The 69,701-nt window shown below is 53.0% G+C and overlaps 3 protein-coding genes across 3 annotated transcripts in view; 2 read left to right on the top strand and 1 right to left on the bottom strand.

The window, feature by feature from the left end:
* CORO2A (coronin 2A) overlaps nt 1-7,344 on the top strand; it is a 60,079-nt gene extending 52,735 nt beyond the window's left edge. The window contains exons 7-13 of the mRNA XM_056117069.1: nt 902-1,006; nt 1,656-1,752; nt 3,152-3,264; nt 3,428-3,518; nt 4,749-5,041; nt 6,974-7,111; nt 7,234-7,344. Of these exons, the coding sequence (XP_055973044.1) occupies nt 902-1,006; nt 1,656-1,752; nt 3,152-3,264; nt 3,428-3,518; nt 4,749-5,041; nt 6,974-7,105 (831 nt within the window). The 3' untranslated portion in view covers nt 7,106-7,111; nt 7,234-7,344. The remainder of the gene's footprint in view (nt 1-901; nt 1,007-1,655; nt 1,753-3,151; nt 3,265-3,427; nt 3,519-4,748; nt 5,042-6,973; nt 7,112-7,233) is intronic.
* An 8,801-nt stretch (nt 7,345-16,145) lies between these two features.
* Nucleotides 16,146-37,620, top strand: TRIM14 (tripartite motif containing 14). The gene is made up of 6 exons (XM_056117072.1): nt 16,146-16,387; nt 18,247-18,342; nt 23,130-23,363; nt 25,375-25,537; nt 29,334-29,426; nt 36,405-37,620. Exons 1-6 carry the CDS (start codon nt 16,184-16,186, stop codon nt 36,938-36,940), a joined length of 1,326 nt encoding a protein of 441 aa, XP_055973047.1. The 5' UTR covers nt 16,146-16,183; the 3' UTR covers nt 36,941-37,620.
* Nucleotides 37,621-42,195: 4,575 nt separating this feature from the next.
* On the bottom strand, nt 42,196-69,193 carry NANS (N-acetylneuraminate synthase). The gene is made up of 6 exons (XM_056117073.1): nt 68,970-69,193; nt 64,993-65,208; nt 50,173-50,272; nt 48,097-48,251; nt 44,301-44,567; nt 42,196-42,630 (listed from the first exon to the last, which is right to left on the bottom strand). Exons 1-6 carry the CDS (start codon nt 69,099-69,101, stop codon nt 42,421-42,423), a joined length of 1,080 nt encoding a protein of 359 aa, XP_055973048.1. The 5' UTR covers nt 69,102-69,193; the 3' UTR covers nt 42,196-42,420.
* Between the last annotated feature and the right edge of the window lie 508 nt (nt 69,194-69,701).

The raw sequence follows: 69,701 nt of genomic DNA, 5'->3' as shown, positions 1-69,701 counted from the left end.
GGATACCCAACAAGGAAGCACTGACAGCCCCGTGGGACAAACCCAGACGCTGTGTGGCTCATCTTTCAAGAAGGAAGAGGGAGCCGGGCCCCAGGAGAGGATCAACCCCCCTCATTATGGGAAGGGGAGGCGATGGAGTTAGATGGGGAGCGGGGAGGGGGCGTGCGGAGAGGCCCCTCTGTGCAGCCTGAGCAGCTGGAACAAAGACTGGGAACGCGATCCAGGCGGGCAGGAGAAATGGGCCCCACAGGGCAGCTGAAGGTGGGGTCGGGCGAGGGCCAGACCAAACAGTATTGATTTGGAGGAGAACTTGGCAGCAGTCGCACAGATTAAACCAATGGTTTGCACTCTCTGAATTTCCCTGCGCATGCATTACAATAAATAATAAAACAGGCGGGGGAAGGGTGGAGTGAGGTCAGGGCAGCAGGCGAGATAAGATAGATGCTGGCAAAATACATGGTGAATAAAGAATAAAAGGAAAAACAAAATGCTGGCGAAAGGAGGGTGTTGCTCTCCCTCTCTCCTCTCTCTCTCTCTGTCTCTCTATCTTATCTCTCTCTGTCTCTCTCTCCTCTCTCTGTCTCTTTCCTCTCTCCTCTCTCTCTGTCTCTCTCTGTTTCTCTCTGTCTCTGTCTCTTTCTCTCTCTCCCGCCCCATTTCTTTGTCTCTGTCTCACACCTCTACATTCTCTCCCTCTCTCTCTCAGTCTCTGTCTCTCCCCCCACCTCCAGTCTCATGCAGGAATTCTGTTTTTGCAGGGGGTGTGAGGGTGTGGGTGGGAGTCTTGGCCAACAGGCCCAGGGTGCTGGGAGGGGGGTGTTGAGGGAACGTCTGGGTGCCAGGAGACCGTGCGGTGCCTTGGGCTGACGCCCATCCCTGCGGCCGGCCCTCTCCCTTGCAGGACAACCTGGGCATGCCCATCGTGGAGGAGGACCTGGATGGTTCCTCAGGTGTGCTGTTTCCCTTCTTTGACGAGGACACCAACATGCTCTACATGGTGGGGAAGGTCAGCCTGGCACGGGAGGGAGGCAGCGGCCCGGACCCCGAGCCTGACCCCGCAGAGCAGGGCCCTGGGGACTAGGACAGGGCAGGAAGAGGCCAGTCTCAAGCCAGTCCTGCTGTGACTAGCCCAGCGCCCCTTCCCCATCTTCTGGGCTCCCCCAAAGCACCCAGGGCTGGGGCCAGAGCTCATGTTGGACACCCCAAGTCAGTGCCTCCCCACAGAGGGTCAGGTGAGAAGGGGCCCGCCAGCGTTTTTCTAAAGGGGTCACCTTCAGACTGGAGGCAGCCAGTGACCTGCTGGTCACGCCCCACACACGCCCCCCCCCCCTCCACCCAGTCATTATGACCCCACAGCACAGAGACCCCCCCCAGTACCCCGCTGGGTCACCTCAGACTAGATCACCTCTGACCCTCTCAGACGTACGGGGGGCTCCCATCTGTTCTGCCTTGGGCTAAGGGTAGGTTTGGGGCCCTAACTGGGGATCTTACTGCAGGGACCACCCCCCATGCGACCTAGTGTCCCCTCGTGTGTGGTGGTTTGGCCACTTCCTCCCTCTCGGTGGGACTTCTGTAGCCTTCAGTGGGGGACTGGTTGGAGGTGTTGGGGGGGTGCTGGTGGAAACCAGCTCTAAACGGACCCCTACACTCTTTAGGGAGATGGGAATATCCGCTACTATGAGGTGAGCGCCAACAAACCTTACCTCAGCTACCTGACCGAGTACCGCTCCTCCAATCCACAGAAGGGGATCGGTGAGCAGGGGCCCCAGGGCGGGTGGGCGGTGGTGGGAAACAGACGGGCCATTGGGGGTCATTGCCTTCATGGGGGCTCAGAACAAGGTGTGCAGGAGGGTGTCTGGGAACCCCAGGAGGAGGTCAAGTAAGGCTTCTCAGAGGAGGTGAGCACTCAGCTCAGAGGGAGGATCAGTATGGAGTCGGTGTGTGGGTGTCAGGAGGACAGAAACCACTGTCTAAGCAGCCGGAGCAGGGGAATGAGATAGATTAGCCCGAGAGCGCCCCTGGAGTGCGTGCCCCACTGATTTTTTTTATGAAAGATGATGGGGAGGGGGCTCCTCCGTGGTAGTCAGAGGTCTCAGGGTCTGCTCCTGGCCATGCTTGGCCAGTCTGGCTGGGAGTTCAGTGCGAGGCCCTGAGGATGCCAGGCTTCTCAGGCCCTGCGGTGCCCACCTGGTCCACTTTGACAGTGCTTGGGGGCACCTAGAGCTACAATGCTCAGGGGACCATGTGGTGCCAGGGATCAAACCCAGGTCAGCACATGCCAGGCCTGCGCCCTGACACTGTACTCCTTCCCCACCCCTCCCTCCATTGACTGGTTTTAGGGTTATTTTGGTGGGGGAGAGAGTTTGTTGTTTTAAGTTTGGGGAGGTTTTTTGTTTGTTTGTTTTGTTTGTTTGTTTTTCCACACCTGGCAGTGTTCAGGACTTACTCCTGGCTCTGCACCCAGGAATTACCCCTGGCGGTGCTCGGGGACCATATGGGATGCCGGAAGTTGAACCCAGGTCGAACCCAGCCTTCCCCGCTGTACTGTTGCTTTGCTCCCTCCGCTGACTTTTTAAGTTCGAGATTAAAAATTCAAACCAAGAGCTGGAGGAATAGTATAGGGGGTAAGGCACCTGCCTGGCATACGGCCAACCCTGGTTTGATCCCTGACACATTTTGTCCCCTGAGCAACACCGAAAGTGCTGCTGAGCATAGAGCCAGGAGTGAGCCCTGAGCATCACCAGGTGTGCCCTGAACCCACCATCCTCAAAAAAATAAATAAATAAATAAGACCCAACAATATGTGACATCTCCAAGGAACCACCCAGATGTGGCTGGATGAAAGCGAAGGGTCGGGGGTGTCACAGGGGTCCTCATCAAGACAGAGCTTGAGCTGCTCTATAAGGCATGGCAGGGGGTGATGTGGGTCTAGGCACAGCCCCCGGAAGAAGTCCCTGAGAACAAGGGACATCCTTGAAGGTGGTGGGGACAGGCCAGTTGCCTGCAGGCCCTGCCCCATGGCAGCGTTTGCTGAAGAACAGTTTGTAGGTGGGAGGAGCAGGTGGACACTGTGGGTCCAGGCCTGCAGCCACCCCCCCCCCGTCCTATCCCCCCTTATCCCCCCTGCCCCTCCGTGGCCTCCTGCCCGCAGGTGTTATGCCAAAGAGAGGTCTGGACGTATCTTCCTGTGAGATCTTCCGGTTCTACAAGCTGATCACAACCAAAAGCCTCATCGAACCTGTTTCCATGATCGTACCCCGCAGGGTAAGGATGAGGGGGCGTTCCGGGAGGGAGAGGAAGACCCTTCCCAGAGACACTTCCCTGGCCTCTCAGTCCCTCCGGCATCCCCCGAGGCTCTCTGGGGGCCTGGGGCTCCTCACCTAGGGAGCCTGGTGGCCTGGTTCTCAGGGCCCCCCTCTCCCTGCAGTCGGAGTCCTACCAGGAAGACATTTACCCGCCCACAGCAGGGGCACAGCCTTCCATGACGGCCCAGGAGTGGCTCAGCGGGATGAATAAAGGTGATGCAACAAAGGGGCAACGTGGGGGTGGGGGGCCATGGGGGGATCAGCACAATGGAATGTCCCAGTGGGCCTAAGTGACAGAGAAGGGTCCGACCTGCATCTCTCTCCTCCTGCAACTGCAGAAGCAGGCCCCTGGAGGTCAGCTCCTGTGGGCCCAGGAAGGGACTTTTCCTGGCCGCTGTGTGAGTTCCCTCCACCTCAGGGGGGGTCTGTGCTGGGAAACTTCCTTCATCCCTTCATCCCCTTCATCCCCTTCATCCCCTTCATCCCCTTCATCCCCTTCACAGCCCAGTCTGCAGAGCGACTAATACAGCAGGGAAGGCGCTTGCCTTCTCTGTGGCAGACCCAGATTCTATCCCTAATGCCACAAAGTAATACCAAGATGAGAATTTTATAATGTATGAACACATGAGCATCTATGATTTGAAAATGAAAATAAAATGCCGCTGAACTGGGGCTGGAGCGATAGCACAGCGGGTAGGGCATTTGCCTTGCACACAGTCAACATGGCCGACCCGGGTTTGATTCCCAGCATCCCATATGGTCCCCTGAGCACCGCCAGGAATAATTCCTGAGTGTATGAGCCAGGAGTAACCCCTGTGCAATGCTGGGTGTGACCCAAAAAGAAAAAAAAAGCCTCTGAACTCCACAGTTGAGTGGGGAGACTGGACAGTTTCAGCCCCCCGTCCATTGTCCCGACCTCTCCCTGGGCTCAGTCCACTCCACTGCCCTGACTCAGTTTCCCCTGCCAGTCAACCTCAGGACTGGCTCAGGGGCAGGAGGGACCAGCTCTACTAGCATCGCTGGACCACCATTTCCTATATGCACACACTTTGTGATGATTTGGAGCCAAGAGCAGTGTGGCGGGTGGGACTGGATTGTCACCTCAAAGCTGAGGACAAGGGGAGGGGGGCGGGGGGATGGGAGGGCCACTGGGATCATTGGTGGTGGAGAATGGGAACTGGTGGGAGGATGGGTACGCTATCATTGTATAACTGAAACCCAAGCGCAAAAGTTTGTAAGTCTACAACTGTACCTCATGGTGTTACACTAATTAAAAAAAAAAAAAGCTGAGGACAAGGCCTTGCCCGTGAAGCTGGGGGGAGAACTCTAGGCCCTCCATGGTGCAGCTCCAAGCCCGGCTTGGTCGCGAGGATCAGAGGGCATCTCGGGGTCTGTGTCTGTCAAGCCTCAAGCCTCACGCAGCCCTGTACTGTTTCCTTCCAGGGCCCGTCATGGTATCCCTGCGGCCCGGCTCTGAGCCGCTGAACCCCCAACCCCAGCCCAGCCCCCAGGTGGTGGCCCCACAGAGACCCACCTCCAACCCCATGTCCCCCACCTCGCCCCGGCCCCTGGGCCACACGGAAAAGCTGGCCGTGGACGATGGTTGGCGGCTCGGCTTGGGGGCTATGGACAAGATGCCCCAGAGGGACATGGAGCAGCAGGTGGAGGAGAGGAAGACCTGGATGATGAACGGCACGGACATCTTCGACTACCCGCCACCCAGGACGGAGAACGAGGTGGGAGCAGGTGGGGGAGGGGCAAGGAAGGGTGGTGGGCGACCTGCAGAGCTAGCGGGGAAGAGACGCTGGGGACTGAGATCACCCCTGTGACTGCAGAGCTCTGGCCTGGGGGCTGTAACCACAGCGTGGGAACTCTGGTTTCTGATTCTAGTATCTCATCTAGGGGCTAGATACTAGTATCTAGTATCCCAAACAGCTTAAAGACAAACAGTCCTGGGGCTGGGGTGATAGCACAGTGGGTAGAGCACTGCCAGGAGTGATCCCTGAGCATAGAGCCAGGAATAAGCCATGAGCACCTCCGAGTGCAAACGGCCAACCCGGGTTCGATTCCCAGCACCTTATATGGTCCCGTGAGCACCGCAGGGAGTAATTCCCAAGTGCAGAGCCAGGAGTAACCCCTGTGCATCGCCAAGTGTGACACAAAAAGCAAAAAAAAAAAAAAAAAATCCTGATATCCTTGGGTTTTCTGTGCTTTCAGAAATGACATTTGGGGGCTGGAGCCATAGCACAGCGGGTAGGGCATTTGCCTTGCACGCGGCCAACCAGGATTCAATTCCCAGCATCCCATTTGTCCCCCGAGCACCTCCAAGAGTAATTCCTGAGTGCAGAGTCAGGAGTAACCCCTGTGCATCTCCAGGTGTGACCCAAATAGCATAAGAAAAAAAAGAAAAGAAGAAAGAAAGAAAGAAATAGAAAAAAGACATTTGATTTTTGTAGACCACCTTAGTAGTGATTGTGGGGGTAGGGGGGTCTCTAGGGGGCAGGCCGTGCCAGGGATCAGGCCTGGGGTCTAGCAACCCTATCCTGAGCTCTCTGCCCTGCCGGTGCCAGCATTTGTGACGTGCTCTTGTGTGTCAGGCCTTGTGGGATCTGATTGACCCGACAGCTTCTGGCTCTGCTAGGGACTGGCGGAGGACTGTGTCTTCTTCTCCCTAAGGACCTCCTGGTGAAATGGGGACACAAACTCTCCCACCCTCCTATCTAGAGATGCTAGAAGCACCTGGTGGAAGGTCTACAGGGACCCCCAACAGTATTAGCGATTCTCTGCAGTGGCAGCGGTCTTGAGAATGCTTGATCATTTCTTTTCTGACCCCCAATTCCTAGAGAAAGGAAACCAAGACCCAAGAAGGCAAGCACATATAGTTTAGTGATGGTTAAAAAACTAAATCCAGGGGCTGGAGTGGTAGCACAGCGGGTAGGGCGTTTGCCTTGCACACAGCCGACCCGGGTTCGATTCCCAGCATCCTATATGGTCCCCTGAGCTACTGCCAGGAGTAGTTCCTGAGTGCAGAGCCAGGAGTAACCCCTGTGCATCGCCAGGTGTGACCCAAAAAGCCAAAAAAAAAAAAAACCCACAGAATCCAGCCACACTTCAGGGCCAAGTCGTCTTTCCTCTGTGCCCCGGGGGAGGATTTAAGGACCTAAAAAAACAATGCCACCTGGGGTGGGCTCAGAGAGAATTCTGAGCCGCGGTCTCTGCCCTCCTGCCTTCTTGCTCTTCTTCCTCAGTGTCAGAGGTGAAGGCCCAGGTTCGATTTCCCACATAAGGCCCTGGTGTGGCCTAAAAATAGAAGGGGGTAGGGTTGGGAGTCACCGTATCTGAGCAAAGCGATAGTACAGCGGGCAGGGCGCTGGCCTTGCACCTAGCTGACCAGGCTTGGGTCCTCCGCATCCTGCGTAGTCAGTCCAGTGAGCACTGCCAGGAGTGATCCCTGAGCACAGAGCCAGGAATAAGCCATGAGCACCTCCGAGTGTGATCCAGAAAAAAAAAGAAAAGAAAGTTCCAAGGGATGGGTGTACCACCCTCCCCCCCCCAAGCCCCAGCCACTTAAAGTGACACCGCCACCTTTTCTGGGCCAAAGGGAGCACTGTTATCTCTCCTGGTACAACTCGCCCCATGACCACCTTCCTTGTGCTTTGCTCCCCCAGCTGCGGAAGATGTTCTATAAGCAACAGGAGGAGATCCGGCGGCTCCGTGAGCTGTTAATGCAGCGCGACGTGCAGGCCAGACAGCTGGAACTGGAGATCAAAAACCTGCGCACCGGCTCGGAGAGGTTCTGAGCAGAGGTCTCTGCCCTTCTGCCTCGGACACCACTGGGCTTCCCGGGTGCGGGGGAGGGGGCAGAACCCAGCCCCCAGCCCCTCCCAGAAAAATCGCCCTCATCCTCATTTCTATTCTTTCTTACCAGAAAACGAAACCCTCAGTCGCTGAAAGATTCCCATGGGATGCGGTGCCGGTTTTTCTATTTGCCTTCTCGAAACAGCAGTTTCTGAATTGACTCTAGATGAGAACCTTGCCGTCTGTGGAATTCTGTCCTGGGTGGGGCGGAAGGGTGGGGGGAGATGGTGTTCAGGGATGAGCTTGGCTTCTAGAGGTGGGGGTGAAAACTAGAGTGACGCCGAGCTGGTAGGAATGGGGGAGACCGTGCGGGAAGACTGGTCCCCCCCACCAACCCCGTTCCCGAACCAGACAGCCCCCCCTTCTTTCTGTTGATTGGCATCTCTGGAGTACATCATTCTGCTGAGCCCCTCTTCCCCAACAACTCCCTTTTGTTTACAGATGGGGAAACTGAGGCACGGGGCGTGGCCAGAGAGTTCTTGGCCTGAGTCTGGGCTTGGCCATTCTCGGACTGACCCGTCCTTCCAGCTGTGCCCCTGGCTTGCCCGGTGCTCTCCGATGAAACATTTCCCCCTTCCGGGCTCCCGCTCTCCATCTCCCCACAAGGGTGGGGGTATGGGGGAGAGGGTCCCAGAGGTGCTGCTCCCTACAGGGTCTGCCCCCGACCCCGAGAACCCTGGACCTGGACCTGATGGAGTTTACCTGGAGGCCAGAGGAGCTGAGCTCACAGCAGGATCTCACAAGCCATGAGCACAGGGGCCGAGGGAAGCTATTTACATCAGGGAAATGAGTGGGGGTCCAGCTCAATTCTAGAACACAGACAGCCCCCAAGCGCCCTTTCCTCAGCCCCAATCAGCTGGGTGTAGGCAGACCCTGTCCCTTCTGAGGGGTGTCCCGGATCGTATCAGACGCTCTGGGATTTAACACTCCTCCAAAACCGAGGTTGCCCTCAGGGCAAACACACCTGCAGTGGCTCTCTGGAGGTGAGGAGCGGCAGAGTCCCCTGAGTCCCCAGCTGGCCTTCGTGTGCCTGTGTCCCTCTGTGACGAATCTCTGCGACTCTTCCATGGTTTTCTTTTTCTTGGTGTTCAGTACCAGCTAGAGGTGGGGGGATGACTAGAAGTTAAATGCACCCCCTCCCAACTCAGGGTGGTATCGGGTGATGCTGGAGCCCTGATTCTGGAGCGCTGGGGACCCCAAATCCTGGCAGGGTCCAACTGAAGAAGCTTCAGCCCCCACCACCACCCCTGCCCCCGCTATTGGTGAGGACTCCCCAAAGCAGAGCCTGGTCTTGGGGATGGTACAAGCTCCCAGGCGATGCCCAGGGCTGCGAGGATGACCATCCAGGGCTCCTCCATCTGTCTGTTTGCAGTGAAGATGGAGGCCAGTAGGAGGCGGTGGAGCTGAGACTCCAACCCAGGGTCTAAGACCTGCCTGGGGAGCCCTGGACAGAAGAGTCAAGAAGTTTGCTACCAAGTCGTCCCCCTAACCCACCCCCTGCCCCAGGTCTCTGGGTGCTCTGGCTGCAGTAACACAATTGGAGTTTTGTGCCCTTGGCTGCCCCCTGCCCAAGACCATGGCTGAGTTCCCGCCTGCCAACGCACCAGCCACCCCGCTCCTTCTCTTAGCCTCTCTCGACTCCGTCTCGGGAACTGGCCAAGCTCGCCAAAGGTCAAACTCCAAGACGTGGTCGGGGAAGCGGGTCTCAGGCCGAGGGGGTCCCCTCTCCTGCTTCTCAGTTTACAGTCCCTCCACCACGCTCGCCCTGCAGGATGGCCAGGGTGGGAAGGGAAGGCCTGGCTTCCCAGAGAAGAGGCACCATGACCAAAGGCACGGACTGCCAAGGGGTCCCCAAGGTGGAGTGGGAGGCAGGGGACATCTCCTCAGAGTACCCACCCGCAACGGGATCCAGACCTCATGCTTCTTAAAGACACTACCCAGACATCTTTGAACAAACTTTTTCTTTTTTACATCTAGAATAAATTACTTAAATTATTTTACAACATGGGAGAGGGGTAGGTAGCCATTAAATTTTTTTTTTTATGTTCCGAACTGAGGAAGTCGATCTTACCCAGCATTTGACTGGTTGAGACCTCCCTGTAAGATGAGCAGAGGGTGCTCCCCTCCCTTTTCTTCATAGCCTGGGACACCCCTCCTTCCCTCCCACCCCCCACCCTGCCCCTCTGCTGACTGCTGACTCAGGAACTTTCTGAGAATGAAGACTGAATTGGGAGATGAGTTTTGGGGTGGATCCACCTTAGCTCTCTACAAATAATTATTCTACCTGGAACAAAACTTGAGATTGTATCATAGAGGGAAATAAAAAGTTAGAAATCAATCTATGCTTTTCATATGAAACCGTGCCTGAAACTGATTGGTTCAATGTTTCTGTAATTCCTTGAACCTTTGTAAAAAAAAAAATAAAGTGAAAATAAATATGGAATTGTGCAATGCAAAGAATGTAACAAGATAATAAACGCCTTCCTAGACCTTTTAACATAAGCACTTTGCGTGTGGTTCCATTTACAAATAGCCGTGAAGTACTTCCTATTTGAGGCCAACATCTGGATGGGAAACAGCAGTGCTGGTTGGGGAAAGGAGCAAGTTAAGGGGAAGTTAGGGTGCTCCGGGAGGGGTCTCCAGGAAGACTTCCTGGAGGAAGTGGTATTTAGATATCAACCAGAGGGACACATTGGACAAAAAGGCACAGAAGGGTCCTCCAAGCAAAGAAAACACTGTTCCTGATTTGGAAACACCAAAGGGTGAAGCATAGAGCAGAACCCACAGGTGTTAAAAGACAAGAGGCTTAGAAGTGGGAGCTGAGATTTCTTTTTTTTAATTTTTATTAGTGAAACACCATGAGGTACAGTTGTAGACTTACAAATTTTTTTGCTTGGGTTTCAGTTATACAATGGTCGAGTACCCATCCCTCCACCAGTGCCCATTCTCCACCACCACTGATCCAGTATCCCTCCCACCCCCCATCCCCCCATCCCACCCTGCCTCTGTGGCAGAGCATTCCCTTTTTGCCTTGCATATGGCTGATTCAGGTTCAATCCCTGACATCTCATATGGTCCCCCGAACACCACCAATTCCTGAGTGCAGAGCCAGGAGTAACCCTGGCTCTGCACTAAGGTTAGTAAGGCTGTGGTTTGCAAAAGAGGCATTGAGTGGCAATCATGTTCGGTCTATAGTTTACTTTCAGCATGCATCGCCCATCCTGGGAGGATCCTCCCAACACCCTTTATTTGGTGGGAGCTGAGACTTCTTTGGGGAGAGCTCAGGGGGCTGGGGTTCCTCCCAGCAAAATTTAGCCAACAAGTTGATTTGTCTCCCAGTACTCAGCCAGTTTCCAGTGCTCATGGGGTGCTCAGCAGTGTTTGGCAGCCACCAGCATGGGGCTTAGGGTGCCCCAGTGCCAGGGATGGAACCAGGGCCCCACATGTGCAAGGCATGTGCCCTAACCCTTGTGCCATCTCCATGGCTCTTTTCCAGCTTCATTTAGGTCTGACTCACAAAAATTGTATCAATTAGGCTGTATTACCTTTCTTGTTGTTTGTCTTGTTTGGGGAGCCACACCCAGAGATACTCAAGCCTTACTCCTGGCTCTGTGCTCAGGGATCACGCCTGGCGGTGCTTAGAGGACCACAGGGGATGCCAAAGCCGGGTCTACCACTTGCAAGGCAAGTGCCCTTCCCTCTGGACTGTCTCTTCAGCCTCAACATGTGCTGCACAAGGGCTCCATCTAACATGTTAGTCTGCCGTCATGACCACAATCATCACTTCACAGTTACCATTTGTATGTATCCGTGAGGGGTAAGAACTCTTATCAGCTCAGACTGGAAATCAAGTCTCCAAGTCACAGTAACTAGTCAATTCATCACCACATGTTTTAGATTTACAGAAGATCACTATCATGATCATCGTGTTGTTCATCGATTTCCTCGAGCAGGCACCAGTAACGTCTCCTACTTCCTAGCCCTGAGATTTTAAAAGAGCCATTTCAATGCTCTTTCAGGATTAGGAGAATGAGTCCCATAATTGTTACTGGTATTTGGCATATTGAGTACGACACGGGAAGTTTGCCAGACTCTGCTGTGCGGGTAGGATACTTTTGGTAGCCTGCCAGGTTCTCCAAAGGAAAAAATAAGATGTTGCGCGGCAATGCGACCGCGCGCTTCTGGGAGCTGGGTTTTATAGTCTCTGCGTCTTGGCCGTTGATGGCAGCTGGCACTGATGGCAGCTGGTGGGTGTGACGCCTACCTACTGGAAGATGGGGAGGGGGGGTCTGGGTGGAGAAGGCCCTGTCCCAATCCAAGTAGGCTTGGAGACCTCAGCCCCGGGACCTGCATGCCTGGGTTCCTCTGCCAGTTCTTTCATGCATGAGGCCCGTCTGGATGTGTGGAGAGTGGTCCCAGCATGGCCGTGGCTGGCTCTGGAGGTCCTCAGCTGGTGGGGCTCTGCTTGGGGTGGGGGGGGGAGAGAAACTCAACCCTCCCCGCTCTAAGGAGCCCTGGTGAGGACAGCCAGGCGCGGGGGCAGGAGACTCTGCGCTGTTCTCCTCTGGGAGCTGGGTTTTATAGTCTCTGCGTCTTGGCCGTTGATGGGACCAACCTGGCGCTGGTGGCAGCTGGTGGGTGTGGAGCCTACCTACTGGAAGATTGAGGGGGAGGGATCTGGGTGGAGAAGGCACAGTCCCAATCCGAGTAGGCTTGGAGACCTCAGCCCCGGAACTCACATGCCTGGGTTCCTCTACCAGTTCTTTCATGCATGAGGCCCGTCTGGACGTGTGGAGAGTGGTCCCAGCATGGCCGTGGCTGGCTCCGGAGGTCCTCAGCTGCTGGGGCTCTGCTCGGGGTGGGAGTGGGGGAGAGAAACTCAACCCTCCCCGCTCTAAGGGGCCTTGGTGAGGACAGCCAGGCGCGGGGGCAGGAGACTCTTACAGAACATATACATCATTATTATTATTTTGCTTTTTGGGTCACACTTGGCAATGCTTCAGGAGTTACTCCTGGCTCTGCACTCAGGAATTGGTGGTGTTCGAGGGACCATATGAGATGTCGGGTATCGAACCTGAGTCAGTCATATGCAAGGCAAAAGCCCTATCTGTACTATTGCTCCAGCCCCAGAACATATATGTCTTGCACCAAAAGACTCCCTTCCCCACCCCTACCCTCTCATCCCCCAGCAACCATTTTTCTAAGTAGTTTTCCCCACATTTATTTTTTATTATTTGGGGATGTGTATCTGGGTCACACTCAGTGGTGCTTGGGGGACCATATGTGATGCTGGGTATCAAACCAGGGTCAGCTTCACACAAGGCAAGCACCTGAACCCCTGGTGCTCTCTCTGCAGTTCAAGACCCCACATTTCAATGGTACCATAAGGTACTTGTCTGACTCTGGTTTATTTCACTTAGCATAATGTCTTCCAAGTTTATCCATGTAACATTTTGTCTTAGGGTCACATTTCACTGCATAGACACATAGCCACATCTTTATCCATTCATCCATAAAAGGACATGAGGTTCCAGATCTTGGCTGTTGTATATGATGCAACTACCATGGAAGTGCAAGGTAGTTGTTTTGGTTTTTGTTTGTTTGTTTTTTGAGGTTTTTTTTTGGAGGGGTTGTTTTGTTTTATTTTTTTGGTGTTTGGGTCACACCCAGCAATGCTCAGGGGTTGCTCCTGGCTCTGCCCTCAGGAATTACTCCTGGTGGGCTTGGGGAACTATACGGGATGCTAGGGTTCAAACCCGGGTCAGCCCCAAAGCAAATGCCCTATCACTATACTATCAGTCCTGCTCTGAAATAGTTGTTTCGTTTGTTTTTTTTAAAAAACCCTTTGGATATGTGCTCATATGAGGGATAGCTGGAATTTCATTTTTGATTTCTTGATGAACCTCCAGGCTATTTTCCATGGTGGCAATTTAAGTTTGGTGGGAACTGAGACATTGTACCAATTTCCATTTGCCTAACAGACAACTGTTTTTCCAGGTGTTTCTCAGAATTGTGAGAAGGGTTTCATGTTCTGGGAAAAAGGCAGGTGTTTTGTTCGGAGTGCTGGGAGGAAGATTGTCTGGGCCAATAACCTATGTGCTGATGGCCCATTGCTAACAGAATAACTTACCCAGAACAATGTATCCAGAGGAAGATTGCTTGCTGGGCTGCTTGCATGCTGTGTGCCGGAGGCAGAACTGCCTCTGCCCAACCCCCACCCCTCCCCAGCACCCTCGGTGTGGCTCCAAAGCAGAAAAAATGTATCTAACCAGTCAAGAAATAAAGAATTTGCTCCAAACCAGTGATGGCGGTTTGCAATATTATTGTTCACAGCAAGGGGGAGGCGAAGAGAAGACAGTTCAAGAATCACTGAGGTGCCCACTGGGAGCTGGGGGAGCCTGTCACTCAGTGTCTGGTGGAAACTGGGACATGCCTCTTGGTAGAGTGGAAGCTGCATGAAGGCAGGAGGACTTCACCAGCAGCAGTAAGGTTCTCCCTGCAGTGCAGAAAGATGAACTGAGTCTTCAGGGAGGGATTGAGGTAGAAAGCCAGTTGCCTTGCACATACCAGGCACTCTCAATAAGCCAAACTTCTGGCATTTAGTGAAGCAAGATCGTTTTGGTGATTCCGTTTGTTTTTGTTTGGCCTTCGGGCCATACCTAGCGCTGCTCAGGGTTTACTCCTGGCTCTGTGCTCAGGGATCACTCTTGGTGGGCTTGGGGAGCACACGAGGGGTCGGGAATCAAATCTGAGTTAGCCAGGTACAAAGCAAACACCATAACCCACTGTACTATCACTCCAACCTGAAGTAAGTTAGTTTTTATTTAAACAAACCTTAGATGTGAAGGGAAAGGAAGAGAGGGAAATTCATGTTCAAGAGAGAACACAGGTTTCTGCTAAAGCCACAAGCGAAGACACAGAGACAAACAAGCAAGATGTGTGTTCCAGGGAGACCATGGGCTTGAAGAGTGAGCCCAAATTTCTGGTATTTAGACTTCAGATAGCCATTAAGTGCTGGACGCCACTGGGGAACCTAGGAGTCAAGTGGAGGTGGAGGGTGGCTGCTATATATTTGTCCTCATGGGCGATTTTGCTGACATTATCCTGCATGCACTCAGAAGGATGTCTTTTTTTCCCACTTTTTTTTTAACTAAAGCACTGTGATATACAAAGTTAGACATAGCTGAGTTCTAGATAGTACTGCAGTACCATTCCCAACACCACTGCCAACTTCCCCCCACCAATGTTTCCTGGTTCCCCGCTCCCCACCTGCCCAAACCCAGACTGCCCTCTTGACAGGCACCTTTCTCAGCTCTGTTGTTAAAGTTCGGGTCTCTTGATTTCTGTGTTGTTGACTCTGTGGTTTGGGCGTTTGGCTCTGTCAGTCCTTAACACCACCTTTGTCCCTGGGGCCTCCGACCTGGCCTCTGTTGCTTCCCATTCTCTGCCATCTCTCCGTCTCCCCTCCACTCCTTCCTTCTCCTCCCTTTATGTTAGGGCCAGGGTTGATCAGGGCATCCCTCCTTTGCAACACTGGCCCTGCCTCACCTAGTTATTCTAAATACCACAGATGAGGGATGTCATTCAGAGGGATGAGTCTTAACATCCGGCTTCAGAGTGATCTCGTCCCAACAACTTATTCCAGGCTTGGGAGACCATTCACAGGGCAGAGCCCCTGCTTTGCATGCAGGAGGCCCAGATTTTCCATGTCCCGGGCAGGCTTTCTTGGAGAGGCTGTCACCCACCCCACCCTCCAGCAAGGCAAGACCCACGAAGATTATTAGCACCCAAGAGCAGGCCACGGCAGAGTTGGTCCCACCCAGCGAAAGAGCAGCTCCATGTCCTTCCTAAAGTTAACCCGCTGGGCACGACCCCCTCCTTTTTGTTTGTAACTTTTTTTCCTGAATAACAAATTTTATTGTAAGTCATTGTAAGTCATTCTAAATCACCAAGTTTAAGACGGGTGTTTGTGTAGGGTCTGGAGCACAGCAGGTAGGGTGTTTGCCTTGCACGTGGCCGACCGGGGTTTGGTTCCCAGCATCCCATATGGTCCACCGAGCACCACCAGCAGTAACTCCTGAGTGCATGAGCCAGGAGTAACCCCTGTGCATCGCTGGGTGTGACCCCCCCCCTAAAAAAGACAGGTGTCTGTTATCTCCTATTATCGCTTCGTGGTAAAGAGCTGAATTCTGAAGAGGTATTCAAATCATTCTCACTGTATATCATAGCAGGTTTATTCTCTTTTTTAAATTTTCTTTTTATAAAGTTGTCGACAGTAATGTATTAGGTTTACTATTCCCACCACCAATCCCACCCACCATTACACCTTCCCACCACCATGTCATGAATGTTTCCACCCCGACCCCCCAATGTTTGTCGTTTTTTGTTTTTTTTTTTTTTGTGAAAAACACCATGAGGTACAGTTATAGACTTATAAATTTTTGTGCTTGGGTTTCAGTTATACAATGATCGAATACCCATCCCTCCACCAGTGCTCATTCTCCACCACCACCAGTCCCAGTATCCCTCCCACCCCCTCATCCCCCCATCCCACCCTACCTCTGTGGCAGGGCATTCCCTTTTGTTATCTCTCTCCTTTTGAGTGCTGTGGTTTGCAAAAGAGACATTGAGTGGCAATCTTGTTTGGTCTATAGTCTACTCTCATCACGCATTTCCCATCCTGAGAGGACCCTCCCAACACCCTTTATTTGGTGCTCTCTTCTCTATCTGAGCTTCCTTTTCCCCTAGCACTTGCGGCTGGCCTCCAAGTCATGGAGCAAAATTCCTGGTGCTAATCTCTGCCATGGTTACCTTCTGGTCCAGCCCCGGCCAGCAAACCCCGGGGTGTGCCCGCTATGAACGTTGGGCGGAAGAGCCACCCCGGCGGCCACGCCTGTCACTCCGGGGAGTCGCTCCGCCCGCCGCTGTCACCACCACCACCCCCTCCGGGGACCCGGTTTCAATTCCCCGAGTCTCCGCGGAGCTCCTCCCTGCGCGACGGCGGCTGGGGGCCCGCGGGGATGAGCGACGGGGCCCCCGGCGCCGGGCCGGAGCCCGCCGAGGCGCAAGACGCGTGCGGCTGGCGCTGCCCGGAGCACGGCGAGCGCGCGGCCGAGCTCTTCTGTCGCCAGTGCCGCCGCTGCGTGTGCACGCTCTGCCCGGTGCTGGGGGCGCACCGCGGCCACCCCGTGTGCCTGGCGCTCGACGAGGCGGCGCGCGTGCAGGTGGGGCGCGGGGGGCGCGCGCGGCGGGCGCGGAGCGGGGCGCGCAGGCAGCAGAGAGAGGGGCGCGCGCGCAGCGCCCGCCCGGGACTCCTCTAGGACCCGGGTGAGCGCGGGGTCCGGTCCGGAAAGGGGCGGGGGCAGGGGGCGGTCCCCTAGGCTTGCAGAGAGGTGGGTTTGCCAGTGTGCATTTCCGACTCCTCTAGATACCCTTGACCTGACCCGCCCGGGCGGGCCCCACCACGCTGCCCTGGGGCTGGGCCTCTCTCTAAGTGAGAGAAAGCGCAAAGGCCTTTCTAGTTAGAAAACCTGAAGGTGAGGCCAGTGAGATAGCACAAAGGGCAGGGCTCTTGCCTTACACGCAGTCGACCTGGATTCCGGGCGCCCCATTTCGCCCTCCAGAACCCCACCAGGAGTGTTCCCTGAGCTCTGAGCACCTCTGGGTGTGGCCCCAAGACAAAATAAAAAGGCGACTTGCCCCCAGAAAGCCCCACATCCCCCTCTGACTCTCTCCTAAAGGTGCCTTATGGGGGGCAAGAATAGAGGATGCAGCCTCAGCACAGGGGTCCCTCCCCCACACCGCTCCTGACCCCAAATGGGGACGGGGCGACACAGCTTCCATGTTTTTGTTCCCGGCCACATCTGGCAGTGCTCAAGGGTTACTCCTGGCTCTGCTCTCAGGAATCACACCTGGTGGTGCTTAGGGGATCATATGGGAAGCCTGGGGCTGAACCCGGGTGGGCCTCAGGCAAGGGGAGCACCCTACCCCACTGTACTCTATCTCTCCACCCCCCCCCATCAATTTCTCACCCAGAAAAAGGCAGTTTTCATCCAGAAAAGGAGGTTGATGCCAGCCACCAACCCCCATCCCCCATTCCTCCACTACCAGCTGGGTTGCTCTCCATCAGGTGCCTTGGCACCCTGACTCCTGGGCTAAATCCTGAAAGTGGCCAAAGATTCTAGAGATCTGTCCCCACCTGTGGCTCAGCAGGTCTGAGGTTCTGGCCGAATCTGGCCCCCTTGGACAGTCTTCCCTCCCATCAGAATCCTCTACCAATTTCCATTCCTAATAAGTTTCACATGGCCCATAGCAGCTGCACAGTGACCTTTGACCTCAATGACATGCCTCATCAAAGGTGGCAACCTTTGAGTCCCAGGGTGAACATGGGCACGTGGCTGAATCCCTGATTCAAGACGTGGCTCTGTAGGCTGTTATCCAGAGTGATGGGAGTCTCGGCCGGTGCCGTAGGTACACCCTACCCCTCACCTCTGTGAACCCGTTTTATTCCCACGCAGCCATCCGCTCAAACTGAGCTCTGTGTGTGCACCCCTTCACGCCTGCAGAATCCATTTCACACTTAACCTTATGCCCTGAGTGCTGTTCCATAGTAGATGACTCCTCCTCTGACCTGGAGGATTTCCAAGAGAGGGCTTGGGATGGAGGACAGTGACACTAGTGTGGTTGAACGTGGCAATCACGGAGTCAGAGAGAAGACCTGGGTACCCAGTGACAGGAAGTCTAGGAAGACTTCCTGAGGGAGGTGCCATCAAAATGAGCCTTGCAGGTACCAAGACAGAAGCCCCATGTGATTACCTGGCACCAGGAAGTCGGGTACCTTTAGAGAGTGGAAAAGAGCTGGGCTTGAAAGTTTAGACCCCACAACGGGATAACAGTGCTTCTGGAAGTTGAGGCTATGGCTCCTACTTAGGGTAACACCTCCCCACCTTACCTTGGCACAGTGGCAAATGCTTGTTGGCTATTAGAATAACAGTGTGCTGCAGGGAAGTTAGTTCGTGACCGTGACCGGGGCCTGTATTGCAAAAGTGAAAGTACTGAGCCCTTTCCCCTCCTTTCCCTGCAGAAACTCACCCAAGAATGTCTAAAGCACTTGGAGACCAGGCAGCAGCAGCAGGCTGGCAACATAACCCAGATCGAAGACGCTGCCGAAAAGCTCAAGGCAAGTGGGTTTTCTCCCAGTTCCCTTCAGAGGCCCACATTGCCACTCAGACCCAGGCTGGCCCCCAGAAGGAGCCACCGAAAATGAAAACTGGCCTCAGATGGGGCAGAGCAGGTTTGGAGGGGCAGCCCGGGGTGACTGGACTTTCAGGGGCCCTTAGGAGGGATGTAGTTCAGGGGCAACTGTGCTGCCCTCTGCTTGCTGGCACGGAAAGGCAGGCAGTCCTAGGGGAGAGGTCATCCCATTGAAAACTGAGTCCATCAAACAGCTACGTAAATAGACTGCACCCATTAAGGGTCCAAAGTCTGCTGTTTAGAAGCCTGTAAGCCTGTGGTCACACACACACACACACACACACACACACACACACACACACACACACATCCTTTGTAAAGCATGTCCAAAGTCCAGACCATGAGTTCCTGTGAATATGGCTTTTTCTGACATCCCAGAGGGGTGGCTCTCTGTCCCCCATCACGCCACCTCTGGGGTTCCATAGGTGCAGGTGTGGGGAGTGGCACCCTCTCTTTGCACTCCAGCTGGGAGGAGATGACACGATCGCAGAGCTGGTTAGGTTCTTTCTGACTGCCCGGTGACCGCGGTCTGCCCTCTGGAACCTTTACCAGTGAAAGGGGTGGGTAAGTATAATTCATAGAAAATGTACCTGAAGCTGATTATTGTCTCCCGAATCTAGGCAGAGGTAGACACTTACTCAACGTGAATGCATGCATTCAGGCATCTGTTGTTTTTAGCACAGGGAGGGATTTAGATTTCCCAGGAAGAGGAAATAATGTGTCACCGGTCACAAAATGGGGCAAGGCAGGTCCTGAGACTAAGGTGAGGCTCTGGCTCCATCCGAGTCCACCTAGTGGGACAGAAACCACTGGTGGGGGGGGGGGGGTTCTGGGAGAGGAGAGTGAATGCGGGAGGCCACATGGAAGACGTAAAGCCTCCAGGGACACCGGCACCCCGGCAGCGTGGACAAAGTGCGGATGAAGTGGTGCAAGCAGAGAGCTGGGGCCAGGGTGCCCTTCCTGGGTGCTGCAGTGGGGGGTGGGGGGTCTCGGGGATTCTACATTGCCAGGAACCTAGCTTCCGCTTTCTCTCTCCTGCCTCACTCCCTCGGGGTCCTCCTCCCCGGGATCAACCCAGCCTGGACGAGGGAGATTCTGGACATCGGCCCTACAGAGACAGGGGCCCTGAGTTGGGTGTCTGTGGACTGACAGCTGAGCCAGTAGCCCTTGGAGCGTGAAATTAAGAGCCTTAACACCCTGCTGTGCCTTCTCCTGTGACCCACCGGGCTACAGGGGACAAAGCAAGGGCCAGGGGACCAAACGGGTGACATGGCCCAGCCTTTACCAGGCTGGAAACGGGCAGGACCCAACCAGACCTGCTCCTGACCTTGACCTTCCCTTTGACCCCTCCCACCCCACATTTGAGAGAGCTCCAGTGTCCTGGGTGGGGGAGAGCTTGCCTTCAGGAGTGTCCTGGTGCGCCCAGTGTCCAGCAGCACCGCTCTCCCTGTTTCTCACTGGCTTCTCACTGTCTGGGAGAAGAGCCTCAGAGGCTGGGCAGAGATGGCTCCACTGAACAGCTCCCTGGGTGTGTGTGTGTCTGTGTCTATGTCCGGCTGTCTGTGTGTCTCTGCATCTGTGTGTGTGTGTGTCCATGTGTGTCTGTACATCTCTGCATGTGTCCCTGTGCATCTGGGTGTCCATGTGCATCTGTGTGTGTATCTGTTTTTCTATGTCTGTGTCCAAGAAAGTCTGTGTATCTCTGCATCTGTGTGTGTGTCCATGTGTGTCTCTACATCTCTACATGTGTCCCTGTGTATCTGGGTGTCCACATGTCTGTCTGTGTGTCCATATGTGTCTGTGTGCATCTGTATGTGTATCTGCCATTGCATGTCTGTGGACACATATGTCTGTGTATCTCTGCATCTGTGTGTGTTCATGTGTATCTGTGTGTCTCTCTGTGTGTCCTTTTGTATCTGTGTGTTCACATGTGTATATGTGTGTCATGTGTTTTTATGTGTGGGTCTGTATATGTTCCTATTTCTGTGTATGTCTGTATATGTTCATATGTGTGTCTATGTTCCTGTCTCTGTGGGTGTCTAAGTGTGTCTGTGTGTATCTGTGTGTATGTATGTCTGTCTCTGCTTGTCTGTCTCCATGTGTATCCATATGTGTGTCTCTGCATCTGTCTCTGTGTGTGCCCACGTGTGTCTGTCTGTATGTGCTCTTGTGTGTCTATGTAAGTCCATGTGTGTCTGTGTTTCTGTCTCAGTGTGTTTGTGTGTGTAACAGCCCTGTTGAGCAGCCTGCATGGTGTATGCATGAGAACAAGTGCACATACACTCCTTCCTGTCCCACAACCCACAACCCAGACTGAGGGGCTGCTCAGGCTCTTAGTCTCGCCCTCCTAGGCCTCCTAGATCCTTCCCCAGCTAGGCCCCGCCTGGGCCCACACACCAGCTCTTTCAGCTTGGGCTTGAGTTTCACCTTAAACCGAAGCAAAACAAACCAGACAACAAATTTCCTGGTTTCCTCGCCAGAATTCCCCCAGTCTTCTGATTGCTAACCCATATTGCATAATCCTCTTCATCTGTGTACACCTGAAATTTTTACAAGTCAATTATTTCTGCCTTGCGGGTTGTGAATGTTTGTTCTGTACATTATTCTTTATAAAATGCCCTGTAGACACTGGAGCAGAGGTGAGTTGGGAGATTTTATTTGCTTGCACTTTTGTTTGTTTGTTTTTTGGGGGGGTGGGGGTCACATCCAGCAATGCCCAAGGGTTACTCCTACCTCTTCACTCAGGAATTATTCCTGACCATGCTTGGTGGACCATAAGGGATGCCAGAGATCAGACCCAAGTTGGCGTGTACAAAGTAAACTCCCTACCCACTGTACTATCTTTCCGGTCCCAATTTGTTTGCAGTTTCTATAGAAAAGTTCCGTGTTTAGATACATAGCTACAACACGTGTTTCTAAACCTGGAGCTTGGGATACATTTTCTCTACCTTGTACCACACCTGCTGTGCTCAGGACATAATCCTGGCTCTGTGCTCAGGGATCACTTCTGGCAGGCTCAGGAGGCCATATGGGGTGCTGGGGATTGAACCCAGGGTCGCCTGCATGTAAGACAAGCACCTACCCGCTGTACTATTGCTCTGGCCCCACACAATCTCTACTTTGTGGGGGGTCTGGGGGCAGGGTGTGGGGTTCACTCCAGGCCAACTGTCTGAGAATTCAGAGCTGCTCAGGCTGCTACAGGAGCATGGGAGCCTCTGGGATCACACCCAGTGGTGCTCGGGGCCCTCCAGAGCTACACCCACTGGTACTCAGGGTTCCAGGTGGTGCTTGAAATCAAACCAAAGTTGGCCACATGCAAGACACGTGCCTTAATCCCTGGCCTTTCTCTCCAGTCCCTAGAACACATTTCCTCCACACTTCATTTGCTCATTCAGGAAGAACCCTCTTGTGCCGAGACTCCGCGATTCGTAGACCCCGTGTTGTAAATGTGGATTAATTCCCAGGCTAACCCAAAGTGAGTTAAATGTTAAAGCCTCTGCCCAGAACATTACACAGGAAAGACAGACGTCAGGACCCCATCTCGATCTCATGTCCACCCCACAAGGGAGAAGTGAATCCCAGAGGCCTCTGTTCCCCCACTCATCCCCTTGGCTTACCTGGATCAAGTTCTTCGCCATGTGGACTAGGCAGATATTTACTTTGGCTCAGGGAAAAGACTGACCTGTCTTCTTGTTGTGTTTTTTTGTTTGTTTGTTTTTCTTTTTGGGTCACACCCAGTGATGCTCAGGGGTTACTCTTGGCTCATGCACTCAGGAATTATTCCTGGCAGTGCTCAGGGGACCATATGGGATGCTGGGAATCGAACCTGGGTTGGCCACGTGCATGGCAAACGCCCTTCCCACTGTGCTATCATTCCAGCCCCTGTCTTCTTGTTTTGTGTGAATGATTTTCTGAATAACTGTACTAATAGTAATATGGGCACATGCTTATTTAAAACCTTTTTGTTGTTATTTTTGGGCCACAGCCAATGGTGCTCAGGAGTTACTCCTGGCTCTACGCTCAGGAATCACTCTTGGTGGTGCTTGGGAACCATATGGGGTGCTGGGGGTTGAACCCAGGTTGGCCGCGTGCAAGACAAGTGCTCTACCCACTGTACTGTTTCTCCAGCCCTTTATTTAAAAATTTTAAAGAAGCACCCTACCCCCTTGTACTATCACTCTGGCCCCAAGAAGCACCTTTATAGAGTCTTTATAAATAACTTCCCAACCAGGGATATGTTGTATTTCTTCCATGGGTTCATATTTTAGTTTTCTAAATGTTTTTGTGAAAAAATGTTATACCTTATTTACGTCTTTTAAATTTTGCTACAATGTTTTTTTTTTCAATTTTGCTACTTTTTTCCAATATTTTACAAAAGGATCTTTTATTTATTTCATCTTCCAGTTGGTTTTTGCTTATACTGAGGAAAGCTTGAATTTTGATGTTTGGTTTGTTTTGTTTAAGCGGTCACACACCACGGTGTTGAGGGGCAGGGCATGTGGTACCAGGGATCAAACTCAAGGCCTCACATATGTCAGGCATGGGCTCTGTCACTTATGCTCTCCCCGGCACCAGAAAGCTTGAGTTTTCTTTGAAGTTTGTCTTGTCCTGGGACTGGTCACCTTGCTTTCTCACTTTCTGAAAGTTACTATAGTTGTGTCTGTGCCGGGGATTATTCTGGTCATGTCTCATCTGCCCCTGGTTTCTCCTTAGGCTCACGCAGATTCAAGTAAACAGTGGCTGACGGTGAAATTCTCTGAGCTCAGACAACTTCTTGATGAAGAGGAGAAGGCAGCCAAGAAGTTCATTGACAGAAACATGCAGCTCACCCTCCAGGTGTTCAGAGAGCAGATCGAGTCTTGTGGGGAGCAAATGGATCTTATTCACGACCTCTCCAACCAGGTCTGGCGCATCAGCCAGGAGCCCAACCCTGTGCAGCTACTGCAGGTAATACAGCGGGGCCCTCCCTGCCACCCCTTCCCTCCTGGCCAGCCCCGTGGTGCTGAGCACAGTCTGTGCTTGTCAAGGACAGGCCCAGAGATGCTGTGTCCACAGGAGACCTTCCTGCCTGCACATGCGGGCTGATGTGAGCGACTGGGACGATAAATGTGCTCTGTGGACTGTTTAAATCACAGCCACCTGGGGCTAGAGTGATAGGACGGCAGCCTGTAGGGCGTTTGCCTTGCATGTGGCTGGTCCAGCTTTGATTCCCCAATATCCCATAGGGTTCCTGGAGCACTGCCAGGGGTGATCCTAGAGCACAGAGCCAGGATTAAGTCCAATCACAGCCAGATGTGCCATCCTATCCTTAAAAAGAAATAAAATAAAATAGAAAAGAAATAAAACCACAGCCACAGGTTGTTTTTTTTTTTTGCGGGGGGGGGGGTTGGTGTTTTTTTTTTCCTTTTTGGGTCACACCCGGTGATGCACAGGGGTTACTCCTGGCTCTGCACTCAAGAATTACTCCTGGTGGTGCTTGGGGGGCCATGTGGGATGCTGGGAATCAAACCCAGGTCGGCCACGTGCCAGGAAAAGGCCCTACCCGCTGTGCTATCGTTCCAGCCCCCCCAACCACAGTTTTGTGGGGGGCCTTTGTGTTCCAGCACATATCCTCATTCCAGTAAGTACCAGAACTTGGGACTGTTGATATCGCCACCCTGGGGTTCCAGTGAGAAACCGAGACTCAAAGGTCACTCCACGACTACAGCTGGCAGAGAAACCGGCCCCTCTGATCCACAACCCAGCTCTCTTGCGTCCCTGCTCCCCACCTGTCCCAGGAGTTTCCCGGAGCTGTGGATCAGATGACAGGGATGCCGCCGCTGTGGCATTCTGTGGGCTTCCCTCTCGTGCCAGTCTCTCCTCTGCCCTCTGCTATGGCTTCTGGGCAGTCGGGAGCCAATCATGTTGCTCACTTCATGACATCCTTTTCCCTTCTCTTTTTTGCTGAGGGTGGGGGGTGAGCCACACCTGGTGGTGCTCAGGGATAACTCCTGGTGGGCTCAGGGAACCATGTGGGAGGCCAAGGGTTGAACTCGGGTCTGCAATGTGCAAGGCAATGTCCTACCCGCTGTACTATTCCTCTGACCCCACATGGCATCCCTTTCCTGACCTCTGCCACCTGTGAGCTTAAAGCTGACAAGGGGCCAGGAAGTGAGGAGGAAGGCTGGGCCCCTGCAGAGCAGGATGTCATGGTGTGCACCGCCCCACCCCAGCCCACCCACCCTCACCTCCACATCTAGTCTTCTCAGCAAAACCACACTGAGCACAGGAAGTGTGTTTAAAAAGGAGCAGTCAGGGGCTGGAGCGATAGCACAGCAGGTAGGCTATTTGCCTTGCACACAGCTGACCTGAGTTTGATTCCCAGCATCCCATATGGTCCACCGAGCACCGCCAGGAGTAATTCCTGAGTGTATGAGCCAGGAGTAACCCCTGTGCATTGCTGGGTGTGACCCCCCCCCCAAAAAAAAGCAAAAAAAGAAGAAGCAGCCAGCTGGAGCCATAGGACAGCAGGAAAGGCCCTTGCCTTGCACACAGTGGACCTGAGTTCCATCCCTGGCACCACATGGAGTTCACCAAACCCCATCAGTAATTTCTGAACGTAGAGCCAGGAGGAATCCCTGAGCACCACCTAGTGTGACCTAAAAAGCAAGAAAAAAAAAAGGTAGAGGTGGGTGGAGAAACCCTTTGGACGTGTCGCCAAGACTCCATCCTCAGAAAACCTGACCTCTCCCTCTTGCCCCCCTGACCTAGTGACAGTGCCCCTTGTGAAGTGGCTAGAGGACAGGGATCAACCCTGGACTCTTTGCTTGACCCCAAACACCTGTCACCAAAGAGCACTCAGTGAGCTCAGGGGCAGGTGGGGGGGTGGATGGTGCCATTCTCTACTTGTGGACGGGGCTGCAGCAGAGGGGGCCGGGCTGCTGCCGGCAGCTCCCAGAGCCCCTTCATGCCCTTGCAGGGCTACACGGCCACTGAGCAGGAGCTGCAGCGCCACATGAGCCTGGGCGAGCTGTGCCACCCTGTACCTTTCTCCTTCGAGCCCGTCAAGATTTTCTACAAGGACCTGGCCGAAGCCATGCGGAGCACGTTGCAGAACTCTCTAGAAGTGCGCCTCAAAGAGAGTGAGTTCCTAGGTGACCTGCACTGGGTCCTGGCTGCCCCCGATGCACAGAGGCTGGTGGACGGAGGGGTGGGCAGACCCTCTGACCGCGCCTGCCTGTCCATCCTCAAGCCTCCCTCATTCCCAGGGCCCTAGGCCACCTCCCAGGACTTGCTTGAGGCTCCCCCTCCTTCTTCCTCTGTCTGGCCAAGCTTCCCCTCCAAACTACCTCCTGGGCTCCCTGCTCCCCTGGGGTCTCCCTGTCTGCCATCCCCAACACCTGTGGAGCGGGCCAGGAGGGCTCATGACAAAACCCCTTTGGGCCGAGCTCTCGCTAGTGTCCTAGCACGCAGCTCCGAAACATCTTTTGGTTGGTTCCATTCACTCATTCTTCCCTGCTCTGAGGATGACTCTGGAACACTCACTGAGCCCGCCCTTCTGTTCCGCACCAGGCAGAACAAAGAACGGGACAAAGCACAGTGTGTCGGGGGTGTGGGGGACTGACAAGAGTGGTCAGCAGCCGTGCTCTGCGCCAGAGTCCAGCCCAGGGAAAGAGACAGGGATAGCGGGTGGCCCCTCTAGGAGGGGTTTGTGTGTACTGACCCACAGGAAAGGCTCGTGTGCTCGGCAGTTCGTAAGGGCTGGGGCAAGGTAGGCAGCTTGCACAGAGGCTGGCCCCAGCCACAGTCTCCTGCCCCGGGTCCAGGCGGGCCCCCGGCTGTACCCACCTGTGATTGCACTTCTGTAGGGTGTGATGGTTTAACTCCTTCCAGAAAGGCTGGAAGGCTCCATCGGTTGCCCTTGGAACAGCACACGCAGGCTTAGACTCTAGGTGTCTGCTCTCGCTGGGCACAAAGGGCCCATGCCCTGGGTAAGCGAGGCCTGGCACGCTAAAGAAAAACCCCTGTGATGCGGGGGAGGGGACAGGAAGAGAGATGAAGGCCCTGTCATTCCTGGAAGCAGGCTGTGGTTAGGAGACCGAACGGGATGCCGATGGCCCGGGGTTGTCGGCAGAGCCCACTGTGGTCTGTAAGAACAGCTGATGGAGAAGGCAGGGAAGGGGGGGCTGGAAAGCACGTGCGTGGCTATTTGCTGAGAGAGAGAGAGAGAGAGAGAGAGAGAGAGAGAGAGATCCATCGGTCTGGAGGAGAAAGGTGCGGATAGGCAGAGAACGCAGGGGATCAGCTTCTATAGTGAGGGTGTGGGAGGGTATCGATCACCCGTTTGCAGTACTGTGCTGCGTTTCCCACACCGACCTTGACACGTTGCAGAGAGGCAAAGCTTGGAAGGCTCAGCTCACGTGGGAGGGTGCTCAGGAGGCCTGCCACAGAGTCAGGCCGTGGCCCCACACCTCCAGGTCAGAGCAGGGCAGAGAGCTGTTCCCTGGGTTTTGCTAAACTTCAGCTTTCACATTCAGGGCTCTCACATTCTGCTGGATCTGGCAAAACAGTTGGTCCTAGATATGCAGAAGAATGAATCGAGGGGCTGGAGTGATAGTACAGCGGGTAGGGTGTTTGCCTTGCACACAGCCAATCCGGGTTCGATTCTCAGCATCCCATATAGTCCCCCAAGCACCCACCAGGAGTAATTCCTGAGTGTATGAGCCAGGAGTAACCCCTGTGCATTGCCGGGTGTGACCCAAAAAGCAACAGGAACGGCTTGCCTGTCTCTTTGTTCCCCCTGTGATGCTGTCACTGTCACTGTCCTCCCGTTGTTCATCGATTTTCTCGAGCTGGCCCAGTAACGTCTCCATCATGAGACTTTATTGTTACTGTGTTTGGCATATTGAATAGGTCACGGGTAGCTTGCCAGGCTTTGCCGTGCGGGCAAGATACTCTCAGTAGCTTGCCGGGCTCTCCGAGAGGGGCAGAGGAATCGAACTTGGGTCGGCCATGTTGGCTGCGTGCAACGCCTTACCCGCTATGCTATCGCTCCAGCCCTCTGTGATGCTATTTTTAGCAAAAGCTTAAAGGAAGCCCAAGTTTAAATTTAAAAAAAAAAAAGAAGAAGAAGAAAGAAAAAAACAGTGGCGCTTAATGGACCAGGTGATAGTTCTAGAAAAGCAATCAAGAGATGAGACAGGTGTTAAAACTGGATAGGAGATTACCTGGGGTGGCCTGCGTGTTCCTGGCACTGCAGGCCTGAGCCAGTTGCTGCATCCTCAGACACTTGCACTGAGACCTGAATCTGGTTGGCCAAGAATCAATGGTGGGATGCCTGGGCCTCCTCAGCACCACTTAGGAGACCCTCAATATATAATTCATATATTATATAGATTATAGATTACGAGAATTTTGTATGTTACAAGCATCATGTGTTATGTGTGTTATATAACATGTGTGTTTTATACCATCTATAATATGTCTTATATCTAGTGTTGTGCTCAAGTTTCAGATCCCCAATTTCGGAGAGACCCAGTCCACACACGATAATGCAAAAGCAAAGAAACTTCATTACTAACCCAAACCAGCGTTGGCCCAAGCTAGGGTCCAAGTCTCATCCAACGCAGTGGAGTCTTGACAGGACCCCGACTCCAAATCCCAAGCAGTTTAGATAGGGTTCAGACTTAAGAAGCAATTTATATCCTGGTCTACTTTTAGCATTGGCCCTATTACAGTGGTGGTCAGCAATTAGGCAATGGTGAGCATCAGTTTCTAAGGAGGGCACAGTGACCCTTCGTGACCGGCCAGACCCAACTGCCCAATTCCTTATCTTGGCAAATTACTCAACTGGGAGGTTACCAGAAATTGCAAGTCCTGCTTTGGGGAAATAGAAACCGAGGCCTAGTTGAGACTTAATGTTTAGCTGCAGCTTGTCATAGCTTCTGAGAAGCCTTCTTTTAGGCCTCACACTAGATATTGGAGGGAATGAAGTGTTGGACCTGTTAGAGGTGGTAAGTCTGGCTGTCTCTGTGGTGATGCTAGGACAGAGGATTAGCAGTTGGATTGATGATTCTAGGTTTGTGGGCGGTCTGGGGTTTCCACAGGTCACCTTTGCAGAGACCTCTGGGAGGAGGGCTGGGAGCAAGTACTGGGGTGGGGCTGCGGCTGTGTCTCTGGGCAGGAGATAAATTCCAGCTTGGACAGACTCCAAGCAGGATCCCTGTGCCCACTCTAACTGCCCCATTTCCCATAAGAGAGAGGGTAGAGAAATCTGCCCTCAGGCACCTTCTGTGTACCTCACTTCGAAAAGCCTCTTCCTCCTCCTTCTTGGTGCCCAAATATTGCCCATCCTTGTATATTTTTTGTGTGTGGGGCACAGCAGCGGGGGTTGGGGGTACACCCAAGCAACAGTGCTCAGGGGTTACTCCTGGCTCTGCACTCAGGGATGACTTCTGGTGGGGTTTCGGAGACCATGGATTGAACCGTGTCCACGTCATGCAAGGCGATACCCTACCCACTGGACTGTGTCTCCATCCCCACTCTCATCCATCCTTTAAGTGCGGCTGAAGTGCTTCCTCTCCAGAAGGCCTTCTCTGCAAGCCCCAAGCCCCTTCCAGCTCTGTCTCTGTGCCCGCAGTACTCTGCAAGGTGTCAGTGGGGTGGCAGGGGTGGCCCAGGTCTCACCTCTGGTACCTGGCCTGGTGCTCAGGATGCTGGCGCTATTGTCTCCTCCTCCCTGGTGAGAGCTTCCCAGGGCCGGCCTTGGCTTCCCATTCAGGAAGGCGCCAGATGTGAGCATGCCTGGTGGTGGTTTTGTGTGCTCCTCCTTGGGGACAGAGGGGAGCCATTAGAGACGGGATCTATCCCCTGTTTGGTCACCGTTTCCGTTTTTCATCATTTGTGCACCTGCCACTCAGGCTTTACAATCTGTTGCAGATATGAACTGCCGGCTCTCAGGCTCCTCCAGCGCCAGGCCCGGCTCCCTGTTGAAGACGGGGCCCACGCCAGAGCGCTCGCTCTTCCTGAAATGTAAGAACTTAGAGCCGGGCAGAATGGAGAGGGATGGAGAGGGAGGTGGGCTGCGTGGGATGGGAAGGGAGAGCAATGGTGCCCGAGGACGTGGCCACCCCCAAACTGTACTTCCCTTCAAAGAGCTCCAACTAGGTCTTTAAAACACCTTTATCCTCAGTACTTTTATTTTTTTCTTTTTGGGTCACGACCAGCGATGCTCAGGGTTTATTCCTGGCTCTGCACTCAGAAATTACTCCACGCATTGCTTGGGAGACCATATGTGATGCCCGGGATTGAACCCGGGTTGGTTGCATGCAAAGCAAATGCCCTACCCGCTGTGCTATCACTCCAGCCCCTCCTCAGTACTTTAACATCAGCAAGAATGCATGTTCACTGTAGACAAATTAGAAAACAACAACAGCAAAAAGTTTTTAATTGTTTTGTGAGAGTCTCTCAGGCCATGTGTAGTGGTGCTGGACAGGGTGGCACCCATGGACCCCAAGGTCTCACACAGGCAAGGTGCATGCCATATTCCAGGTCCCAGAAAACAAAAGCAAAATTTTTAAAGGAACTCACAACTCTCCCACAGACAACTACTATTTGTCTTTTCAGTTTTCTTTGGCAGAGCAATGTGTACCTACAGTCAATTTCACATATATGTGTAGTTAGCAAACATACCATATAGTTTGGTAATGTGTTTTTTCACTTACTGATACATTGTGGACATAGTGTATCTTCTTAATTTCCATGTAATACATGCTTCCTATAGAAAATTAGAAATTACAGCTATATAATAGGAAAGAGTTGTCTTCCCTGGAGATATATACTATTAATATTTTGGTGTATAATCTTTTGGACATCTTAAAAGCACATAGATTTTTAGTGGGATCAGCTTTTTATAATTTTTGTATTTAAAAGTATAGCTTGAGGGGCCGGAGTGATAGTACAGCAGGTAGGGCATTTGCCTTGCACGCAGCTGACCCAGGTTCAGTCCCCAGCATCCTATATGGTCCCCCAAGCACCGCTAGGAGTAATTCCTGAGTGCAGAGCCAGGAGTAAACCCTGAGCATCGCTGGGTGTCCACCCAAAAAGTAAAAAAAAAAAAAAGAAAAAAGAGAAGTATAGCTTGAGCAATTATTTCAGTATGAGTAGTATACCAGTTAAAGTTAAAGGGTACAGAGTATTCCATTACACTGTAGCACTGTCCTTCTGTTGTTCATCGATTTGCTCAAGCGGGTCCAGTAACGTCTCCATTGTGAGACTTGCTGTTACTGTGTTTGGCATATTGAATACGTCACAGGTAGCTTACCAGGCTTTGCTGGGCGGGCGGTATACTCTCCTAGAGGGGCGGAGGAATCAAACCCAGGTCGGCCGCATGCAAGGCAAATGCCCTACCCACTGTGCTGTAGCTCCAGCCCTGTATTCCGTTGAATAATAATAATTTAAGTCTTATAATGTTGGATATTTAGATTGCCTTGTATTTTTATTTCTGAAATGGTGATGTTGGGAAAGATAGCACAGTAGCAGGGCACTTGCCTTATATGCAGCTAACCTGGAGTTGGTCCCCAGCACTATATATGGTTTCTCAAGTACTGCTAAAAGTGATCCCTGGGCACTGAGCCAGGAGTAAGCCCTGAGCAAAACTGGGTGTGAGCCCCAAGCCTCCAAAAATAAATAGATAAAAGTAAAACAGTTCATGGATATAGTTGCTGAATTAATGAGTGAAGGGGTATATATACCTTAGTGGCTTTTAAAATTATATTTTAGGAATAATTTCTTAAAAGGGGCTGGAGCAATAGCACAATGGGTAGGGCGTTTGCCTTGCACACAGCCAACTCAGGTTCGATTCCCAGCATCTCTTATGGTCCCCTGAGCACCGCCAGGGGTAATTCCTGAGCACAGAGCCAGGAGTGACCCCTGTGCATTGCTGGGTGTGACCCAAAAAAGCAAAAAAAAAAAAAAAGAAGTAGAATTATTAGGGCCTGAGAGATAGTACAATGGGTAGGGCTCTTGACTTGCACATCCCAACATGTGTTCAGTCTCTGGCACCCTAAATGGTCCCCTGAGCTAACCAGGAGTGATCCCTGAGCACTGCTAAGTGGGCACCCCCCAAAAAAAGAACTATTAGATATACTTTTTTTTTGGCTTTTTGGATCACACCCCGCAATGCACAGGGGTTATTCCTGGTTCTGCACTCAGGAATTACTCCTGGCAGTGCTCAGGGGACCATATGGGATGCTGGGAATTGAACTCAGGTCAGCCGCGTGCAAGGCAAACGCCTTACCCTCTGTGCTATTGCTCCAGCCCCTATACTTTTTGAAGTAAATTTTAATTAAAAAATGAAATACATAAAAAGAGGGCACAAATTAAAGGGAGGGAGTGCAGCTGATGATTTTTATGGGGGGAATTGCTAGGGAAGGTTGGGCTATACCCACAGGTACTCAAGGCATACTCCTGGCAGACCTTGGGGACCATATGTAATGCCAGGGATCAAACACTAGTAGGCCACATGCAGGGCAACCACCTAAACCCCTGTACTGTCTCTCTGGCCCAAAATTATTTTTTCTTTTTTTTTCTATTCTTTTTTTTTTTAATGTAGGAGTGTTGCTATTTATTCAGCCATTGATTAGGCTGATTGAATTGGGCATGAACTCCACCTTACTTTTTTCCCCCCTTTTTTATAATTTTATTTATTGAATCACCATGAGAGCAGTTACAAAGCTTTCGGGTTTAAATCTTACATGTTTTATCATACAATGATAAAACACCCGTCCCTACACCAGTGCCCATTTTCCACCACCGAAAACCCCAGTATACCCCTATTTCCACACCCTCCCCCTACCTGTGGGGCAGATAATTTCCACATTACTCTCTCTCTACTTTGATTACATTCAATATTTCAGCGCCAGACCCACCATTATTATTTGGGATTTTACCCCAACACTCAGATCTGCTGAAAAGGCAATGGTAGACAATTTGTTTTCTGTTGCTGGTTATGAATAACATATGATGTCATTCAGTACCAGTAGTGGCCACACGATTTTGGAATTCCAAAATTTTAACAATTAAATCTGAAGGGATTTCTGCCAAAATCTGCTGGGTTCCAAGATTTGTTCCTGAGTCTCTGGGATCATGGCCATTAAGCAGCTTGATCAGGAGCCAAAGAGGCCATTTGTGGGCAGTGACTCAGGGTCTCATTGGGGCGTGGAGGAAAGGGCTGGCTCCAGCCCCATCCCTTGAGGCCCCGCGTCTCATCACTGTGGGTCCAAACCTGACTGTCCAATCGCCTCTAGAGGGTGGTGGCCACTGAGCTGCCAAGGGGGAGCAGGAGGAGGAACAACACCCTTCCCCCCCTGGGGTGGTTCGGTCCCAGTAACCCATTGCGGGGACCCGACGCATCTCTGCCAAAAGCCACTGGGTTTCGAGATTTGTTTCTGAGTCTCTGGGTTCATGATCGTTAAGCAGTTTTATCAGGAACCAGAGAGGCCTTGCCTCCAATTATATAGCTGAGCCGGAGGTGGTTTGTGCGTGTGTCTCTCACATACCTAACTTTTGGCCGTTTACTTTCTTGATAAACTTTGCCCCAAGTTTTTGGGGTCTGGCCAAAGGCACAGCAGCAATTTTGGGATATCTGGAAGTCTGATGGTGCCATTAGGCTGCTGATGCTCTCGCCTCACAGGTACAGATTGACCTGCTGGCGGCACCATACCCCCCAAAAATTATTTTTTAAGTTAATATATTCCTTAGCCTCGTTCAGACCAAGAAATAACAAAATTCCAGCTCTCTAGAAGCCTTCCTCGTATCTCCTCCTGTTCACTATCTCCAGGATAACCACTCTCCTTTCTTATATAACACCACAGATTTTCCAGTTTTTGACCTTTATATATGATTTTGTTATTCAAATTGTATGTTTTGTATTTATGAAACCCATATTGCTGATGGAGCATGTTCAATGCTAGTGTTCCATCATATGGATACTGTATAGCCTACTTTGCACTATTTTCTCCAGACACAGGTTGCAACAAAAGTTCTTATGCATGTTTTTGAATGCACACAGGTGTTTATGCTCCCCGCCAACCCCAAGACTGAACCCAGGGTATCATGCATGTAAGAGAAATGCTCTACCACTAAATGCACCCCCTCTGTCAGGCAGTATTGTTCTTTATACAGAATTATTCCAAATGTCCTGCACTGGGTCTTTTTTTTTTTTTTGCTTTTTTTGGGTCACACCTGGAGATGCACAGGGGTTACTCCTGGCTCCGCACTCAGGAGTTACTCCTGGTGGTGCTCAGGGGACCATATGGGATGCTGGGAATCGAACCCGGGTCGGCTGCGTGCAAGGCAAAAGCCCTACCCGCTGTGCTATCTCTCCAGCCCCTGCACTGGGTCTTGAGGCAAGAATGAGAAGCTGTAAGGATTGGAAAAGGGGAAAAATAGATCACTAGTTACAGACAACATGATTATTTACAGAAACTTCCTAATCTAGGTAAATTAGAATCATTAAGTGAATTTAGAACAGGTGCTGAATGTGTAATGTCAATACACAACTTATTTTTACATACTATAAAAAATTAGAAGATGAAATTCTATTTCTTTTTCTATAGCAATTTTAAAAATAACAGGAATGTATCTAACAAAAGATGTATAAAGCCTCTTTATAGAAAACTCCAAAGCAATACTGAGAAAAATGATTGGCAATATCTGCTGAAGCCAAGCAACCCTAGGTCTAGATCCTGTTATTAGCAAGGGGCTTCCTAGAGTGCTTAGGGGACCCAGGGCCACTTCTGATAACGGTGGGGGACCTCAGCAACCTGGGGGTGCAGGGGTCAGGCATGTGGTACTGAGGATTGAACTCAGAGCCTGGCATACAGAAAAGGCTTCGGCGCCAGCCCCTCGAGCTGCTTCCTGGGACTTGCATATCTGTATATGTAGGATGCAGAGAGACTTATTTTAGGAAGTTTAAATCACTGCTGCCTTCGTGGAGGTCAATTTGGCGATATTTTAGGATTATTTCCTTTTTTTAAAAAATAAGTGCATTAAAAAAAATAAGTGCATAGGCACTAGGGCAACAGCTCCAAGGAACCCCAGAACTGAGTAGTCCCTGAGCACTTCCAGGTGTGACCCCGAAATAAAACAATAGTAGGCTTCAAAAGACAGGGGTATCTACATGTATATCTAAATATATAAATACATAATCGCTATCAGAAGCTCAGCCCTGGAGCACTTGCTCTGCATGTGTGAGGTCTGGACTTTGGTCCCTGTACAGTTAAAAGAAAACAAATACATAAAAGATATGATAACAGTAGTGTTATCAAAAGTCTTTCTTTGGAAGGGGAGGGTGTTTTTGTTTGATTTGACGGTTACATCGGCGACGTACTGGCTCTGCACTCAAGAATTACTCATGATGGTATTTGGGGGGCCATATGGGATGCCAGGGATTGAACCTCGTTGGCCGCATGCAAGGCAAACAGCCTACCACTGTACGCCTGGTCTGGCCTCGGGAGGGTTTTTTCTATTATTTTGTTTGGGGACTACACCAGGCTGTGCTCATGGGGTGCTCATGGATTACTCCCGGTTAGGCATCACACTGGGTAGGCCCAGAGAACTATATGCAATGCCAGAGATCAAAGTGGGGTTGGCTGCATTCAAAGCAAACACTTTAATCACTGTTACATTTCTTCAGCCCTCAAACAACTTTTAAGCAGTCTTTTGAAAGATAATATTTTTTTTAGGAGGCTGGAGCCATAGTACAGTGGATAGGGAGCTCGCCTTGCATGCAGCCCACCTGGGTTCGATCTCCAGCATCCATTATGGTCCCACAAGCACCATCAGGAATAATTCCTGAGTGCAGAGCCAGGAGTAACCTCTGAGCATCAGAGGTGTGGCCCAAAAATAAAAAATAAGAGGTATTGTGTTTTAAAGGAGGGTGTTGAAAAGGGGTTAGGCTAACATCAGAACTTCATAAATACATCAATATATTTTCATGAAGCAGATTATCCAAAAGCGTATGTGGTGTGATATCAATGTTTAAGTAAATAGATAAGGTGGCAGGTAAATTAAAGGCAGACATATGGAAACAGTAACGAAAGGAGTTTTCTGTGGCACTTTTTAAGATATTGTTGATGAATCTCATGGCACAAACATTTATTTATTTATTTATTTGGCTTTTTGGGTTACATCCACCGATGCTCAGGGGTTACTCCTGGCTCTGCACTCAGGAATTACTCTAGGCATTGCTCGGAATACCATATGGTATGCCAGGGATTGCACCTGGGTCCGCCGAATGCAAGGCAAAAGCCCTACCTGCTATACTATCACTCAGACCCAGCACAAACAGTTGGAAAGTCCAAAAGGTTTGCAGAAACATTTCCTCTTTGTGTATCCCTCGGCCACCTCCCTTGAGGTCATCAGGGTGGCTGGCAGATTTTCCCACCTTTCTTACTGAACAGGGGAGTCAGTACGCCGTGGGGGCGAAATGGGGAGTCTGGGGGAGCTCTGTGGACGGGGCCAGCACCCGGGGGGCGGGATCTACACCCAAGGATGGAGCCTACGGCTGGGGGTGGAATCAACACCTTGGACCTGAGCCTGGGTCTGGGATAAGGCCTACACCCCGTGAGGTCTGAGTCTTGGGCGGGACCTACACTCAGGGGCAGAGCCTGCGTTCTGGGTCAGGCCCTATACCCAAGGGCAGGGCCTATATCCCAGGGGTGGGGCCTACACCCAGGGGCGGGGCCTGCATCCAGGGGTGGGGACTGCATCCCAGGGGCGGGGCCTATATCCAGGGGCGGGGCCTGCATCCTTGGGGCGGGACTTATAGCCGGGGCGGGGCCTGAGTCCTGGGCGGGGCCTGCGCCATGGGTGGGGCTTGCGTCCTGGGGCGGGGCCTACACTCGGGGGCGGGGCCTGAGTCCTGGGGCGGGGCCTACACCCGGGGGCAGGCTGGGCTTCCCGGCTAGCTCCGCCCCGGCCATCAGGTGTGTCCTGTTGTCCCCGCAGACGCGCGCACACCCACGCTGGACGGGGACACGATGCACTCGCGCCTTCGCCTGTCGTCCGACCGGCTGACGGTGCACTGCGGCCTCCTGGGTCGCCTGGGGCCCGCGTCCGCGCTGCGCTTCGACGAGCTGTGGCAGGTGCTGAGCCGCGACTGCTTCTCGGCCGGGCGCCACTACTGGGAGGTGGACCTGCAGGAGGCCGGCGTGGGCTGGTGGGTGGGCGCGGCCTACGGCTCGATGCGGCGCCGCGGGAGCTCGGCCGCCAGCCGCCTGGGCTGCAACCGCCAGTCCTGGTGCCTCAAGCGCTACGACCTGGAGTACTGGGCCTTCCACGACGGCCAGCGCTGCCGCCTGCGGCCCCGCGACGACCCCGACCGGCTGGGCGTCTTCCTGGATTACGAGGCGGGTTTCCTGGCCTTCTACGACGTGACGGGCGGCATGAGCCACCTGCACACCTTCCGCGCCTCCTTCCAGGAGCCCCTGTACCCGGCCCTGCGGCTCTGGGAAGGGGCCATCACCATCCCCCGGCTGCCCTAGGGGCCCGGGCCGCGCCCCACCCCGCCGCTGTGTGTGCAGCTGCGCGGGCGGACGGCCCCTCGCCGCCCCCCAGCCCCGCTGCCCCGGCCACTTGCCTCCTGCACGTCTACCCAAGCCGTCCCGCTGCGCTCCCGCAGCCATGGACCAGCGAGAGGCCCCGACCCGTCTCTCCCTGGTGTGGACGTCCTGGATAGACTTCAGCTTGTTCGTGTGTCGCCTGCCCGCAGGATTCAGCTGCAAGTCTTGCAAGCCACCGTGTCTGGTCCCCTAAGGGCCCGAGGGAGCTTCCTCCAACCTGGCCTGCCCCTCTCTATAAAGAGGCTCTGCGAGGGGGGAGGAAAGTGCTCCCGTTAGCAATCAAGCCTTCTCTGCCGCTCTCCCGTTATTGTCCTCATCTTGCTCCTGTTGCTCTTTCCAGACCGGGGCCTTTGCTGGTGCCCCACCCACCCACTCACTCCCCGCATGCATGCAGGAAACTTTCTTCTCTTTGCCTGCCTCAGTCTTCTCCAAGCACCAGGCCAGAGAGGCCTCCCAGCACAGAGCCAGCAGTCTCCGAGTGGACTTTCCCGTTAGCCTGGAAGCATTGTTGCTCGTCCCTCCTGAGCAGCTCAGAAAGCCCCCTGCAAGCAGGGAGTGGGGTCAGGAGAGCTGCACTGGAGGGCGGAGGGCCTCCTGGAGGACCCCACCTCACCTCATGGTGCACGGGAGTGGGGGGGGAGGGGTGGGGGGGGAGTGAGGCCTTGAAAGTTGCTTTGGGGAGCTGGAGCAATAGCACAGCGGGTAGGGCATTTGCCTTGCATGTGGCCGACCCGGGTTCAATCCCCGGCATCCCATATGGTTCCCCAAGCACCGCCAGGAGTAATTCCTGAGTGCAAAGCCAGGAGTGAACCCTGAGCATCGCCGGGCATGACTCAAAAAGCAAAAAAAAAAAAAAAAAGGTTGCTTTGGGCCTAGGTTTGATTCCTGGTGTGTGTCGTGCTCAGTCTCCGACTCCCAGGCAAGAATTTGGCTAGACCAGGGTCCAGATTGGAACTTTGGAAGATTTTTATTACTTATTTCTCAGGGAGTGCTGAGAGGAAATCATGTACCTCAGCAACCGTAAGGGGGGCTGGGTGGGTTGGGGCAGCCCTGTGCTTCTCTAGTTGACTGGGTACAGACGTTGCCCCAAAGAACCTTGTTGGGGTGATGGGAGATCAGGAAACAGGAGGGCCAGCTCCTCTAGGGAAGGGCTCTTTCCAGGTTCTGAAAGGTCTGCGTTCTTAAAGTGTCGACAACTGTGTGGGTGTCTTCAGTGTTGAATCTGCAGACGGGGTGAGGACCATGCAAAGCTAAGTCCTTCTCATGGTCGACCCAGGCTCCCAGAGCACAAAGGAGTCTCATCCAGTATAAAAGCACCCATTTCTCAGTGCCTCTGACATAAAACGGGTGCTTTCATGCCGGGTGATACAAGTAGAGAGGCTTGCAGAGTCAAGGGACCCGAAAAGTACCTTTGAGTTGTAACCAAATCATTTCAGTCACCTTCCTGAGTAATCTCCAATCTAGGAGAGCCGAGAATCGGGTGACTCATTCAGCCCAGGAGGGCACCCCCAAACTGTTCAGCAGAGGAAGGTGGGGCCACTGGAGCTCACCTCTCTCCCCCCTGACATCTAAGCCTTATCCTCAGACCCACAGCACAGGGCCCAAGTACGAAGAGCGCTCAGAGTCTGTCAGGCACTGAGATGACAAGACACTTCCCAGCTATTAACTCATGTGGTCTTCACCCCATCCCTTGGACCCGCAAGGCGAGACTGAGACCCAGAATAAGTGGCCTACTTGTGGCCCCCTGGCCAGTGTAAAGCCTGTGACACTCCCGACCCTTCTTTCCTTGTCATCCCTGATGCTTTGCTTTCCAGTTACACTGTGGGACTTGGGGCTCCCTGGTGACCTTCTGAGGTGAGTTCTGAGGTGACTCACTCTGAGGGGAACTTGTTTAGAATTCAGATGTCAGAAAGGAAGTGCTGGAACCAACAGGATGAAAACTGGCTTTTCTCAAGTGCCTACTTTTGAAAAGGCTGATGCTAAGCCCCTATCTCTAGCTCAACCCCCCAATCCTGGAAACTCAGGCTAGTTTTTTTCCCCCTGTCCCAGAGCATTATTCCCAGGGGTGGGGGTATTCCCCATCTGCCGGTGCTGTGGGGCCCATGTGAGCCAAAGGCTGTGCATTTGCCTTAAAACTAATGTGGACCCCTGCCGGGGTGTGTTGGAATCTCCACAGACTCACTGCCGTGCCTGCTAGACTGAGGTTTCTTGGAATAAAAGATGGAAAACTTGGCCCCTTTGTCCATGTTCTTCACTGGGAGCTGTGGCTGCTCCAGGTGCCCGGCATCAGCCTTGCTTCTTGCCTGTTCCCTCTGACATCCTTATGGCCGGGCCAGACACGGGGCCACGAGGAAATGGGAACTGGTGTGTGTGCGTGCGTGTTTGTGCGTGTGTGTGTATGTGTGTGTGAGGCTTGGGGAGGGGGCGCACAGCTGCTGAGGGTGGCTGAGCTCTTGATTCGGAGGTGATGCCCTGCCCGTCACTGTTTCCGTCCAGGAGTCTGAGGCCACACTGGTCCTCACTGCCATCAGAGCTGTGACGCATATTTGCCTCTGGCATCAGGGCTGCCCTGTCTGCAGTCCACACCGGCTGGGGAGCAGCGGCCTTGTGGGGGCACTGCCTAGCAGATAGCACATGGTGTTGCACTCCCCTCGGTCTGCTGTGGAAGCCTTGGTTTAAGAAGAGGAAGAAGTGTCCAGGTCCAAGTCTGCCATGTCCTGCTGGGGATCCTCCTGGGGTCCCCATTGCCTATAGAGCCAAGTCCATGCACGGATCCTAATCTCTTCCCTGCTCCCGGGTTTCCTGGCCACACGGCCTGTGCCTTGTGGTAAACCTCAGTGGGTCAGATTTGTGGGGCACAGTGGTGAAAGGTGCCCTTGCCTGATATGATCACTCCTTTGAGGGACCCCGCGTGACATTAGTTCACCTGGCAGGTTGTGCAGTGGGGTGGTGGGAGGAGGCAGGGGTGTGTTTTGAATTCACCTGCCTGGTCCACAAGAGTCTGAGGAGCGCTTAGCCCTCAGAGTGGCCTTGGATGACAGCTGCCACTGGCCACATGTGGCCGCTGTGTGGCCCACACGGATAGACCAGCATGGGCTGGCCTTTTCTCCCTCGCCCCACTCACACAGTCCTCTAGCCAAAGGGCATGTCCTTTGAGCTGTCCAGTGATCTCGGGGCGCTTCCAACTCTGAGCCCCCCCGATCTTCTGGGTCCAGGGCTGGTGGTCGCTGACGGGGCCCTTGAGAAACTGCCTGCTGCCCAGCGCAGCTTCTCTGCTGGAGTCCCACACCCAGTGCCCACGTCTGGACACACAGCCTCCCCCTACACCATGTCTCTGCCCACCACCTAGTCTGATACTGTCTTAAATGGGACCTGTGCTGCTCTAGGAAAAAGGTGATGGAGCAGTGTTTGGGGTTGGTTTATTCTGTTGGTTTTGGGGGGGGCAACAAATGATACTTAGGGGTTAATGCTGGTACTGCACTTAGGAATCACTCCTGGTGGTACTTGGGGGACTATATGGGTTGCCGGGGATTGAATCTAGGTCAGCCACGTGCAAGTCAAGCACCTTACCGGCTGCTCTAGCGGTTGCTCCTCCCTCGCATATAGGTTTTATCAGCCAAGATCAGCTTTTGGGGGAAATGAGTCAACACTGGCCAGCAATGGCTCACAGCAGTTCTTGGCGCCCCAGGTTTATGGACCCTCTGTAGATGAGTCCAATCCAGGATGCCCACCCATGCCACTCTGGGGAGTCAGGAGACCCACCTGGGAATCCACCCTATACTCCCAGCTCAACTTCAAAGGCTTACTTGTGCATCTCAAGAGAGACACACAGACTGTAAGGAAAATACAGGGCCTGGCAGTATGGGGAGTGTCGGGACGGGGCAGAGGCCGAAGCAATGCCAAGGACAGAACTCAGGCCCCTGCATGTGTGAGACTTGGGCTGTCTCCCCAGCCTTTCACACACACTTGATCAAAGGAATGACAATAACCCAGGTCCAATATGAAGAGCAAGTATTTGAACTCACACTTGAAAAAGAAAAAAATCATTAATCTCAGCATTGGCTCAACACAGACAAAGAAGCTGAGCCAGGGGGCTGGAGCGATAGCACAGCGGGTAGGGCATTTGCCTTGCACGCGGCCAACCCGGGTTTGATTCCCAGCATCCCATATGGTCCCCGGAGCACCGCCAGGAGTAATTCCTGAGTGCAGAGCCAGGAGTAACCCCTGAGCGTTGCCGGGTGTGACCCAAAAAGCAAAAAAAGAGGGCTGAGCCAGAGAGACCAGGGGGCTGAGCAAGCTTTTTGCGTGGGTTTACATGGTCCTCAAGCACTGCTGGGAGCTACCCCTGGCACAAAGCCTGGGATAGTTCCTGCCTGACACCATCAGGTATGACCACGGCCGCCCCCCCCCAAAAAAAGGTGTTCAATTCCTAGCATGTAACCCCCCCCCAAAAAAAAGAAGTGGGGAGCTGTGAAAAGCTGCTGCTGACCCCGAGCACGTTATTCCTTTGTTAGCCAGGTTTGTAGTTGCATTCTGGATTTGGCAAAGGCTGACATCGGCACTGACACAGAACTCCAGAGTTGTCACAGGCTGCAAATACATGGAAACTCACATATGCCGTGTCTCTTGCGTGGTTCGACTTTCCTGGGGACCACAGCCCCTGACCTTGGTGTGAGCCATTAAGCTGCCCCGGGAGGTAAGGCGCTGGGCTGTTTCGCAAGCGGGTGGGTGCCTGGTGGTCCTCGCTCTGTCGTGGAAATGAGGGACGTGTGCCCTGTCTCCATTCCCGTGGCAGGACGGGTGCATGTGGTTATTGCTCTGTGACCCCCCCACCTCTCATCCCAGACCCTCTGACCAGTGGTCACTGAACCACGGACGGGACACAGAGCTCAGGAGTGCACAGGGGGATTGGGGAGCAGCTGGGAGGGAGGGCGGTTCCAACCTTGGGGGATGTCTTTGTGGGCAGTCAAAACCAAAGCTGAGTGAGGAGGACCCCAGAGTCCCCCAGAGCCTGGAGGGTGGTGGCTAAGGGCAGCCCCTCCATCAGCCCGACCGGGCTTGTTCCCCAAGACAGGGGGGTGAATGAAAGTTGAGTCCCTGAAGACCCCACCTGTACCTCACCACCACCCAGTTAACACCAGATGGTAGCAGCAAGGCACCTCAGAATTCTGAAAATGGCCTTTTATTTTAAGTCTTGATTTGGCTGTGTGGGGGGAAGGGGTGGACCGGTGGTGGTGGGGAGGCTGGGGCCACACCCAGCAGTGCTCAGGGCTTCCTCCTGGCTCTGCACTCAGGTATCACTCCTGGCTGTGCTCGGGGCACCATACAGGGTGCGAGGGATAGAACCTGGGTTGGCCACATGCAAGGCAAGCGCCTTACCCATTGTCCTATCACTCCGGCCCCTAAGACTTGATTTTCTTGCCATGATTTTCCACCGCGTCTTCCATGATGGTGTCGTCTTCCTCCACGGTAACCAGGACCTTCTTGCCCACCAGGCTGAAGATGTCTTCAGGGGGGTAGCCTTTAGGCTCACCCACCTTCACGGTGAGCATGTCCAGGGTTAGAATGGTGCCTTCCGGAATTTTCACTTTGGCCACCACCGACTTGCCCAGCTGTGGACAAGACCCAAAGACTCAGTGACTGCCCCACACTGGTGGCTGGTGCTTGCTGCTCTTTTCCCGAGGCCCCCGACCAGCCTGCACGACCAGCCTGCACGGGGTGTCGTGGGGCTGGGGGCAGGGCTGCTCTCCCCGCTGCCTGAGTGGTGAGGTCAGCCCACAGTTCTGGGGGGACCTGCGTACTGATGAGCAGAGCAGAGGGCTAAGTCCAAATCCCTGTCAGCCAGGCACAAGCTGGCTCCAGATAAAGGGCAATGACAGTGGACCTCGTCAGCCAGCTGCCCGGGACCTTACCGGAAGCTCTCCCTCCACCAAGAGTGAGCGACCTTTGTCATCTAATTTCAACAAGCGAGATGGTGTTCTGGGCCTGGGGAGGCTGAGAGCCGAGCATTTGTCACAGCATGTGTTCTGGGCCTGAGCCTTGAGGGGCATGTATCAGGGAGATGAGGGCTCAGGGGCTACTGAGCGTATGGCGGATGGGGGCTCCCAGGAAGGGCGAGGGGAATGGTCAGACCTGTAGCTGTACCCAGTGTTCCTAACAATTCTGCGAAGCCATCGCCTACACCACTGTCCCTCCATGTGGGGGGCTGAGGAACCTCTTCCACTTCCACTTCCAATCCAGAGCCCGGACCCAATCACTGCCAGGCCAGCAGGTCACCCTTCACTTGGGCAGCCCGAGGCGCCAACCCGATGAAGTGCTCACTGCAGCAAGGACGCTTTCCGGTTTGAGGTTGGCTGCTTCCCTTTCCTCTCTCGGGTCGTTTGTTCCTCATGCTTTTCTTAGGAGGAGGTGGGTTTTGGGGCCATACCTGGCCGTGCTCGGGGTTTACTCCTGGCTTGGGGGGCCCTATGGGGTGCCGGGGATCAAATAAGGGTCATCTGCATACAAGGCAAGTGCCCTGAAGCCCTGTCCTGTCTCCCTGGCCCTCCCACTCACTGGTTTCTCCTCCGGGTGAGCTGGGTGTGCATCTTTCATGGGTGATCAGCTGCATAAAGGGATGGGGACACACTTGAATAAAAGATGACAACACAGTCATGCATACCAAGCCTCTAATATTTGCCTCTACCGAAAAACTGACAAGGGGAGCCACCTGCACCCCACCAGCCCCGGGCACCTGGCTCTCTGCCTCAGAGGCAAGACAGGTCCGGGCCCCTGTCTCCCAGTTCTGTGGTCAGTGTGTGGCAGTTTTCCTCGGTCATCTATCTCGAAGGTCAGTGCCACCAGTAATGTTGCTGAGCTAATGCCAGCCCCATCCTCCACCAACCATGGGCAGCCACAGAACCTTCCAGAACCGTTGCTGCTGCAGGGACACTGCTGCATCACAGGTCTTTCTCCCACTGCTTGATGGGAATCCCTCTATCCAAACATCTCTCAAGGCTTCATTACTCCAGGGGACCCCAGATTCAGGCAGCCTTCACCTTCCCGCTGCCTTTCCCAGCGAGAAGACCCTGGCAGCCATCGGCCTTGGGGACATGGCGGGAAACGTCACCTGCTCCTCAGAAACCATTAAAGTTCCCTCCCCAGACACAGCAGACTGGCACAGCATGCTCTCACCATTCCTGCCACATGCCCAGGCTCAGGTTGGTACTGGTTCTGCCTGCCAGGGGACCATCAGGATGAGGTGCCCCCCCTCCCTGCCCGCAGTAGGACTGGCGGAACCCACCTTCTCATTGCAGGCCATCTCGCAGGGCAGCAGCTGCTTGGTCGGAGAGCCCAGGGCCCTCTCAACGAGGCGCACAGACCGCACCAGCTCCGCCAGCTCCCCGGGCTCCAGGGAGGCCGAGTGGTCACTGCCCTTCCAGGTCTTGTCCAGAGTCACGTGCCGCTCTAACACCTTGGCTCCCAGAGCCACGGCGGCCACTGAGATGGCGATGCCCGTTTCGTGCCCGGAGTACCCAATGGGGATGTCAGGGAAGAGCTTCTGATACTCCTTTAAAATGGGGGGAAGGGAGGAAAGAGAAAGAGGTTAGAGGCTGTGCTCTGTGTGTACCACCCAGAGTCAGGGAGAGCCAAACACCAGGCTCCCCTGTGGGACCAAAGGCAATCCTTGGGCCCTTGGGCCACTCTCCCCCGCCTTCCCCCCCCAGGACTGGAGATGCTGGAAAGTACTCAGCATACTGCCCACACTGCCAGTGCTCCCCAGTAATGCCTGCTCTGATCAAGAATGCGCTTGAGGAATGTCCCATGGTGCCAGGAATTGTCCCTGAACTCCAACCAAAGGCGTAAATGCATCCAAACAGCCTTCGGTCACATTTAATTAGCCCAAGCTGTTGAAAATTGTGCTGTGTGCAAATATTATCATCAATAATACAGACCGCCCAATCTCACCACAATCCTTTGGTCGGAAATGCTAAATAATTAACCAGTGATCTAGAATTCACTGGGTGAAAGAAAGGGCCTTCTAAGCCTTGTGAGCCATGCGGGGGAGCGTGGACAGAAAGTTTAGGGAAGAGCAGAAAGCCCCAGATGGGGGTTCACAGAGAGACCAGGACAGAGACTGGTTTCGGGGGCATGATGACGGAGGGTGTGCTGGCCACAGGGCAAAGAAGTCGGCTGTGGAACCTGCTGGAATATGGGCTGGCATAATCACTCTTGAGTGGGAGATGTGGGCCCTGAGAGGTGCAGAAGGGAAGGGGGTCGAGGCTCCACAGAGAAAGAATCAGAGGAAGGACCTGGGGTCCCCACACAACTATTAATCACGGCACTCTTGGGCCAAGGGAGGGGTTACAGAGGAATTCACTTTTATTTTATTTTTGTGTGTGTGTAAAGCAAGGTGCATTTTATTGGGATTTATTTATAAAGCTACAAGAGAGAGGGCGGGAATGCGATAGTACAGCAGGTAGGGCATTTGCCTTGCACGCAGCCAACCCAGGTTCAATCTCTGGAATCCCTTACGGGCTCCCAGGTACCACCAGGAGTAATTTCTGTGCACGGAGCCAGGAGTAAACGCTGAGCACTGCTGGTGTGGCCCAAAAGCCAAAACAAACAAACAAAAGATATGAGGGGAGAGGAAAGGGAGAAGCACATATTCGAGAGTACAGGCTTCTACAGAGTGGAAACAGGCAAGCAAAGAAACATCAGGACCAGCACTGAGGTGCGTATTCCAGGGAGGCTTGAGGAGCGAGCCCAGACAAGTTCCCTTTCTGTGTTCGATAATTTAGAGCTGCTTGAGTTTCTAAAAACCATGTCTAATAAAAAGCATGCTTAATGGTTTTAAATAACATGATTTAGTGATGAGCAGGCAACAGAGCAGAGGCTGCCAGAACTAAGAGGGGAAGTCTCAATTAAAAGGGCGCGTGGAAGGGCTGGAGTGACAGCACAGTGGGTAGGGCGTTTGCCTTGCACGCGGCCAACCCAGGTTCGATTCCCAGCATCCCATCTTATCCTCTGAGCATCGCCCAGGAGTAATTCCTGAGTGCAGAGCCAGGAGTAACCCCTGTGCTTTGCCAGGTGTGAACCAAAAAGCAAAAATAATAATAAATAAATAAATAAACAAAAGGGCACGTGGGGCTGGTGAGACAGCACAGTCGGTTGGGCATTTTCCCTGCATATGGACGACCCAGGTTCAATTCCCGAGGCATCCCCTACAATATCCCTAACACCACCAGGAGCAATTTCTGAGTGTAAAGCCAGGACTAAGTTTGGGGCATAACTGGGTGTGCCCCCCAAACCAAAACAAATACAATTCTGTATTCAGGGCTGGACAGACAGTACAGTGGGTAGGGCTCTTGCCTTGCATGCGACCGACCTGAGTTCAATCCCCAGCACCCCTTGTGGTCCCCTGAGCCCTGCCAAGAGTGATCCCTGAGGGATGGAAGTGACAGTACAGCTGATAGGGCACTTGCCTTGCATGTGACCAACCTGAATTTGATCCCCTGCATCTCATATTTGATCCCCTGCATCCCACCAAGCACTTCCAGGAGTAATTCCTGAGTACAAAGGTGGGGGTAACCTCTTAACACCACCAGGTGTGGTCCCCAAAACAAACAAACAAACAAAAAAAACCAAAAGCAAAACAAAAAATGATCTTAAAAAATAAAAGAATGATTCCCTGAAATAAAGCCAGGTGGATTGCTGTGTGTATCCCAAAAAACAAAACATAAAAAAAAATAATAAAATTCTGTGTTAAATATTAAACTCATACAGTAAAATGCACAAAAATCTAATTCCACTCACCTCTTTTGCTCTACCATTCACTCAGAATAGTAAACTTTCTGATGTTGTTTTGAAAACGGTATTTTGCATAATTAAAAATGTGATTGCTGGGGCCAGAGCGATAGTACAGTGGGTAGGGCGTCTGCCCTGCACGCCGCAGACCCAGGTTCGATCCAAGGCATCCCAAATGATCCCCCAAGCACCGCCAGGAGTGATTCCTGAGTGCAGAGTCAGAGGTAACCCCTGAGCATTGCTGAGTGTGACCCAAAAAGAAAAAAAAATGAGATTGCCTTTTTGATCTTGTTTTTGGGGCCACACCGATGGTGTTGAGGGCTTACTTGTGTCACCTTGGACCATATGCAGTACCAGAGAGCAAATTGGGGCTGGCTGCATGCAAAGCATATGCCTTAACCCCTGTAACTATGGTTTCCCTCCCCGGAAACCCCTGCCCCCCCCCCCTCTCTATATATATATGCACTGTCACTGTCACTGTCCTCCCGTTGTTCATCGATTTTCTCGAGCGGGCCCAGTAACATCTCCAGTGTGAGACTTTGTTGTTACTGTGTTTGGCATATCGAATACATCACGGGGAGCTTGCCAGGCTCTGCCGTGCGGGCGAGATACTCTCGGTAGCTTGCCGGGCTCTCCAAGAGGGGCGGAGGAATTGAACACGGGTCGGCCATGTTGGCTGCGTGCAAGGCAAACGCCCTACCGCTGTGCTATCGCTCCAGCCCCATATATATACATATAGATAGATAGATATAGATATTCTCTATCTCTTCATATATGTACATATATATTATCTCCATATATGAATTCTTTCTATGCATGTGCATATGTGTGTGTGTGTGTGTTTGTGAGAGAGAGAGAGAGAGAGAGAGAGAGAGAGAGAGAGAGAAAGAGACATCTATACAGGTAATTACTATGGACTCCTTACTTTTGTACTAGGAGAAGTAAGATGGGTTGCAGACGTTTCCTTTATAAAGGCCCTCTGCAGCATGCTCCCTTAGCTATACCACGGTCCTGATTTGATACTGTGAGAGTAAGACTTTCCAGCCCACATGCTCAGATTCAAAGCACATCAAAACTGGCTACAGATCTAGTCACGAAGCAGGTTGCACCTGGGCTGGCCCACGCTTTAGCTCCAAAGGAGAGAGTCCGTGCCCCACAGCCATATCCCGCGGCCCCTTCGGTTTCCTAAGCATCAACAAGCCCAGGCAGCATGTGGCCTCCAAACCTGGCTGACCCACACTCAACCCCCAGGGGAGAGTGCCCTGGGCAGCCGCACCGTCCCGGCCACTCACCGAGATGACCCGCAGATTGACATCCTCCGGCGGGAGCGGGTAGGCACTGGTGCACTGGAGGAAGCAGAAGTTGGGGTTCAGGGGCTTCACAATCTGGTAGACTTGCTTCATGGTGTCCATGGACTGCATGCCGCTGGAGATGACCATGGGGCGGCCTGCGGAGCCCAACCCTGTGCATCAGTGCTGCCTCGGTGGGGGCTGACCCGGGCAGCTGAGCTGAGTGAGTGGCTCTCAAAGCAGGGCTTCAGGGGTCAGTGATAGTACAATGGGTAGGGCGTTTGCCTTGCATGCGGCCGACCTGGGTTCGATTCCCAGCATCCCATATGGTCCCCCGAGCACTGGCAGGTGTAATTCCTGAGTGCAGAGCCAGGAGTAACCCCTGTGCATCGCTGGGTGTGACCCAAAAAGAAGAAAAAAAGAAAGAAAAGAAAACAGCTTCAGCGCTTGGGCAGGAGGGGAAGGGGGAGGAGCAGGCATTGACTGGGGGTGGGGCACACAGTGAGTGGCTGTATCTCAGACTGTGCCTCCAGTGCAGCCCGCAGCTGCCGCCTCCCAGACAAAAGCAGGAGGCGTCACAGTCGACCGGTCAGAGGGGGCCTGCTGGGGGGCGGGAAGGTCGCTGTGAGCCACCAGCACCAGCGGGCACCTTGTAAAACCACCTTACAAACTGGGGTGTGCAGATGCTGGGTACTCTACTCTGTCCATCTTTAATATGCTGAGCAGAGCGAATAAGATCATTGTTATACCATACAGAATATTTCTCAAAAGTCACAGCTTCCAAAGAGTCTACTCCAGACTCGTCTATGTGATTTATCTCATCTTTTATTTTTTTTTTAACTAAAAATTTTTTGGTGGGTCCATTTTCCACCACCACGGGTCCTAGTACCTCACGGTGTTTCACTAACAAAAATTAAAAAAAAAAAAGTAAATGATGGAGAATGTGCACTGATGGAGGGATGGGCACTGGATCATTGTATAACTGAAACCCAAGCACAAAAATTTGTAAGTTTACAACTATACCTCATGGGGTTTCACTAATAGTAAGTAAGTAAAGGCCCTCCCGTTGATCGTCGATTTGCTCGAGCGGGCCCAGTAACGTCTCCATTGGAGACTTTGTTGTTACTGTGTCTGGCATATCGAATACTCTTGGTAGCTTGCCGGGCTCTCTGAGAGGGGTGGAGGAATCGAACTCGGGTAGGCCATGTTGGCCGCTTGTAAGGCGAACGCCCTACCACTGTGCTATCGCTCCAGCCCACAGTTTCACTAATAAAAATTTTAAAAATAATTTTCTTTTTGGTGGGTCTAGGAAGATGGTTCAAAGGGCCAGAATACATGCTCTGCAGGTGCAAGAGGGGGGAGTGGGGGTCCAGATTCCACCCCCAGTCCTGCACCCCCATTCCACCCCACTCCTCCTGAGCACCAGCAGGAGTAACCCCTGAGTACTTACCCCAGTAAGGCTGGGTATGGCTGGGTATGGCTCAAAATCCACAACAAAAATTTCTTACAAGGTAGGCCAAAGAGATAGTCTAGCAGGTAGGGCGTAGGGCATTGGCCTTGCATGTGGCAGACCTGGGTCTGATCGAGTGTTTCTGAGTGTAGAGCCAGGAGTAAGCTCTGAACACTGCTGGGTGTGGCCTCCAAACAAACACAATTCTTACACGGTGCTGGGGATGTTTGTGGCTATGTGCCTAGCACAGATAAGGCTCTGGATTCCATCCCTAATGCTCCCCTACATTTCCCCCCCAGTTTTTCAGCCACATCCAACTGTGCTCAGGGATCACTCCTGGAGGTACGCGGGGGACCATACATAGTGACAGGGATAGAACCCAGCTCAGCTCTGTGCCAGATGTCCCACCCACTGTTCTCTATCTCTAGTCCGACCAGAAAATCCTTATAAAAACCATCTGTCCTTTATCTCATTCCTTTTGAGTACCTGAGGAAGTGTATGCGCACTCAATGTGTGCTGAGTGGGAAAAGGTTCCTAAAGTCTGTTTTCATAAGACTCCTTTAGTTGCTACAGAAGTAAAAACGATGAAAGTTTGGACTCTCATCTGAGGGCAGAAATGCAGCACTCACCTTTCTTGGCCGTCTTCTCCAGATAAGGAAAATTGTTAGTGTCCCCAGATCCAACTTTGAAAAATGGAACGTTCAGTTCATGCAGAAACTCAACCGCCATCTACGGAAATCAGAGAAGAAACTCTTTCTCACCTTTGCTCAAGAACACAGCTCCTCAAACAGACAAACCCACAGGGAGGCACTCGGACATCTTGAGGGGGCCAGAGTGATAGTACAGCAGGTGACAGAGCATCTGCCTTGTATGCAGCCGACCGGAGCTTGATCCCCAGCATCCCACAGAGTCCCCCAAGTATCACCAGAAGTAATTCCTACACACAGAGCCAGAAAGAACTCTTGACCACTGCTAGGTGTGGTCCAAAACAACAACAACAACAACAACAACAACAACAACAACAAAAGCATCTTGAAAGCAGACGATCATCTCACCCAGATTCAGACGTTCTGTCTTTAGTACCCACCTACCCACCTGCGCATTTGTGCGCGTTTGTACAAAGATACACGTAGACAGGAACATGTACCCCCACAGCCCTGGGCCAGGGCAAAAGTACAGCGGGGAGGACGCTCGGCTTGCTCTCGGCCCACCCAGGTCCGGTCCCTGACACCCCCCATGATCTTTGAGCCCTGCCAGAAGTGATCCCTGAGTGCAGAGCCAGAAGAAACCTCTGAGCACTACCAGGTGTGCTCCCCACTCCCCCTGAAAAAAATAAAAGAAATCACAGTCCGGGCTAGCCAGCCTTTCCTGGGGTACTAGCACCACACAATAACATCACGGGGGATGGGAGCGATAGTACAGCGGGTAGGATGTTTGCCTAGCATGCGGCCGACCCAAGTTCGATCCCCGGCATCCCTTATGGTCCCCTGAGCACCGCCAGGAGTAATTCCTGAGTGCAGAGCCAGGAGTAACCCCTAAGTTTCGCTGGGTATGACCCAAAAAGAAAAACAAAAAACATCACGAGCTGACTTTTTTTTCTTTTGGGGTCACACCCAGCGATGCTCAGGGGTTACTCCTGGCTCTGCACTCAGGAATCACTCCTGGCGGTGCTCAAGGGATCACATGGGATGCTGGGGATCGACCCTGGGTCAGCCGTATGCAAGGCAAACACCCTCCTCGTTGTACTATTGCTCCGGCCCCACGAAGCTCATCTTAACCCAGAAAGACAGGCAGTGAGAAAAGGAACATGGCCCCGCTGCCTGACCCTGTACTCTGGGCCAGGCAGCGTGGAAAGAAACCACCTCAGGCCTTGCCCTGAGTAGACACACATAGTGCAGCATGGCCAGCCCGACACCCTGACCACAGTCGGGAAGACCCGCAAGTCAAGCCCTCTCAGACCCCAGAGGGTTGCCCACAGGAAAAAAGCAAACCTCAGTTCCTGTTTGAGGGGACTCTAGGGGCCCTCTCCCCGTTAGCTGGGATTCACGGGCCCCCCTCAGGATAGTGGCCCATGATAGCCAATCGCAGCGGAAGGAATGGAGGGAGTGGCAGACATGTAAGAGTAAAATCTTGTGGGGCCAGAATGATAACACAGTGGGTCCAGCAGTTGCCTTGCATGAGGCTGGCCCAGGTTCACTCCCTGGCATCCCCTATGGTCCCTCCTGCCTCACAGGAGTGATCCCTGAGCGCCGAGCCAGGAGTGAGGCCTGAGCAAAGCCCGGTGTGGCCCCCAAACAAGCAAAAACAGAATAAAACCGTGGAGCCGGGAGCGACAGTACCTGTGGGGCACTTGTCCTACACACAGCCAGCTCGGGTTCAATCCTCAGCACCCTACATGGTTCTGAGCCCTCCAGAAGTGATCGCTGAGCACAGAGCCAGGAGTAAGCCCTAAGCACACCAGGTGTGGTCCAAAAACAGGAAGAAAAAAAAGAAAGAAAAGAAATCTGTTTGCTGTCGAATTATAAAAACTCCCCAAACCTTTCACTCCATTCATTCATTTTATGGTGCCGGGGATGGAACCGAGGGCCTCACACGTGCACAGCAAGTGGAAGTTGAAAAGTGAGAAGTGGGGCGCCCCCTAGGGACAGCTCAGTGGCCGTGGGGGAGCCTGAATTGGAGTGGACGGTGGGAGTGCCAGGTCCCAGTCACTCCCTTTGGGCCTGGCACCTCAGCTGTCTCCAATGCCCGCACTGCAGCTGGGACTGGGTGAGCACCACAGCTGAGAGGGGCGTGACCCCTGAAGAAGGCGTGCGAGCATCCCGTCGAAGTGGGACCACAGTGAGCGCCTGCATGAGAATTCAGTGACACCTCACCCCCACGGGCACTGCGGCCGACTGTGGGAGCCTCGGAGCCTGACACACTGCCCCTGTGAGCCTTACACACGTGGCAGCAAGAATGCAGGGGAAGGAGGGGGAAATGATAAAAGTAAAGATTATAAAAGAAACGGGGGGGCCAGGGACACAGCTTAACGTCAGTGCACAGACTTGCAAATGTGAAGTCCTGCCTGGAGTCGATTGCTGACATCACGCATGAGTAAGTAAGCATGCGCACGTACACACACACACACACACACACACACACACACACACACACACACACACAGTCATACGATCAAAAGTGGGTAGAACTGAGGTCATGAAATATCAATTATTTCAGAAATAAGTCTGAAGACCGGATGAGCTCAGGCAGTCTCCTCCCAATAAACTGGGCGCACGAACCTCGAGGGGCTCTTGCTCTAGTGAGGTGCAAACTCTGATTCCGTCGGGGCCCGAGAGTCTGTACTTGGTAAATCCGTCCCAGAATCACCCCCCAAGTGGCTACCTGGCCAGGCCTGAAACTCCAGCGGGCAGGGTGCGAAGGAAAAGGATGGGAAGACCCTTCTGTCTGCTGCCTCGAAATCAACTTGCTTCTGGGGCCGGAGCAATAGTTCAGGGGGTAAGGAACTTGCCTTGCATGTGGGCAACCCAGGTTCAGTCCCTGGAACCGCCCCCCCAACCCCAAAATGCCCTGAGCCTGGCAGGAGTGATTCCTGAGGGCAGAGCCACAAGCAAGCACTGAGGAGGAGGTGGGAGGGGGCATGGCTCCCCCCAAACAAATCAGCTTGCTTCTGCCTGAAGGTCCCTATGTTGCCCGAAGGCCAGGCGAGAAGTCACTCCAGTCATGTGGCTGTACTGAGAATGGCCTCCCTTGTGGCAAACCCTAATGACTGGCCTGAGAGCGGCTTTTCAGCAGGTGGAAGGCAACTCGCATCCCTGCTGGGACCGGAAAGGGACAGGCTTCCCACGTCCTCCTGGTGAACCAGCCCCACCTTGTGGCCACCTAGACAACTGCCATCTGGATGCAGCTACGAAAGAATCCAGAGCCTTCCATCCTGGGTGGAAGCACCAGGACAGCAGGACAGCGGGTAAGGTCACTTGTCTGTGCACCTGGCTGACCCCCAGCACCACATATGGTCCCCCAAGGCCTGCCAGGAGTAAATTCTGAGTTCCCCTGAGTGTGTAAGGCAGAAAAAAAATAAAAAGACGAGGGGCCTGAGCGATAGTATAGCAGCGGGGGAGGGCGTTTGCATGGCACGCAGCCAACCCGGGTTCAATCCCCAACATCTCATATGGTTCCCCGAGCACTGCCAGGAGTACCGCTGGGTGTGACCCAAAAAGAAAAAAACAAAGACAAAATCATGCCACTTGCGGGGCTGGAGCAATAGTACAGCGGGTAGGGGCATTTGCCTTGCATGTGGCCGACCTAGGTTCGATTCCCAGCATCTCATATGCTCCCTGAGCACCTCCAGGAGTAATTCCCGAGTGCACGAGCCAGGAGTAACTCCTGAGCATCGCCGGGTGTGACCCAAAAAGCAAAACAAAAAAAAAATCACACCACTTGCTGCAAGTTGGATGGAATTGGAGGGCTTTGCGATCAATGCAGTTGAGTCAGAGGGAGGACAAATGCTACCTGATCCCCTTCATGCTATCTCTCTGCTATTGAGGGGACTGGAAGGTTTCTGATGCTAATAAACACCTGGCCCTGGATTACAGAACTGCAAATGCCAAGTGAGGGGTCGAGGGTTGGTAGAAACAATGACAGGAAGTAATCGAAGGACAGTGGCGGAGGATCTTGGGTGCTCTGGCGGTGGGGAGGAGACCGGGCACATCAAAACCAGAACCATGAACATTATGGCAAACACCTGACCCAAACTATAATAATTTTTTTTTAAAGTTTGCCAAGTGGGTGGGGTGGGGATGGGAACGGACGTTGAGACACTGGCGGTGGGTGTGGAGTTGGAACTTTGTGTACCTGAAATTATTATTGACAGAGCTGCAGGCAGATAGAGGCCCTGGCAAGGTGGATCAAAAGAAAAATCACCGTGTCTCCGAGCCAAAGCAGCCCAAAGGTATGCACGGAGGCCTGGGAAACACAGAAACCCACTGAGAAGGCCAGAGACCTTTTGAGGGGCAGAAGTGTCACCCTGGGCATCGGCCGCACCGAGAGAAACTTCTGAAGCCACCAACAGCAGGTGATGGCTGACCTGCGTCCCATCCCTGGCACCACCAGGAATGACCCCTAAACACAGAACTAGGAGCAAGCCCTGAGCATTGCCAAGTGTGGCTCCCTCCCTTTCCCCCCAAGAAAGGCCACACTGAAGATATCAAAGACCTTCGACAGTTTCACGCTCTCCCCTTGATAATTTTATTAACAGAGAGAGGCCCATGGAGAGGGGGAGGGCTTCAGCAAACACTACACGTCAGCAGCAAACACAGGCATCCCTCTCTAGGGGCTCATCCACACCTCACACCTCAGCTTAGGCAGGGACATCCTCAGTCAGGGGGACCCGCCTGCACCCCTGCTGTTCCCCTAGAGACGTGTACTTCCGATGCCCCCCTGGAGTGTGTCTCATCCCCTCTTCCTCTGTCTTTCCTGGTTTGGTTTGGGTTTGGAGGCACACCTGGTAGTGCTCATGGATCACTCCTGGCGGGTTCGAGGAGACCAAGGGACGGAATCAGGTCAGACACGTGCAGCACAAGCACCCTACCAGCTGTGTGTCTTCATGATTCATCTCTTCCTGCAAGTCTCTGCTGCGAGGGCAGGTGATGAGCCCTCGTCACCTGGGTGGAGGCAAGGACTGACCTGCCTGTCCTTCACTCACACTTGAACTCCTGTGGTGGGGACTCACTCCCACGCTGCATGCAGAGGTGCTCAAGGCAGACTTCGGCAGTCCCAACCTCCCCGTGCCTCTCCAAGGGTGGGTGGGTCTCAGTCACCTGCAGCAATCCAGGAGACAGCCAGGAGGCGGCTGACCTTCACCCAAAAGAACAACTTCCTTTAAGTGCCTTCTCCCACGCCCCCAGCCCCAACAACAATCTCCTAATTCATGCTGCCGTGTCTTTTACTTTGCATTCATTAAAGTATATGCTTTTTTAAAATTTTATTATTATTATTATTGGGTCACACCTGGCTATGCACAGGGGTTACTCCTGGCTCTGAACTCAGGAATTACTCCTGGCAGTACCGGGGGACAATATGGGATGCTGGGAATCGAACCCCGGGTCAGCCACATGCAAGGCAAACGTCCTACCCACTGTGCTATCGTTCCAGCCCCCAAACTATATGCTTTTTTCCCCGCTGTGTGCACTAGGTTCTTGGATCATTGGAAACAGGACCCTCATGCCAGATTCTCCTTCATGGAAGGAGCATCAGGAGACCCAAGGACACTGAGTTTGCACATTCTGCAAGAAAAGCTGAAGGTGTGGGGCTGGGGCGGTAGCACAGCAGGTAGGGCGTATGCCTTGCGTGTGCCCGACCTGGGTTTGATTTCCAGCATCCCATATGGTCCCCCAAGCACCACCAGGAGTAGTTCCTGAGTGCATGAGCCAAGAGTAACCATGCATCGCCGGGTGTTACCCCCCCAAAAAAATAGAAAAACGGGGGTATGGTGCTGCCAGCAGGTAAATCTGTAACTGTGGGGCGAGTGCATCAGCAGCCTGATGGCACCGTCAGACTTTCAGATACCCCAAAATTGCTGCTGTGCCTTTGGCTAGACCCCAAAAACTTGGGGCAAAGTTTACCAAGAAAGTAAATGGCCAAAAGTTAGGTATGTGGGAGACACACCCACAAACCACCTCCGGCTCAGCTATATAATTGGAGGCATGGCCTCTCTGGTTCCTGGTCGAACTGTTTAATGGCCATGATCCCAGAGACTCAGAAACGAATCTCGGAACCCAAAGGCTTTTGGAAGAAATGCGTCCAGTTCCTGTTACTGGCGCTGGGACACTCCAGGTGGGAAAAGGTTTCGTGCCTTGGCCTGTTCCCCCTGGCGGCCTGGTGACCGCCATCCTCCAGAGGCCACTGGACAGTCAGGTTTGGGCCTGTAGTGACGAGACACACGGGACCTCACCAGATGTGGGTGGAACTGGCCCTTTCCTCCCCATCCTAACGAGACCCCAACTCACTGCCTACAAAAGGCCTCTCTGGCTCCTGATCAAGCTTATTAATGGCCATGATCCCAGAGACTCAGAAACAAATCTCAAAACCCAGCAGCTTTTGGCAGAAATGCATCTGGACCACATACAAGGTGGCTGCTACCTCAGAGCTTATTGGAAAGCCAGATATGAGCCAGTGGTGACGGGGCACCTGCAGTCTCATGGGAAGGGGGGCAGTACCAGCTCGTCCTTCATGCCCTACCAAGGTCATGAGTTGCCCCCCACGAGCGGCTCTCCAGCACGGCCATGGCTCCAGAGGCAAAAGGACTTAATGCAGAGCCCGGCAGCTTGTGGCAGAAAAGTGAATGGACCATGCGTTAACCTACAGCGCCATGCCTCCCCGAGAGGGAAAGGGTGTTGCTCCCTTCTGCCTTTTTCCCCTCCAGCAGCAATGTGGCCACCGACTCAGAGCTTATTTGAAAGCCAGGGCAACTGCAGTCTCATGGGAAGGGGGGCGGTACCGGCTCGTCCTTCATGCCCTATCAAGGTCACGAGTTGGCCCCCACGAGTGGCTCTCTGGCACAGCCATGGCTCCAGAGGCAAAAGGACTTAATCCAGAGTCCGGCAGCTGGCGGCAGAAAAGTGAATGGACCATGTGTTAAACTATGGCGCCATGCCACCCCAGGAGGAAAAGGGTGTTGCCCCCTTCTGCCTCCCCCCCCCACACCCCCCCCAGCAAGGTGGCTGCCGCCTCAGAGCTTATAGGAAAGCCAGGTATGAGCCCGTGGTGACGGGGCAACTGCAGTCTCATGGGAAGGGGGGTGGTACCGGCTCGTCCTTCACGCCCTACCAAGGTCACGAGTTGCCCCTCACGAGCGGCTCTCCGGCATAGCCATAACACCAGATGCACAGAAACCAATCTTGTAATTATCTGGCTCTTTGCAGAAATCCAAAACCGCGGCCGCATGACATTATATGGTTCTTATAACCAGCTATAGAAAACAAAGTATTTCACAATGCCGTTTCAGCAATTCTGATTGTTGGGGGGGAAATTCTAAATAATAATGGTGCATCTTTTGTCAAAACAATGAATGTAATCAATGTAGAGAAGATTAAGTAGAAATCATCTGCCTCACAGGTATTGGGAGGGGGGGGGTATACTGGGGTTCTTGGTGGTGAAAAATGAGTACTGGTGAAGGGAAAGGGGTTTGATCATTCTATGACCGAGACTTAAACCCGAAAGCTTAGTAACTTTTCCCACAGCGATTCAATAAATAAATATAAGAAGAAAATAAATAAATAAAATTATGAAAAAAAAAGTAAGGTGGAGTTCATGCCCAATTCAATCAGATAATCAGTGGCTGAATAAATAGGAGTACTCCTACATTAAAAAAAAAAAAAGCTGAAGGTGCCTGAGGGAGGATGTTTGAAAAGACAGGAGTTCCACTGTGAGACTGGAGTGAAAACTCAAGGTGCTCTCGAGCATCAGCTTAAGTGTGAAAGCAGATGAGGCAACCCCAACTGAGAGGATCACATGTGAAGGAAAAGGTCTGTGGCTCCATCCTGTGGGGGAAGGGGGCAGCCGGCACAGGCTCCGGGAGGCAGAGACCCACCTGGAACCTGGCAGGGAGCGGTCACACAGAATCATAACAAACACCGAGAAAAATCGGGGATGGAGGCTGAAAAGAGTGTTCTGGAAAGAAAATAACAACAAAAAATCTGTGACCTGCAACCATATGTCAAAGGGAGGAGGGGAGAAACAATGGTAAATACTGAGACCAGTTCCTTCGTGCCCACAGGGAAGGACTGAGAGCTTCGAGGAGGAGGTGGAGAGATAGTACAGTGGGTAAGACACTTGCCTTGCACACCACTAACTGGGTTCAACCCACTGCATCACACATGGTCCCTTGAGCCTCACCAGAATTGATCCCTGAGCACAACTGGAGTTGGCCCAAAGCCCCCATTTTTTAAAAAAAGTGTTTTAAGCACCTAGTATATCACAGTAGTGCATCATAAACATAAGGCATTGAAGACTCCGTGAACCACCTTGGATGTTAAGCCCATGTCTTTGCAAGTTTGCTTTGGACAAAGGTGCTATAGTGTGAGCGTCTCTGATGACGTCATTTGGAAGTCGGAGATTAGAGTCTTCTTTTTTTTGGGGGGGGGGGGACTTTTTGGGTCAGACGTGGATATGTGCTCAGGGGTTACTCCTGGCTCTGCACTTAGGAATCACTCCTGGCGGTGCTCGGGGGAACATATGGGATGCCGGAGATCGAACCCGAGTTGGCCTCATGCAAGGCAAACGCCCTCTCTGTTGTGCTATGGTTCTGGCCTGATCAGTCTTATCCCACCCTCGCAGCCAGAGTGGAGAGCGTCCCCACTGACTAACGCCAGAGGGACAGCGCCAAGGTGACAGCCTTCACGTGATGGGCTGTGAAACTCAAAACTAAGTGGGTGAGGCCACAGAGGTGGCCCAAAGGACCACAGTACCTGCTGTGCATGGGTGAGGCAAGTCTGTCCCCAGCACCATGTGTGGCACCCACAGCACTGCCTGGAGTGAGCCCTGAGCACAGAGCCAAGGGCGGCCCTGAACAGCACCGGGTAGGAGCCTCAAACTGAACAAATTTATAACCCAAAAATAAGATTTCAAGACACCAGCCGGGGATGCGGCTCAGAGATAAAAAGCATATGCCTTGAATGCAGAAGACCTCAGTTCAATTCCCAGCACAACAAAATAATAATAATAATAATAATAATAATAAAATTTAATTAAATTTTAAAAACCAATAGGTTTGCCCAACCACTCTGAGCCCGGCACAACTACTCTTGCTCAGCTAGAATATTCTCTGCAGATCTCCAGGCTGCTCCTCTGGGCAGTGAGGGGAGAGCCCGGAGCTGTCTCGGGCATCCTTCCCTGCCCCAGAGGGAGCAGAGGAGCCGCATCCTAGCCCCTTAGGATCAGCTGCTGTCACTGCCAGATGGCTGGGGCCCAGCAGCAAGGGCGACCCGAGTGGGAAGCTGCCCCCCAGCTTTGAACTGGAAGGCCTCACTCCACGGAGAGCCGGCTGAAGCAAAGGTGCACCCCCACTAAATGTGGCCGTGGTGTCTTCCATCTCCCCTCTGCCTGGAACAAGAGTACCCCTGAGTTAACAGTTGATCTGGAGTGTCTTATTTCTGTATTGCCTCTTTTTTTTTTTTTTGGTTTTTGGGTCACACCCAGCGATGCTCAGGGGTTACTCCTGGCTCTGCATTCAGGAATTACTGCTGGCGGTGCTCAGGGGACCATATGGGATGCTGGGATTCGAACCCAGGTCGGCTGCATGCAAGGCAAACACCCTACCCGCTATGCTATCGCTCCAGCCCCTGCATTGCCTCTTTAAGCCATGCTGCCGTAAACTTCCGTTGCTGTCATCCATGAGGACCCCGACCATGAACCTGGGGTTCTATTACCCACAATGCCGATCTCTGCCCCTGACTATAATATGCTGAGCATGAAACCATTCTGAGGGCTCAGCTCCCGACAGAAACACCGTCCATGTCTTCCAAATCCCAACAAGTTCTTTCCTCCTTCACTTTTGTGGACTGACAGACCGATCCCGTAAGCCTCAGGTAAAAGCCACTCGCCGGCTCTTCTTTGCTTTGAACCCTTGATTCGTTCCACAGCCCTCTCCTATTGCCTACTGTGTGCCTGGCTCTGCGGCTCTGTCGGGCTAAGAGCGGGGTGTGAGGACGGTGAGCCAGAAGACAGTCCAGTACAGAGGGAACGAACACCAGGAGAACACGGGCTAGACAGGGCCTGAACCAAGCAGGGCACAGGGCATAAGGCCAAGTCCCACATCAGCGCCCTGGAGGAAGCCCGCATGCCAGCCCGAGGTTCCCCAAGTCCCCAGCACTTCCCTCCTTCCACCAGAGGGAGGGACCGCTCAGCAGGCTAAGCACAGGCTCTGCTCACAGTGCTCTCAGCACTGCAGGGGCAAGCCCTGAGCACCGGGAACAAGAGACGAATAAGCCATGGCAGAACCTGCAGAGCGGCCTGTTCAGATCCGACCCCACTCCTGTGGGGAGCACCCTGCACAAGCTCAGCAGCCATCAGCTCAGAGACGCCGCGGCCGAGGGATGTGAGGATGGAGCCGCCCGGTGAGACCTGCCCGTGAGACTTGCCCATTCACTATTGCACTGGAGGCTGAGGCGTGCCCAGCGTGATGTAAGCACAACTCCAACACCCAGGGGCGATGCTGGTGGAGAGAGAGGAAGGCCCCTGGGCATGTTGATTACTGGAAATCAATATGTCTAAGCAGTTTCTTAGTCACTTTGGGTTTCTGTTTGCTCTTGTCTTGTCCATTTTGGCGACGGTGGTGGGGAACACACGATGGCTGTGAGGGAATGGGGATGGAACCTGGCCATCCTCCATGCAAAGCCCATGCTCCAGCCCTCAGAGCTATCTCCTTCATCCTCTAAATCATTCCCTCTTGGGACTTGAGTGATAGTATAGTGGGTAGGGCATTTGCCTTGCACGTGGCCAATCCAGGTTCGATTCCCAGCATCCCACATGGTCCCCCGAGCACCGCCAGAAGTGATTCCTGAGTGTACATGCCAGGAGTAACCCCTGAGCATTGCTGGGTATGATGCAAGAAAAAAAAATCATTCCCTCTAAATATCTGCCCCCTGGTTTCGGGGGCAACTCCTGGGTCCAGAGGTCCTCCAGCCACCAGTACTGAGGTTGGCAAAGCACACGGGGGAAGCCCAAAGGCTGTGCTGAGCTCTGGGAGGCCACACACCCCTCACCTCTACTCTGTGACTCAACCAACTTTCCCAGCCCCTCTGAGTTCCCATTTCTTCACTGTAAAGTGGGGTGCTCTATGTGAAGACACTCCATAAGCTGCTGCGACACGTAACTGAAAAAGTAGGACGGGACCCAGAGAATAGTGCAGGTGGCTGAGGGTGCCTGCCTCACAAGCCTGTGTGTGTGTGAGCATGAGTTCAAATCCCCAGGTTCGGGGTCAGAGAGATGGGAGCGGAGGGTGGGGGGGAGGGGGAGGCACTCTCCCTGCATACATGTAGCCAACCCAGGTTCAATCCCTGGCACCTGCATATGGTCCCCTAAGCTGCACCAGGAGTGATTCCTGAGCACAGACCCAGGAGAAAGCCCTGAGAACCACTGGATGTAGCCCCAAACCAAAATAATAACAACGATAACAACAAACCCCCAGTGTCCCATGTGAGTACACGTGCTCTCTGTATTACAAAAGAAAAGTGGAGTGGAGAGGGGAGGAGTGGGGGAGAGGAGAAAAAGAAGGGAGGAGTGGGGAGGGGAGAGGAGGGGAATAATAATATAAACAGGCATGTTATGAATCCTCAAAAATATTACACTGGGAGGAGAAGGGAGGAGCAGTCGGAGGGCTGAGGATAGCTCAGTGGTAGAGCTGTAGGAAACAGCGGGTCTCTGGACAGAGAGGGCTCAGCAGGCTGGAGCACACGCTTTGCGTGCAGGAGGTCCTGGTTGGACCCCCCAGCACTGCCAGGAGTGATTCCAAAGCATGGAGTGGGAGGAACTAATATTTTAGGGGTTTGCACAAAAGGTCAAAGCCAAGATAATGAACTGCGGTTACTTCAAACACCTAGGTTAACTAAAAGAATCCCAACTGTAGGCCAGGGTTAAGGCTCAAAGGTTGGAGGGATGGGGAACACCAAGCACCAAGCCAGGACTAATGACTACCCCCTGAGCAGACTACCCCCTGAGCACTGCTGGCCTGGTCCCTAAAAAAAAAAACAAAAAACCTTAGGCTTCACCTAATGTTTTATTTCAAAGTAGCTATTTTTTTTTGGGGGGGGGGTTTACACCTGGCGATGCACAGGGGTTACTCCTGGCTCTACACTCAGGAATTACTCCTGGCGGTGCTCAGGGGACCATATGGGATGCTGGGAATCAAACCCAGGTCGGCCGCGTGCAAGGCAAATGCCCTACCTGCTGTGCTATCGCTCCAGCCCCTGCAAAGTAGCTATCTTAAAGAAATCTTAAAGAAATAACTCGGGGCTGGAGCAATAGTGGGGAGGGCGTTTGCCTTGCATGCGGCCGACCCAGCTTCGATTCCCAGCAGCCCATATGGTCTTCCAAGCACCGCCAGGAGTGATTCCTGAGAGCAGAGCCAGGAGTAACCCCTGAGCATCGCCAGGTCTAACCTCCCCCCCCCAAAAAAAAAGGAAAAAAAGAAAAGAAAGAACTCAAGGGGCTGGAGTGGGGCAGCACAGCGGGTAGGGCACTTGCCTTGCACGCGGCAAACCCAGGTTTGATTCCCAGCATCCCACATGGTCCCCCAAGCTCTGCCAGGAGTAATTCCTGAGTGCAGAGCCAGGAGTAACCCCTGTGCATTGCCGGGTGTGACCCAAAAAGAAAAAAGAAAAAAAAGAACTCAAAACAGAAAAAAAGATAGGGTAGGAGAGACAGTAGTATAGGTAAGGAAATTGCCTTGCACCAGGGTTCAACTCCTGGTACTATGTATGCTCCCCTGAGTTCTGCCCAGAGTGATTTCTGAGCAAAGAGGCAGGAGTAACCCCTGAACATTGCCAGGTGTTGCCCCATAAAACAAAACAAACCAAAAAGAACAGAAAAAAGAGATACTGATCTTAGAATTACTTATCACTGCACTGTGGCACTGTCATCCAGTTGTTCATCGATTTGCTCAAGCAGGCACCAGTGATGTCTTCGTTGCGAGACTTGTTACTATTTTTGGCATATCGAATACGCCACCGGGAGCTTGCCAGGCTCTGCCCTGCGGGCAGGATACTCGTGGTAGCTTGTTGGGCTCTCCGAGAGGCAAAATTCTCTCAGAATTACTTATAGGCACACACAAAAAAGAAGGTTATCATCAACGCCTTCACATCCAAAAATAGAAAATTGCTATATTATAAATCCTCAAAAATATTCCACTGGGGCCAGACAGATAGCTAGGGATAAGGTGTTTGCTTTGAAAACGACAGAGCTCATCAGTCAGTCCCCAGCACTGGCAAGAGTGACCCCTGGGATGGGAGATGCGTGCTGAAAGTCGACCACAGACCAAACAGGACAGCCTCTCAGTGTCTGTATTGCAAACCACGATGCCCAAAAGGGGAGAGAGAGTAAGAAGGAAGGTGCCTGCCACAGAGGCAGGGGATGGGGCGTGGTAGGGGTGGCGGGATGGGATACTGAGGACATTGGTGGTGGAAAGTGTGCACTGGTGAAGGGATGGGTGTTTGATCATTGTATGACTGAAACTCAAACATGATAGCTTTGCAACTGCATCTCACATTGATTCAATTAAAAAAAATTTTTTTAAAGATGGAAAAAAAACACAAGTGACCCCTAAGGGGCTGGAGACACAAGGGTTAAGGCACTGCCGTGCACATGCCTATCCTGGCACAATCCCCGGCACCACATATGTGGGAGATCATTGCACTCAGTGTGATCACAGGAGGGAGTTTGCCTTGCATGCCGCTGACCCAAGTTCGATCCCCAGCATCCCATATGGAGTGATTCCTGAGTGTGGATCCAAGAGTAACCCCTATGCATTGCTGGATATGAAAAAAACTGAACACACACACATACACAAAAAAAAAAAAACACAACACACACACACACACATGAAAGAGCAGTGAGCTCTGCTAAGTGTACCCCACCCCCCCGGAAAAAAATACAAAGAAAGGAAGGAAGGAAGAAAGGAATACAAGAATGAAGGAAAGACGGAAGGGAGGGAGGGAGGAGGAGAAAGAAGGCAATACTTGGGGGCCACCAGGGCCATACCTAATGGTGTTGGGGCGGTCTGCCTGCAGAGACTGTACTTGAACCCTGTGCCTGCAAAGCATGCACTCCAGTCTCCTGAGCCATCTTCTGGCTCAGCAACCAGGAAGCGCCCATGGGCAGGGCACTGAGCAGAAGCCTGGAGTCTTGGCACCAGTTGGACTCTTCCAGGATGTGATCACAGGCATCCTGATTGCCACCCCACCCCTGGTCACTCGCACTCAGCACAGGGCTCCTGTGAGAACCAAGGGCTGCTGCCCACCCTCCTCCCGGAAACCTCCTCTCCACACCCCCTGTCCCCCCCCACATTCTCAGTCTGCACTTACCTGGTCAATGCTCCGGGGAGGGGCCGAAGAGCTAAGACCGGGTGAAGGTGAAGAATTGACACAAGGTGGAGGCACCTTGCCTGCAAACTGTATGCTGTCCCCAGCAGCATGCAGTCCCTCAAGCACCAGGAGGCGGCCCAAGGACAGTGCCAGGAGTACCCCAAGCCCTGGAGCACTGCCAGGTGTGACCCAACTTTTCCCCTTACTCCAGATAAAAAAAAAAGCTCTGGGCAACTCTTAGGTCCAGAAAATACACAAATGTTTCCAGTGATCAAGGGCCGACGTCAGGACTGTCACATGAAAGCCACCTGGGGGCCACGGGCGGGCCATCCCTGAGGTGGGCTGAAGCAGCCGCAGAGGGAGGGGAGGGCTCACCTCATCCATGCCCGAGGCGGTGAAGAAGATGCCCACCTCCTGGGCATAGCTCTGCAGCTCCTTGTACTGGTCGTGGCTGAACTCCAGGTGCCGCTTATGCTCCCCATAGGTCTTGCCCCAGGAGTGCTTGGACGTGTAGGGCCGCTCCAGGGCCTTCCGGTTGAACTTGTGTTCCAGCTCACTTTTCTGAAACTTGGCACAGTCGGCGCCGCACTCCTGCAACACATGGGAGAGAGAAATGGGGTGGAGGTGGGGAGGGGGGGGCACACGTCTCTTTGAAAACACCAATGGGTAGGCTGGCTGGAGCAGTAGCACAGCGGGTTGGGCGTTTGCCTTGCACGCGGCTGAACCGGGTTCGATTCCCAGCATCCCATATGGTCCCCTGAGCACCGCCAGGAGTAATTCCTGAGTGCATGAGCCAGGAGTAGACCCTGTGCATCGCCGGGTGTGACCCCAAAAAGCAAAAAGAACAAAACCACCTATGGGCAGAGGAAGTATGAAGAACCCCCTAAGAAGAGGGAAAGGAGAAGGAACAAAGGTGTCTCAAAAAAAAAAAAAAGATTGGAGGGGGAGGGGGATGCTGTCCCGCTGTTCTACCCTTTCAAGATGCAAAAAAAAAAAAAAAAAAGGTCAGACCAGGGTTGGGCCCTGGGTTTGAGCTCCAGCAAAATCAATAAATTAAATAATATTTTTACATGTTCTTAAAACAGCTAGTGGGTGGGAAGACAGCTCAAAGCGGTATCGTGTGCATGTTTGGCAAGCAGGAGGCCCCCCCCCCATCATATATCAAAACCCAAAAGAAGGAAAAAGGCCTGGGGTGCGACTCGAGGCCCACCGCCCAGGCCTTATTCAGATTTGCAGGATGCCATGTTCATTCCCAGCCCCCAAGCACAGCCAGGAGTGACCATAAAATATACAGGATAACAAGGGAAAACAAAGAGCCAGAGGTGAGCTTCAAGAGGCTGATATACCAGGTGTGCTCCCCACCCCAAGAGAAAAGGGAAACAAAAGAAAAGCAGCTTTGCTTGTATTGTAAAATGTGAATTATTAAGATTTTAAGTTCTGTAACTTGATACAGGAGAGTAAAATACATCCTGGCCCAGAATTTAGGAGTAGGAGCCTGATGGTGGCTTCATTCAGACCCCAACTCTTGGATAAGTCACTTCCTGTCTCTGACTCAGCTTCCTCCTTCCCCCCATACAAATAGTGTGTGGGTTGGCACTGGAACCTGTAACTGCCATCGTGGTGGGAAGCAAGACCAACTGGTTTTAAGCTGTTTTATATGGTGCCTTTTTCTTTTCTTTCCTTTTCTTTTTTTCGGTTTTGAGCCACGCTTACCAGTGCTCAGGAATTACTCCTGGCTTTACTCAGGGATCTGAGGACTATATGGGATGGCAGGGCCCTTATATGGTGCTTTTCGACAGGCACTATGAAGAGGTCCTGGGGCAAAAAGCAAAACTCCGAGAGCTCTGGACTCGGGCATGATGTGCCAAGGTCTCCCTGACTGCTGTGAGCCTCTCAGAAGAAACCCACTTCACCTCCCCGCGTTGCTGCGGAGACATTCAATGAAACGGTGCATTTTAAAGCAACTCCACACAACATTTAAGAAAAAAAACAAGCACTCAAAAATGGTTAGCAATTGGTACCACTCCTTAAAATGGGTAGCCCTCCCCCCTTCAGTGATGCTTGGTGGTAGCAGGGGAGAGTTGGGACATCAAAGTTATGTGTGGCAGTGGCGGGGCAGGGTGGACACGGTATCTATCAAGGAATGAACTTAAGGCCTTGAGAATACAAGGCATGTGCTCTTCCACTCTCTCCCAGTAATCGTGACTCTGCTGGGTCAATTCAGGGGTAGAGGGTCTCTAAGAGGTGCTAAGAAGTAGATCTGATCAATCAATCAATCACCAGAATGGGGCAAAGGAGGTTGGGTTAAGAACTTTAAAAGAGTGTCAGGGGTGGAAGTGATCCCTTCCTAGGGACAATTCAGCCAACCGGCAATTCACTGCAAGGGTCTAAGGATGCAGAGCTCCTTGGGCCTTGTGGGCCCAGAACTAACCTGGGCCACTCTAGAAGTGGTGGGGGTTTCCAAGGCCACACTCAGCAGTTACAGGGCCTCCAGGGCTTAACTGGTAAGATTCTGGGGACCATGTGGTGACAATAACAAAACCGGAATCCTAGAGCACTGAACACCAGCATGGGTTACTCCTTAGCTCAGAGCCAGGAATAGTCACTGAGTACACCCCCAAACCCAACCCCCTATCCTGAGAAAAACATTATTTTCATGATTTAGTCTACTTTCACAAATCCAGTTCGTCCAAAAAAAAGTAAGAGAAAACCCAATTCCGTGTAATGGAATTGGAGAAACAGCATTGATTGACAAGAAAAGAAAGAAAAACATGGAATGAGTAATTGCCAAACAAAATCACAGACTTTGTGCTGGGGTCTGAGGGTGACAATAAAGAACATAATTACCCCCATCTTAGGGCTCACAGTTTAACTGAGATCATGACAACGTAATTCTACAGGAAGCTAAAGAAGCTCAGAGCTTATGGGGTGGGGGTAGGGGGGTTGACCCCAAGTAGACTGGAGCAGGGGTGATTTATCAAAAGCAGGAAGGTGAATGTTCATCCACATTTAATCACTAATAGCTAACATTAATTGAATCTGAGGTGCTGCATGCTGGGCAGAAGTAGATCTGATTAATCAATCAACCACCAGAAGGGATGAAGGAGGTTGGATTAAGAACTTTAAAAGAATCGGGGCTGGAGCAATAGCACAGTAGGTAAGGCATTTGCCTTGCACGTGGCCAACCCGGGTTCGATTCCCAGCATCCCATATGGTCCCCTGAGCATCGCCAGGAGTAATTCCTGAGTGCAGAGCCAGGAGTAACCCTGTGCATGGCCTGGTGTGACCCAAAAAGAAAAAAAAAAAGAACTTTAAAAGAATAAAAGAGTGTCAGGGGTGGAAGCAATCCTACAGTGGTTAAGGTACTTGCCTTGCATGTAGCCCACTCAGGTTCCATCCCCACATCCCACATGGTCCCCCAGCACCATGAGGACTAATTCCTCAGTGCTGAGCCAGGAGTAACCCCTGAGCATTGCCAAAAAAACAAAGAAAGAAAAAGTGATTTAATTTGATCCTCACAATTTGATGAAACAGGAACTACAATTATTAAGCATAGTCTTCAAGTGAGGAAACTAGGCTCACAGAGACTCAGTAGCCAGGCCATGTTCACACAGCTGGTAAGCAGGAGCAGGGATCTGCATTCCTAGAATTCTGGCATTTTCATCATTTCCTACTCTAAACACAAAGAATGGAAGATAACCTATCATACGGAGTTCCAAGCGCTTCCGGCAATTCCTGGAAATAAGTCCAGGTCGTCACTGGAAGACGTCAAGGACGCAAGAAGCACTAAGTAGAGCCAGGTCATTAGGATAAGTCTATGCTAAAGGTTTCCACTCTATTCCACGGGCAGCGGGGACCAAGGCGTCCGGCAGGAGATTTGATCAATCAATCAATAAATCAATCGCCAGAAGGGGACGAAGGAGCTTGGGTTAGGAGGCAGTTTGCGGTCATGCCAAAAGTCAGGCGGGTGGCGGCACGAAGATGAAGTTCCTTAGGATTCAGAAAGGAATGTGACAAGCGGGACGAAGGAGTGAATGGGGAGAAAGCGCGCGCTAGCAGGTGGCTCCGCCCCGAGGCCCACACGAGGCCCCGCCCACCCTGCATTACTGGCGCAGTCCGCACACAAAGCCCCGCCTACATGAGGCCCCGCCCATTCCACCTTCCTCCAGACTCCGCCCACATACGGTGCCACGCCCACTTCACTTTTCCAGGCCCGCCTCCATGCGAAGCCACGCCCACTCCGCCTTGGGCCCCGCCCCAGAGTGCCCCTTTCCCCGCACCCCCCCCACCCCCAACCCACCGGCACCCCGGGGCGCTCCAGCCTTCTCCCTTTTCCAGCAGTCCCCGCTCACCTTGGCCATGCGGATCATGCGCTTGGCCACTTCCAGATCGCCCTGGTGGTTCTGGCCGATCTCGGCGATGATGAAGCAGGGGTGCCGCCCGCCCACCCAACGCCCCGGACACAGCTCCACTTCTAACGGCATCGCGGCGGTTCGCTCTCCGACTCTGCGGCGCCCGACTCGGCTCCCCCGCCCGCCGCCGCCACCTCTGCCCCCGGGGCCCGCAGCGCCGCTACATCCACAGGCCGGCCCCGTACGTCACCCGGCCACGCAGCCAATCCGAGCGCCGCGCCTCGCTCTCGCCAGCCAATGGGGGCAGGGGGCGGAGTCTCCGCGGGGCGCCCGGAGGCGGACCGGGAAGCGGATCCTCCGGGGCTGGGCGCGGGCTGGGTCCTGCGGCGTCCCAGCGTCCTGCGGCTCTACGGGTCCCCGCGACCACACCTGCTCGCCAACGTCCGGAAGGAGTCAGACAGGTGGCGGCCGTGGCGGGGGGAGCGGCAGGAGAAACTGACCCTACGGGAACTTCAAGCCCAGCCGGCAGCAACGCGGGATCCAGAAGACTACGTTCGTCTGACTGTTGGTTTCCTTTATCTCGCCAGTGGGGAAGTGTAAGATCCGGGAGGTGGTGTGTAGAAAAACCCGAGCGCAGTAGCTGGCTTGTGGGCAGCTTTCAATAAGCGGTAGCCATTCCAATTGTTTGTTTAAAAAAAAAAGAAGAAAAAGAAGAGGGGCTGGAGCAATAGC

The sequence above is a fragment of the Sorex fumeus genome, unplaced genomic scaffold, assembly GCF_029834395.1.
Source record: "Sorex fumeus unplaced genomic scaffold, SorFum_2.1 ptg000034l, whole genome shotgun sequence".
NCBI lineage: Eukaryota > Metazoa > Chordata > Mammalia > Eulipotyphla > Soricidae > Sorex > Sorex fumeus.
Note: the sequence above shows the minus strand (reverse complement) of the source record. Positions and strands in the feature narration are given on the sequence as shown.

Coding starts and splice junctions, on each gene's coding strand:
- TRIM14 (XM_056117072.1), top strand. CDS start 16,184: ATGAGCGACGGGGCCCCCGGCGCCGGGCCGGAGCCCGCCGAGGCGCAA. Junction 23,364..25,374: donor ACCCTGTGCAGCTACTGCAG/GTAATACAGCGG, acceptor ATGCCCTTGCAG/GGCTACACGGCCACTGAGCA. Junction 25,538..29,333: donor AGAAGTGCGCCTCAAAGAGA/GTGAGTTCCTAG, acceptor AATCTGTTGCAG/ATATGAACTGCCGGCTCTCA.
- NANS (XM_056117073.1), bottom strand. CDS start 69,101: ATGCCGTTAGAAGTGGAGCTGTGTCCGGGGCGTTGGGTGGGCGGGCGG. Junction 65,209..68,969: donor GCATGATCCGCATGGCCAAG/GTGAGCGGGGAC, acceptor CATGTGTTGCAG/GAGTGCGGCGCCGACTGTGC. Junction 42,631..44,300: donor AGATGGCCTGCAATGAGAAG/GTGGGTTCCGCC, acceptor TCTTGTCCACAG/CTGGGCAAGTCGGTGGTGGC.